Here is a 72089-nt window from a genome sequence, read left to right on the forward strand (position 1 = left end):
GGTGCATATTTTAATTGTACATTCATATAGTATTCCAAAGACCTGGATTGTGTACTTTGTTGCCTTATTTTTCTTGGACTGAGTCTGACTTTTTATTTGAGAATAGTTAATAAGGAAAATAACCACTCATTTTATTGTACTTACAATTATTTCAATGCATCCTACTCTTTTTTTTTTTTTTCCTTTTTTGTGGCCAAGTTTTCTGATTTGGGAGTTGTTCTTGGATTCTATTTTTCTGCTACTTTTATCATGTTTGGCTGCCCTCTTTTCTAATCTTTGAATGTGATGAACTATTTAATCCTTACTGGGTTTGTGTGAGAAAACATTTCATTCTGTGAAACCATTTCTGAAAATCTTGGCATCACAATATTTTTTTTTTAATTATTCATTTCTAATTTCATTATTCATAGATTTGAATCTTTGACCCTTCATTTACCTCAGCATTATCATTTCAGTTCTGTTTGCAGCATGCTCAAAACCTTTCTTGTTCCAGACAATTTGATGCATAGTTCGAAGCTAGCATTGTAACCATCTTTATGTAGAACATAACAACTGCAAAGTAATAGGTAACCTGAATTATGCTTTAATCATGGAGTTTGGAAGTGATGTTATGAGGCACATGATGATCTGTCAAGTTACTAGGTGTCCACAAGCATAGATATCTGATGTGTATACAGATGTCTATATGTTTTAGCATGCAACTAATTGGATATATTGCCTGATAATTTGCTAACTTTGGTATGCTAAACTTACATTAAATGACTTCTTCATAGAATTGCCAAAAGTTGATGTGTAATTGGACTATTGGAGTGTCAAGCAAGATAATGAGAAGTCCAATTATTCATGAAATTCAACCTGAAGTATCTGGATAGCACTTTTTAGAACTAGATATCATGGATTAAGTGCTGATTGGCATGGCACAACATGATACAGATCATGCTAGTACCTTATAAGCATGCAGTATCAGCATGGCATTGGCTGCATGTCATTACTTGTTATGCTGTTGTGTGATACATGCCAAGCAATGGCAAGGTAGGAATGACACTACTGTTATGCAAGCAACTTTCTGGCATGCGATTCTTCCATCGATGGGATGTGCAAGTGGAGGTCGGGGCATATTGCATCTTGGAGTGGGGTAGGGTGGTCATGCAGTTCAATGTTTTAGGAAGGGTGGAGGGTATATAGGAGAGGTTGAATCATCATCACAATGTAAGATTCTGTCAAAGTAGAGTACAAAGAAGAGGGAAACTTAGAGTGTTTCCATTGTACGCACTACGCACACTAGTCTTTCCCCCTCATGCCCTTTTTCTCTTGTAAATCAACTCAGATATTACAAAATAGTTATGGATTTGGTGCTTCACATTGTCAGGTGGATATTACATAAGGATCCGGATGGAAATTGACATGGATCAGACTAGTTGATACCCTTATTGTATGTATTTATGCATATTTGTTTGCCATCATCCCGAACTTCATTCTGTAGCTCACAAATTTCATTTGACAACAACTGGCATAATCCATTATCAATCTGAATCTTTTTTTATTAATTATGTATTGCACTCTACATTTACCACTCAGTTACTTTTTTTATGCATCTTTTACCTTTAGATTTGCCTACACAGACCAGCCACTTTGCAGATACCTTCTACCATACGGTCCCCAGTTGCCTCCATTCATCGATTTTTTCCTCTTATTCTTCTACATTTTGCTATTAAATGTCAATTAACAAGGGTTGAAAGAACATAACCACCTCCTAGCTCTTACTCTTTTCTCTCCTGCTAGCTGTTTTTACGAGACTATGATTGGTGATCAAAATTTACCCGGGGACAGCTTGAAATTTCTTATGTCATTTGTTATTCTTCTGGATGCAAGGTCTGCATGCAATGTTGCAAATTAGAGCTCAAGGTTTGTTCTGATGTTCTACAACTGCAATTCAGAATAGCTTTAAGAAAATGAGTTAAAGCTAACAGATAAAAATCCTTCAGGATATATACAATATGTGCTTTTGCATAGGGTAAGAGACACACACTCTCTTGATGATCTATGATTTCTCTTACATTTACCTGTTTATGGCACAGTTGCATAATTTAGGGATAATCAACGTATACAATTCAATAAGAATGAGTGTAAAATATACACCACAGAATTAAGATAATCATGTCAATAATTTTATGGTTCGTCCTTGCAGTGTCAAGTGTTTTCTGTTCCACCTCATTATGTTACATAAAAAGGTTGAAACACTGACCCGCAGTAGTCAGAATCATGCAACATCATGGATCAATTTTATACATTCAGGCATCTTTTCTACGGCATGGGAACATTCACTGATCTCTCTCTTTGATTATTTTTGTTGACTCATCTTTTATTGGTTCTTGTAGCAGTTTGTTCTCCACTATTTTCAAAAAACTCTCAAATAACATGCTTTAATTAACAGAATCATGTCTTCTCGATTGTGGTTGTGTATTGTTAGTCTCATCTGGTTATTTATTGACTGTACTATGCCACCAGATTTTGTCATGGTGTGTTTTATGCTCTTGTTCTTGTTCTTTCATCAATGTGATGGTTACCAAAAGAAAAAAAGAATGCAAGAGCAGGATTGATAAGTCCTTTGACTTAAAATAAAGATTTCCCTTGTTAAATCAAACTTATATGGAGTTGGATCAACTTGCCAATTCGGAAGAACTACCAAAAACTTGTAGAAATGTTATATCTTATATCTAGGCATTATGTCAATTGCTGCCTCTACATGAAAGTTTGATGACTCTTAGAGTTTGTCTGGCTACATAAACTATATTGTAGAAATAAATCTTTACAAAAAACATTGATGGTAAGGCAAGTGCTATTAACTTGCTTTGATGCCATAATCTTCTCCCCCCCCCCTTTTTTTTTTTTATCCATGTGGTCCTGTTTGTAGGTCTACTTGTTGCTTCTTCAAGGCCTTCTGAAAGTTTTCTTTCCAGAAAAATGTGGTGATGATTCGGATGCAGATAAAAACATGAGAGCAATAAAGAAGAAGAATGCTATAAAAGTTCTACTTGAACTTTATTTTGTTGGAGTTGTTGAGGATGCTAGCATTTCTTTAAATATTATTAAGAATCTTACTAGCTTGGAACATTTAAAGGATCAGGATGCAACTTAGTCAAATTTGTCCCTTTTTACCAGTTTTGCTTGACAAGGCAGATATTTCTTAGGGCACCATCAACTTGGACAAGAAGTTCATGATAAGGTACTACCATGCATTTGCTAAATTTATATGCTATTGCTTTTAAAAATTGAGTTAATACAAATAATGGTCAGATCTTGTTTTTCCTAGTTGATGAGCCTACTAATGGGAATTTTGACATTGGTTGCATATGTGTATATATTGTTCTATTTTCATTGTAAGACGATGGAAGCCAATTATTTATGTTATATCCTAGCATATATGCCTTCTAATAATCTGGATAGTAGTGTTGTTGTGGAAATTAAGAAAACCAATGAAAAGCTAATTTTTCTAGGTAAATAAAGTTTTGACATAATTTTTCTTGCAAGTTGCAGCCAAAAAAATCTTGAAAGGAAAAGAGATGCTGTAAACTTTTTGGAACTTGTGATATATATTTTCTTTAAATCAAGAACCTAACAAGCTTGATAGTATTAAAAGTACGGTACAAGGCATGCCATCTCAGTACTAAGCCTCGTACTAGTGCCATCTTGTCACCGCATCGATACAATCAATATGGAGTCCTATTTGGCATATCAAGTGTCGATACACCCCCTATACCATGTATCAGTACCGACTCAGTATGCTCCATCCCATCCAATTGGGTACGGTATGGCATGCCTTGGTAAGGTATGCACTTGGTTGATCTCTTTCTTTTCAATATATTCAGTGTTTTTAACTATTTAACTTCCCACTTGTGGAATTACTATGTAAAATACATTTGTTATTGTTTTCTGGTCCATACATTTTTATCTCTTTAAGGGAATGGTATACAAATTTTGGACAAGGGCTGAGTTTGTTCCCCTGAACAAAATTATTAAGATCTTTCCTAGTCTTTTTTTTTTGGCTCCCACAGGGGGTTCAGATGGATGTGCCTATTTGGTCTCAAAATATGGTGGATGATTCCTTGAAAGGGGAAGACAACCTCCGAAATTCTTTATGAAACTCAGCTATTGCTATTGGAAGGAAAATAAGATGCTGTAGTGGAGGATGAAGTGGCAGAGTCGACCGCTTCTACTTATAATTTCTATATACGGATACTGCCTATTTTGGAAGATAACTTTCGTGCTAGTCTTCAAGGCCACTGCACCAATAAGCTCCAATTTTGTATAGAGAGTTATTAGCAGAGTTTTCAAAACCATCCCGAACCACTCGGTTCGAGGCGTTCTGAACCGAACTGACGGCCAAATGGCCCGATTCGGCCATGAAAACTGGCACAAAAAAAAAAATTTAATGAACCACCCAGTTCGGATCCGAACCGGGCAATATGGGGACCAAATCGAGCGGTTCGGCCTTGTTTCAGACTGAACCAACCGGTTTGGCTATTTTAAGAGGGGAAAGGCTTGAGAGGAAGTCGAAAGGCTTTCTTTCTATTATTTTGATGTAGCAGAGGCATCTTTCATCCCTTTTTCATTTCAAGAATGACTGAAAAATGCATGATCAAGCTTGATTAGAGGTACGTATTCAATCCTAGCTCTCATTCTTCACCTTTCCTCCTTTTTTTTTAAATTCATGAAAAATGGATAAACAAGGAAAAACTATGTCAAAATTTTATTTTTTTGTTTGATTTTAATATATGTTGTAGATCTATGGAAGATCTACAAAATGATACTAAATCATTAATTTTCGTTAAGTATATAATTTTTAGAATTAAAAATATATTTTTGAAATAAAAAATTATTTAAAAAATAAAATTTGAAAAAAAATCGTAAAATCAGATTATAAATAAGGATCTTATAAGCTACCTTCGACATAAATTTGATGTCAATCGATTAACATTTTGATGTATCTTGTGCAAAGTATTCCAGGCCTAAATTTTGAAAAAAAAAAAACATTTTATCGCTCTCCACGAACTAAGAAATTTATATGTAGCATAAATGGTGGGATCCTACATGAGTCTAGGATCAATTTTTTTCATGATTTTTATTTTTTAATATAATTATTTTTTAAAAATAATAAAAAATAATTGAATAATTCAAAAAGTACCTCAGACTTTATAGTTCAAATATCGCTAGTTAAAAAGTGATCAAAGAATTACAAGATCATAGATATACTTAATGAAATTGAAAGAAAAAAAGGGCTACCAACTTATCAAGGCTATCAATCCAAACATCTGGCCTCTCCTTTGAATTATTTGTTACTTCGTAAAAAAGTGACATTTTTTTTGGATTCTCATTCTTCCCAAAAACATAACTTGGGATCAAAGAATTGTTTTATTAATCAAAATTTCTTAAAAAATAAAAAAATTATTAAATACTCCTTAAAAAAAATTGGCATGTGGTTTGACCGGCATGCTTGCCGTACCGTATGTTGGTACGGTATCGAATCGGATACCATACCATATTGATCGGCGATCGGAACAGTGTCTGGTACTGGTTCAGAAAACCTTGGTTGTTAGTCTAGTTGGTTAGACAGTTATGAAACAAAGCTTGTTAATCATCTTATAATGTGCCAAATCATTCTTCTAAGCATGAAATAGTTGATCACTGCTAGTAACCCTGATGTTCAAACTGCAGAAGCTTTTGAGGCTGTTTTCATTAATTTTGGCGATAATCTATTTGAGCTTTCAAGTCTTTTGGGGCTGTTCGTGAATATTGCATAGTTTAAATTGTTATCCAGATTATGCTAGCTTTAATTTGATCTGCTAACACTGTGTTTTTATATATAGATGTATGTTTTTGGCAAAGCAGAAAGGAACCTTCAGCTATGTTGGGAATATGAAGATCACGGTTAGTTTAGTTGCATGATTAATTCATAGAGGTTGGAAGTCTGCATACCATTGCTTAAGTTTGTGCAGTGAGGTTGTTGCATAGGTTTATTTAGAATAGAAAATTTTGGTGCATCAAAAACCTCCGATCTTGGATTGGTTGGGGTGGTGCACTTGGGATGCATTTTATCACAAAGTCAACCAAAAAAAAAAAAAAAAAACAAACATGGATGGGATTCAGAGGTTTGTAGGCATATTTAAATCTATTACTTAATGTGAATATGACCATACCTTTCACTTTTGAATTGCCCAGCTACTTACTGCACTTGCCCTTGCATTTTTATTTAGTTGAATATCCAGTTTTTTTTTTCCTTAACAAAAATGCTTGATATCTTCTTATCATTTAAAAAAAGTTTTAATATGTGATTTGATGCTAATGATATATTCTGAAATTGTTGAAAATTTATTTATTGCATTAAGTTTAAAATTTAAATATGCTTAAATTTTATTTTGGCAAAGAAAGCGCTATGAATGTGGGCATACATACATGTGTGTGTGGGCGTGGGTGTGTGTGCAAATTTGCCAATGATGCTGTGGCAGCTATTTGTGATGCCAAGCATAGAAATTCAAACATACAAGCAGCTGTGTAGGTATCAATTTGTGCAAGCTTTTAGTTCAAATTTGAACTAAGCTTGATTTAAGTTCCAACCAATTTCATTTTGGTATAGGAGTATCAACATGATCAGTTAGGACAGTGTTGGGCTGGAACTGAAATTAAGCTAGAATTAAACTTAAATTGATGATCAACAAACAAAGTTTGAAATTAATTTCTAATCAAGCTTGATCAAATCTAAGCTTGACCAAGCTGAGCTCAAATACAACCTTGTCTATTCTATCCCCACTTCCGTTTGTGCAATTGCGAAAGTCAAGTATCCCTTGTAGTTGACTAGCTCACATGCATGGCACATGTTAAGAGATTAAAATATGTAATCCCAAGATAAACTTTGCATATAATGGAAATGTGGTTTACACTTTGTGTATAATCTATCCTCTTAATCATGTGTACTAAGATTAGCCATTTGCGTGTCGACATAGTTAGAGCATATGCACATACATAGACCCACTCACAGAAACAAATATATGTGTGTGTGTGCACTCTTTTATTTTTTTATTCTCTCTTTTAATTGGAGAAGAGGGATGGAGAAGGTCATCCCACGTTAAATGGTTAAAATTCTGAGTTGTCATTAGTATGCTCAACTTCATATATAACTCTTCATGGTTAAGATAATTAGGGATTTAAGTTTGATCAAGGTTTTGTCCTCAAGCATGACTTAAAAGTTAAGTTGGAGCCTCAAGTATAATGTTTAGCATACCTTCTTTATTATTTGTTTGATTCTAATTAAACAAAAGTTAATTTTGCAGTCTGAAGTATAAAAATCAAGCCTAGATTCTTTACTATTTGTTGGAGTCCAACCAAGTTTTTGAACCAAGCTGCAAGTCCATCTAAAAAACAACCTTAAATCAAGCCAAAGTCAATCAAGTCTGTATTAAGTTTGGTTTAAGCCTAGTTCAAGCTTGAGTTAAAGTTTGGAGAGAGGATAAAAGGGAATTAAAGATGAGAACCAAAGTTAGAGAGATGGAGGGGTGATCAATGGATTTAGCTTTCTCATTCTATAAAATAATGGGTATATGTTCCAACACTTGTTTGCTTGGATACTTATTTGTTTTAACCATAGGTATGTAGAGGTAGATATAGACTGAGTACAGCTAGGCTATTTAGAGTTCATTAGAGCCAGATCGAAGTTAGAAAGATGTAGGTTGAAGTCATGGTAATAGATTTTTGGCTAGGGCTTTAGGTTATGAGAGGGAGAGACAGAATATTCATAAGCTATGTGCTTTTAAGCCTTAAAATTTTTAAGATAGCTAAAAAGGATAAAAAGAAAAATAAAGAATATTCTCGATGCGTGTTTTACTATAAAAAAGGTGGTATAAAGGCCGAAATCATACATTTTAATATTTTCGAGGGTATCCAAGCATCAAAAGATAATAAACCACATGGCTCTCACATAGAATACAGGCTATGTAGGGTTTGTATTTGATTTCGTATAAATCCATTAATCATTTTTATGGTTGATGATATGGCCTAGTTGGTTTAGTGGATCACTTTTGAGAGTTACAAAACTCGATGCAAATTTGGTTGTTAAAGATTTTATCAAGGATGCTATTTTAGGTAACTATCTAATTCGGGGTACGCCAAATCGTTCTGATGGCCTACCTGCACAATTCCAGCATAAAAAAGGTAAACCAATGAGGAGAGAGAAGAAAAGAGAGGAAAAGAGAGAGAGTGGGGAGGGAAGGAAAGGCAAGATCGGGGAGGCCACCAAAGACCTACCGAAGCCAGTGGAGGGCCGTCGAGGCCTCCGAAGCTTCACCTTCCTCCATAGAGAAAAATAGAGAGAGACAAAGATATAGAGGGGGAGTGGGCAAGGAGGCCGATGATGACCGCTAGAGGACCATAGAGGCCCCCGAAGGGTGGGATCTTCCTCCTCGCCCTCTGTTGGATTTAAACAGGGGAAACTGCCCCTATTTCAATCACGATCCATTTTATTTTTTTTACGATCCATAGTGAAGTTGGCAACTCTATTGCTAGCTTTACTCTCTCTATCTCTCTCCAGTTCTCCCTCTTCCCTACTTACTTTGCTACGTCAGTTTGGGTTTGATATGGAATAGTATGGAGGTGTACTGAACTATACCATCAGCCAACCGGCATAAGGTCCGATTCCAACACAATGAACTTTGGCAAGAAAAATTCGAATTGGTTGAAAACTTATGGCTTAGAGTAGGTCTTAGGAGAACATGTGGCTAAAATTTGGATCTATTTGTTCATTTAATACGATTCATATCTAATCAAAAAGCTAACCAATAAGATAGGATCAAGCTCAAAAGGTGATTTTCATGAACACTCAAAAATCAAGTTAAAATGGATAAAATTGATTTTCTAGAAGGGTTATTTATGTCTAATAGGTGTCTCTTGCACATTTTATGTGTGGGTTGACTAAAGGTGATCAAGAGTTGACTTGAAATTTTGAAGCACTTCTAAGTATTTTGGGATAATGGCTATAGGAGTATATGTTAAGTTCTTGATTTAAGATTTGAATCATCAAATGAGCTTCCAAAGAGGGTGCCTTTAGGTATCTATGAATATATTTACCATCACCGCTTTATGTTTGCATCAATTAATAATGCTCATGTGATATTTAAAACTAATCAAAAACATAAAATCTAAAAATCTAAAATTGTTTAGTAATAAAACTTTCAAAATTCAGATATAAGGATTTCTTAGTTTCAAATAAAAATATTAATTCTAAATCTAAAAAGTGCTAGAAATGAATCTCCCATTTATACCCAATCAAATTTAAATTTACACCACCTCACTGCAACAAGAAGAGTTATCAACGACATTTTGAAGTGTCACTTTAAGAAAAAATAAATACCTCAAATACCTTTTCCATCATTTTGTAACATTTTCGTAAATATCAAGTAGAAATTCGCAAAAATAAACCATATAACCAAAGATTCTAACTAGTAATACCTGGTTTGAATGGTAAGACCTTAATTACCAAGTATAACATGTATTATTGTCGTGGTCTTCGGAGAACATGTAGTTAAAATTTAGATCAATTTGGAATTCATTTGACAAGATTCACATCTAATAAAATTGCTAATAAATTAGATAGTATCAAGCTCAAATAAGTGAATTTTGCATGAACATACAAAAATCAAGCTAAAATGGATAAAATTGATTCTAGAGGGGTTATCATTGGTCTCTCTTACATATTTTATATGAGGGTTGAGTAAGTTTGACGGATAGTTGATTTAGAATTTTGAGATACTTTTGAGTAAGGTTTGCAAACTCCGTATCGAAACTCGTGCCGATCAGTCAACGGTATGGGTCCACATCAGACCAAACTGGCATGAATCGACACAAGCGAAGAAAACAAATCGGGAGGAGGAAAAGAGAGAAAGAGAGAGAGAGAGAGAGAGAAAGGGAATGAAAGAAAAGGAGGGAGGGGAAGATGTTGGAGAGGCCATCGGATGGCCGCTGGACGATATACTCCATGCTTGTGGCGCCGCGAATATGAAATAGTGGTGATGCTTCTGTTTCACGATTTTTTTATAAAAAACCTAGAAAATAATGAAACAGTAAATACATTGCCGGCTTCATTATTTTTAACTTTTAAAAAAAAAAATTCAAAAAGTGAAGTCAGCAAACCTATTGCCAGCTTCACTGTTCATCGACATTTTAAAAAAATACGGTGAAGGAATAGGGACGGTCGCTAGCCGATTCGGGCCGATACAAATTCACTACTTTTGAGCATTTTGGGTAGTGGCTATGGATGAATAAGTTAAATCATCATAGGAGCTTTTAGAAAAAGTGCCTCTAGGTGTCTATAAATATATTTACCATCATTGCTCTTGTATTTGCATGATTCAATGTTGCTCATATAATATTTTGAACTAATCAAAAAATAAAATTTAAAAATATATAATTATTTAATAACAAGACTTTCAAAATTCAGATATAAGTATTACTTAGTTTCATGTAGAAATACTAATTGTAAATCTAAAAAATGCTAGAAATAAATCTCCCATTTATATCTAGTCGAATTTAAATCTGCACAACCTCACTATAATAAAAGAAGTTATCAATGGCTATAAGAAAAAAATAAATACCTCAAATATGTTTTCAACATTTTTGTGTATTTTCTTAAATATCCAATAAAAAAATTCTCAACAATATATCATATAACCTAGGATTCAAGCTAGTGATACTTGGTTGAAATGGCAAGCCCTTAACCGTCAAGTTGCAATACATATTGTTATCATGCAAAAAGAGTTTATTTAACTTATCCATATATATTTAGGTCATTAAATAATTATTTAATGTACATTTGGTGACTTCATATTTTAATCATTATTTTTATAAATCCTTTTATCTTTCATAAAAAAAGGAAAATGAACTAACTTTATTTTTTCTTCATTTTATTTTCAAATTTTTATTATTAAAAAATTTAAAATTTTAACTTTTGTGTGGTCCTGTATTCTTATGTAAATTTTCTTACAAGCTCCAATACTATATAATTCATGATTATTTTTATTTATGCTATAATAAAAATGTAATAATTATATTTGATAAAAATATTAATATTTTTATATTATATTTTTGCTCTTAAATAATTTTTAACTATTAAAATTTTCATACAAGTTTAGTTGAACCAATGACCTATATAAAGTAATGTTAAGAAGGTATGCTAACTTGTTGTAAATATCTTGGTTGCAAGAGTTCTAATCACGAGAGATTCAATTACCACCCCAATATGTACGATAGCATATTTGATGGCTTTGGGGTAATCAAATCCAAGCTCTATATAAAAACTAGTGATTTAAGATTTAATGGCAATCTTCCAAAATCTCACAAATTATGATATTATTTATTGGCATATTAATTGAAACCATAATAATAATTCTAGTTTCCAACACTTTAAGTTATATACTACAGAAAATTTATAGCAATACTTATAATAAAGTAATACTAATAAATAAAATTTACTAAAATATAATAGCATTTTTACTATAATATAGCAAAAATAAATAAATTTTTAACCACATAAAATAAGAAATACCATAAGCAATTTGCCACCAAAAGCTATTTTTGTTGTTTTGAATGTTTAATGAGTTGAATGCAACTTAAATAAATAATCAGATAGCGTATAAGTTGATTAGTAAACACCCCAAAATAGTATGCTACATGGAGATATTTGAATGTCTGTAATGATATGTTGTTCAATATTTATAATTATAATTCCAGCTTTCAGCTATTAAATATTAATTTCAAAAAATCCTTCCTTTCCAAATCAAGGTATAATTTTTAACTTTCATGTTTCCATGCCAAGAGACATATTGTCTATATTGGAGGAGAGACCTTTTAGGGATTTTCTCTATCTTAGACTCCTCTTTGTATTAAGCCTTCCTTGGATCTCAAATAGAGCTTGCTCCTTGTATTTGGGAGATCTAAATTTAATAGAACTGTGAGTGAGGAGGTGGGGGAGTTAAAGAGAATCTAAGCTTAAGCTAAGAAATCAATGGCTAAAAAAGAGATCAAGAGAAAAAGAAGGGATCTAATTCTTCTCCAAGGGGTTATTTATAGCTGCAAAAGGGGGGAATCAATGGTGAAGTTTGAGTGTTTTCTGAATTGGAGAAAGGTGAAAAAAATGCCAGGTGGCTTCCAATTACAAGCTTAAGAAGAGAGCCATGGATCAAGGCTTGATTAATGGATAGGACATTCTCCTATGTCTAATGGCTTGGAATGCTTTTCCCTTTTTAACTTAGGAGAGAATATTAGAGCTCAAAATATCAGATCTATTTGATATTATCACCTTTTTTTCTCTTTTTTTTTTTTTGTTTGATAATTTCTAATTTGTTTTTATGGCATTTTTGGATGATTTTTTTCAATGAGGGTAGAGATATTTGAAAAATACCTAGGCTATGATGGGTATCCCAAATATGAGCTCAATCTAAGCTTGTTTGGCTAGGTTTGAAAAATCACCAATTTTAGGCCTAACTTATATATGTCTTATTTCTATTGAAACTGACTATTAAAAATATTTAAATAATATTTTTTTCTTTGGTATATTTTCCCCCTTATGAGTAGATCATTTAAAACATCAAGAATCTTAAAACGCAGACATATATTAGGGCAAAGAACATTTTGGAACCTGCACAAGCTGCTCAGTAGAAGTCAAAAGAGTTTTCCCACATAAAGAGCAAGACTCAGGCATTTCTTGGCATACCAATCTGACTGGAACTTGAAATATATATATATGATCCAAATTGAATGGACATCGATTTTGCTGAATTATCTAACACATATGCTTTATCATTTCTAGTCTGTCTCTTCATGATTTTGGAAGCAGATGTTTGAACAAGAGAGACAGCAGATAAAATAACATGTCATCAAATGCCATCATATTGATAAAAATAGGTGCATTAAGAATTTGGGTTCTATATGACAAGTGATTGTGGTACAGGAGTGGAAGCTGAAGTGTATCTATTTACATGGCTTCCTTCTAAACTTTAGGTTGGTTGCTGTCTTAAAAAATTGTCTTGCTTCTCTCACCATGCAATTGCGGTCATAAGATACTTTGTGGACAAGCTGTCATAGCCCAGTTCTCCAAATTAGTGCCACAAACTATTCCGCAGGTGTTGATCAACATTTTAGTAGCTTCTTGGATGTCTGTCAGGGAACTGGCTTTCACAGTTATGGGAGATTTTTAGGTTTCCATCTGAAAGCTATCCATAAGATATTAGGGAAAACCTATTCTGAAGTGCCATTGTAATGTGATGAAAATGATATCCCGAGGAGCAAGAAAGAAGCTGCAGATTTCTTAGCCAGATTAGGCACTTCCTACAAGCATGTTTGGACCTGTCACAAGTTGGGAGTTAGCTAGTCTGATGATGCTCGATCTATTGTTGCTAATTGGAAGGAAGTGCAACTTATTAGATAAATCAAAGCTACCAAGACTGAGAATCATTTCTGATTTTGTATTGACTTTTGAATTAGATTAAACCCCAGTCACACCTGTGTGGAAGTGCATAGCAGCCATGCATAAGCAATAACTGTTGGTGTTTGTTACAGAATTCAGTGGATTTTCTTGTAAATTTGATGGCTGAAGATGGTCCGTGTACAAAGTTGTGCAGAATAAATCAACAAGAATAGTTTCTGCGACTTGAGAGGGAGTCTTCTGTTTGAATGTTGCATGACAGCTCACTACAGTATCTGACACCTAATGAGATGGATAAGATTCTTGAATCGCTATCAGTTGACGATATAATTTATGATCTTTATTTCTGTCTTGAAATATATTTATGATCTTTATTAGTGTGATGCACACAGTTGATTAAATATGAACCCTGTACATGGAGTTTGTAATTGCTTTCTCTACAAGATACAAGCATCTTTGCACCGAGGGAAATGAAAAAATTATTACTTCACAACAAAGATCAAGCTTTGCATTGATATGGTTTCTTACAATGCTTTTAGATTGTTTATTTGTACGTTGATTCAGTAAATCACAGCTTCAGTTATTGTTAACGAACTCTTTAGACAGCTAGCAACATCCTAATGTTGCATGTGAATCTGATTTGAGCGTTGTTTAAAATCCATGCATCTGTTGATTGGGTTACAACAGATAGCCTATGAAACAAAAGGTGGAATACGTTACAAGGTGTATCCCATGCACTTAGACAGGCTGACACCGACCATCTCTATGAGACCAGAACAGCTTCTAGCTCTGCTACAAAATAATGAAGAGATTAATTTAGTGGGTGATCAGACTCCACTTGAGCATAACACAAACCACTAGTTCATGTTCCATTCAAGGGTAACACCAGAAACAACTGAAAGTACACAGAAGAAAATGAAAGAAAAAGTGGAGCTTTTGTATGTAGCTGCTGCAACCATGCACGCCAGATAGATGAGATGCCTGTTGACACAAGCAACTAATATAATTTCAAAACCAAAATAAAAGATCATCTCACTTTAATTTTTTTTTTTTTTTAAAAAAAAGCAAAAGTCAAGTGACATTTAAAGGAGGCAACGTTGTACGTGAAATCCATATGCTGACAAAGAGCACTTTTTGCAACCAGTCCAACCCATATGAATTTTCCTGAGTTCCTGGTTTAAGATAACAAAATGATTTTCAAATGCCCAGATACACCGAGGTCCCAAAGGTCACAAAAGTAGGTCAATGTTGCATTGCTTTGACATCATGCCACTAATTTTATACACTAATTGCGGGAATTGCAAAAATATTTAATAAGGAAAAGTCAACTTTTCACTTGAGCATCCATTAGCATAAGATGAGAACCTAACCTGCACACAAAAACACAGATCGTTAGAAGCAAGGCAAAAGAATAAAGCTGCAGATTGCAATGATAACAAAGTCTATACAGTTACATTGTTACCTGCAGATGGGGTTAGAGTAGGGTACAGAATGCCCCCCTGATCAATTCTATTTAAGGCATTCCATTCCACTAAACCCTGCATGAATCAAGCTCCCTGAGAATGCAAGCTAAGATCCCTCTATATTAGAAAAGATTGCATAAAACCAATAGAAAGATCTGGCCTTTACCAAAATAAAAAGTTCTGGCAATGTAACTAGAGCTTTAATATGAGGCCTATTGGACAATGGTCGCTGCCAATGACATCTGGAAGAACATAGGAGTCATATACTTTATCCGCTATGGATTCTGAGACAAGAAAATAATCAAGTCGCCACCCTGACACACAAACAATGAGATTAAAAATAAAAGAGATGAAATAAAAAATGCATATCTTAAGGAAAATCAGCTAAAAATCAATACTATGTTTCATATCACAACATACCAACTCTACGAAGCCAAAACAAGCAGTACTTTGGTATTTCCTTTAGGTATATGTACAATCAGGTAGAAACAAATAGTTCCAGATCATATTCACATTCTTGCCCAACATATAAATATACTATACATTAAAGTTGAAGCCATGGGAAGCCACGTGTTGAGCTGCGGCAGTTTTCTTTTTTTTTTATTCCCTTCAAATTCTTCCCGAGCTGCTGCAGCACCTTTTTTTTTTTCTTCGAATCCTTCCCGAGCCTTTGTGGATGCCCTACTCCTCCCCACCTCCTCACCACCTCCCCGCTGGTTGGTAATCCTCCCCTCAAAAAAAAAAAAAATGATCGAGTTTTTTTTCTGGGTTGTGTCTACTGCAGCAAAAGGACGCGCCTCCCATTCTTCCATAGCTTCCCCATCCCCCTCCCGATCAAAATCCCCTAAATCATACAAAATATCATGCTTCTACCAAGATTAAGCTCTCAAAACCTCAAGGGACCACTCACACCACCACAACTCACACAAAATTCCTTATGCCTGAGAAGAAAATCCAACTGGAACCTATGAAACCCCTCCGACTGCCCCAGGTGCTCTCCTTCCCCACAGATCTCAGAAAAAGAGAATGAAATGAAAAGAAAAAAAAAATGATTAGTCTATGTGGGAAAGGGTCTTACCTTCCAATGTTTTCCATCTTTACCATATGTTGTGATGTAGAAGAAAGGCATCATTAGTCCCACATTGGTTGGAGTCAAGGGGGAATCTAACTTATATAGGAAGAGACCATCCTTCTCACGTGAAGCGCCTTTTAAGGGACAAAACCGTGAGACCCAAAACGGCCAATACAGCCCCCGGACTATGGGCCGTAGGCCAAAGTGGACAATACTTCACGTGCCGAGCCACAAGCCCTTGACTGCAACACCATTTTCCATATTTTCCTTCGATTTTCCTTAGTTTTTTTTTCCATCCTCATGAGTCTCAAGCAGGTGGGAAACTTGGAGTGGCCGAAAAGGGAAACTTAGACGAGGGCTGGGGTTTTGTGTTGGGTATCTCTTTTCCTTTTTTCGTTCTCAGGAGTCTGAATCGGGTAGGAGGTTTGGATCCACCGATATTATCCAAAGATTTAGAGGTCGAATCCTCTCAACCTCTTAACAATGACGTTTTGATTCGTGAAAATATTTTTTAATTTTAAATTAATTTTAAATTTTATAAAATATTACTTAATAGATCTTAATAAAATTTGAAATAGATCGAATATTCAAAAAAGATCATCTGATTGCCCTCACAGAGTCCATTATACCATCAGATGCAAGATTGGCCCATTGCATTTTTAGGTCTATATGTTGTATTTTAACATAATTTTTTTAGATAAATTTTAAGAATTTATGTACAAATGTATAAAATATTTTGCTTTATTATATATGAACGAAAAAATATTAGAAAATTAAAAAAAATAAAATGGATTGTATTAATTAGATGACCCTAATTCATTAAAAAAGATTTTTTTTGATTTCTAAGATTAAATTTAGAATTCTATATTGAAACATATAGAAATACTTAAATTTATTATATATGGTCCGAAAAATATCAAAAAATTGACATAAACAAAGTTGGTCATTTTGGTTTTATGAAATTAAAATATGCATATATTTAGTTTAAAAAATTGATAATTAGAAAAATAAATTTAAAATTATGGATTATATTTTTTGATTAATTTTAAGATTTAATAATAAATAATCTGTTTATGGGCTTAATCTGTTCAAGATATATTGGGACGGATCAGTTTACTGTTATCCTACAGAATGGGCTCAACAAATTAGTAACCAAGTTTGGATTAAAATATGGAGTTTGTTTACTTTTTCGAATCCAATTTGGGTATATTGTTGGTTTAACTAGGAGCCGGTTCAAGGTTGGACTGACATGGCAAAAATTAAAGTAGAATGATTTTGCATTTCATGTTCATATGAAAAAAGGTTACTATAAATATTTTATTTTCTTTTTATCCTTATTGAATACTTTTTATGGCGCTGATACATTTATGTTGTTTGTATATTTGTATTCTGTAATAAAAACTTGCATATATTTTGTACTTGGACTTCTGTTCTACTTTGATTCGAAACAAATGTCGTTGGATTTTATTTGTGACATGGATTCAAAATGATAGAATAAGAATAAAAAGATCATGCTGAAGGCAATTTAGTTTCAAATATTATCACTTATTTCTTCAATATTTTTTATTAGGGAATCTTTTCAATTCAAAATATTTTATAATCCCTTTGATGTTCATATTTTCAGTTCAAATGAAGAGGTCATCAAAGATGAAAATTAGTATGGATATAGATTCATTAGTTAATAAAAAAATTATATATTATACTATACGAGAAATCTATATATGATAAAATATTTTATTTTTTTTATTTCACTTGATGCCCGCCGCAAAGTGCGGGTTACATACTAGTGTAAATTTATAGCAGGTAGCTAAACATTAAGAACAATAAACAAAACTGATAGAATAAAAGGAGGGGAAAAGGAAACCAAAGAAAACTATAACTAGGAAACCATGATTAAAAGTTTTCCATTTGTTATGTAGTAAACATTTTATAAAAGAGCCCCAAGAACAAACTAAAAGCATAAACTTCTATAGATGGCAGTATACCACACTTTTGCAATAGTACCTCTGTTCATCTTCTTTTGGATATACAATGGTGGCCTTAATAAATGAAACTAAGCAACCACACTTTCAATTTCTAAGAATTTATACTTTTCAAGCCAGAGCAGCCAAGTGTGCATCTCATGCCAACCCCTGACTGGTACAACGATAATATATCATATTTTAATCCTTGCTCAAATTTCTCTTTTAAGTCAGTATTAATCATATCTCTATAGAGGTCAACAATACAGGAAAACCAAAATCCGTTATGATTTCAGAAGAAAAATAGATAGCTAATTCATAATTGCTTGTAAAGGAAAAAAAAATAGAGTTCAGCACAGTCAAGAATCAACTATGATAATCAGCTTTCTCCAATGCACAAAAGGGATTGTTGATGAAGATAAGCCAGAATTGATTATTATAAGGAAAGATTAAGTAGTTTTTGTTTTAGATATTCTATCAACTACTTGTTCTTAATACACTGTCCATTAGCCAGACAAGTAATGACAGATGCATCTTATCAGTTGTCATGCTTTTGGTCATCTATTTGCCACTTATTTCTCCTTAACTATTTGTTTAACAAGATCCAGACCAAAACTTTAACTTGGTAGCAGAATAGCAATCAGGTTTTCACCAAATCATAGTTAATTGAAATAATCAAATCATAACAACCTAATATCCAAAAAAAAAACCTAAAGAAATTCAAAGATTTCTTAGTTTCTAGTTGACAATCTATGATGTTATTTCATTTATCTTGAGTTCAAAACATCTCTATTCTTCAGTCATTTAGGGCAAAATTAAAAAAAATATTTAAGCTTATATTGATTGAAATGCAACCAACAATTGCATTTTTAAACTTAAGAAAGATGTTTTGTCAATTACAAAAAATGCATTATTTCAAACAAATTTCCCTAGAAAGAAAATAATTCTGCAAATTTCCACAAGAAGGAATTTGTGGTATAATTGGAATAAAGTGTAAAGCACAATAAACTTGGATAGTGTCAGATTTTAAGTGCAAAAGTATCAAGCCACAAGTCTATCAGCAATATTTACAATAATGCATTCTTTGTTTAGTGCATCTAAGGCACAAATTGAAAAGTAGCCCATTATTATAGGAAATAAAATACCTTTGTTGGTTTTGCGCCCACCATGCCTATAACCCCAATAGGTATAAGCCACTACACCAGGATGTTGCTTTCTAAAGGTATCCACAAAGCCTCTCAACAAAAAGTTTGACTCAAATGATTGCCTCTCTTCATCTGTAAATCCAGCACTTCTTCGATTTCCCTTGAATAAAATGTTACACATAGATGGTATCAGCAGATATATCGAAAAGAGATCATATTTTCGACAATAAATGCTATATTGAGAAAATTAAAATTTTGAAAAGCAACCTATTCGACTTCTCTAAAGATGATAAAACCATAAACAAGTACAGCATCCACAGTCAGTAAAAAAAATCCATAGATACATCATGTACATTTGCCCTAAAGATAAAGTATTTTTTCTCACACTTCATCTCATGAATAAGTAATATGGATAATAATGATACTATAAATAAAACTATGATAACATGTCACTAGTTTAAAAATCTACTTGGAGGCTAGATTAAATCTTAAGTTGGTTGTAACTTGATTTGTACTCATTGTTTTGGATGACACCTAGGATCTAAGCCCATAGAACGAACATTTTATGAATTGACAATCCAGTGGTGGTTGATCTAAGCCCAATTCATTTATCAAAAATATTTGGCTTCATATGATCCAAATAACCTGACAAATTGATCACATTTTAGTCACATTACCATATTTGCAATAGAATAAGTCCTATTTCGAGTACGAATCTACATCGGGTTTAATGACCAAATTAGGGTTAGAATATCATGTGCTATGAATATGCATGTAATACATTGTAAGAAATAGCCTTTGTGATATTAATAAAATTCTTTTTGGAAGAATTGTTTTAACCAAGTAAAGAATTCTTCAATCCAGTTTTGTTCTATTTACGTGTTGATCTTCAAAGCATAACCTTGTCAATCAAATCATCCCTTCCTTTTCCTGCCCACCATCAACCCTATCAGGCTCCATTAAAATCAGATATTCAACTTGATGGATCCAACCCAGTCAAAACAGAAAGAAATTAGAAGAGGAGAAGGCTACTTGGTTTGGCTCCTCTGTCACCCACAGCAGCAAATATGGAAGCTCCCCCCATACATATACTGTCCCTAGCTGTCCCTCCACCAGGTTAACTTGGCTGACTACCATCTTCTCTTGATCCTCATCCATCACTCTACTGACTAGCCAAAGTTGCATTAAGACCGTCCCTCCAATCACCAAGATCACAATATACATTGATGATTTAGGCTCACAATAAATGCTCAATATAATATCTTTCAGGTTGGATCTCGATTAAAAAGCTTGATTGGTGGCTGCTAATATACAATAAGCATCATGTTCGTTCGAGGCCTTCAACACAGTTGCCAAGATAATTATCATCAGCTATTGGTCATTCTAGTCACTAGTTTGCCAAGAAAAAACTAAGCTTAAAGCATCGCAACTCTTTGCATAGAGCCTAATAAGGCTTCTATGTAGTTTCCTCTACACCTCTCTCAAGTACCTCTTCCGTATGTCATCTCCATTGAGTCATCTTAAACAAGACAACTGTATTCAATCAAGCAATTCTAGAACCTGATTTAATATAAAACTGGTACTATTCTATCATGTAATTTCATGGCTCTCCTCTAGGCTGAACCATTCTAAAGATAGCAAAATTATCACCAAGAATTCTTTCAGTTGGATAAATAAGCCATGGAGCATTTGCAGAGATGACATGCAATATTTCAACTATTTGCATTTCTTATGACAAACATATAAGTACCTTACTTATATGATGTTTCACACAAACCTGACTAATAACCAATTGCTCCTGCACTTGTTATGTTTCTTAAGACTTACTATTTCCATAGTTCATGTATACTGTTAGCTTGGTATCATTCTGAACAGAGTTCACCATGTTTCTAGATTCTATAGACTTTACCATCATCTAGCTGCCATCACCATTTGATATTACTGTCATATCTGTTTAATGTAGTAAAACTTGTATGTAATATCTGTTTAATGTAGATTCCTTTAATCTCTTCAATGCTGCAAATGCTTCAATTTAGATTAAGAAATTGAGTGCTTGTATGTTCTTTTCTTTTTTTATTTTCATTTATTTCTTCTCTAAGTTTCAGAAAAACGCTAATCTCTTTCATGTTTGTGGAAAGAAAAGAAACCTACCTCCATAATTGTTGGTACTAGTGTTTTCATCATTGAAGGAGATTCCTTGAAAAAGAATGACAGAAACAAAAACATTAAAAAAAAAAAAGAATGCTTTAAGTTTTCAATCAGAATAATCATTGATCCAATGTGGTTCAAGAATTTTATGAAGATGCACCAAGCCACCATATTCTGTAGCTTCTAAGGGGAAGGTGGTTCAAAAGAGGTAGTTTTGATGGTCATACATCCTAAAGATACTAGCATGCTTGACATTTTTGAAGGCAACAGAACAAAGGAATGAGAAATATAAAATGATAAGTCTCATAACATAAACTAAGCAATCTATAAATCATCAAGGAACATTTAATAGCATAGAAGATAGAACCACTATCAAAGTTAGAAATCAAGTTTGATGAACCAACGAATTTCTTACAGCAGGATTAAATATATCAATCTCTTGATGAGCACAGTTCAAGTCACCAGTCAAAATCACAGGCTTGCATTTTTCCAGGTCCTGCAAAGAAAATGAAGGAATTATCATCACAAACTTATATTCTGTTTCTTAATTAGAATCAAGTCAGCTGCTATTATGAAAGTCTTATACAATTTTGAATTTCAGATGCTTTGATATAGTAGCTTCCACAATCTACAGATTCCCCAAATAAATAGAGGCGTATGCAATCAAAAGCATGAAACGTGATCTAGGAAATCAAACTTATAATGTATATTGCGATGAATGATACATATGACACCATTGACTTGATACAATATAAAGTAAATGTCTTGAACGTCATATACCAAATAGATTAACTTAGTACTGACCTACAATATTGTATAATCTGATGCATTACAATACTAATCCATATGCATCTAGCATACAAGTGTAGCTCATATTCCAGACTCCGAACTTCAAAACTATTTGTTTTTGTGAAATTCTTCATCTATAGCATTGCAATTTGTAAAAGTTTATACATAAGATGCATGTATTCTCTCTGATTTGTTATCAAAATAAAATAAAATAAAATATGCATAAGAGGATTCATTGTCTAATATGCATATGCACTTTAAAGGTTGAGAATTACATACTAACCATTTATTCTAAAGAATATTATTACAAAAAGAGATATATTTTTCCAAGTGTACCTTCGTATATCTTCTGAATGTCCATTGACACATGTAAACCTTTCCTTGACAACAAATATTAAGTGTCAGCCCAATAAAGTATGGTGCATATTTCGTTACAATCGTTGACTCATATAGGTGAGCAAGCTCTTGAACAACTCAAGAATTGCACAAAAAAAGCAAACATGTCCTTTCTAGTTTCTACAAAGTCTGGCACAAAGCATCCAAAATTATGATCTAGCTACTAACGTGCCCCTTGTAACACTTGTCAGTCCCAGAGAAATTTAGTATTTTTCTGAGTTTTGCAGATGCTTTAAAACTCATTACTACCAAAAGCATTTTTACTAGTATTAAAGCCTGTGTCAGGTTTTAGTATTATTCTTCAAATTTTCAGATCATCATTGATTGCAAAAGTCATAAAACCAATATGAGGATGGCATTTTATCAGTTTAGGATTATTGTTCCTTACATTCACTATTACCTAATAGTGGGTCGTGTAGAATATTTTAAACATTTGACTTCAACATGAAATGAGTATTAAACAAATGACTTCACCAGAAATACTTGCACAACTCAAGAGCACACTTACTTTCATGTAATTGCTAAGAGATGGATCCCATTCTTTAACCCTGTAAGTCTAACACCAAGACATTGTGAAGAAGGATCAGGACATTATAGAAATATCATCAAACAGAGATGATTGGATAACAAAAAATAAAATAAATTGAAAAAAAAATGAAAAATAATTTGCTTACCAATCTTCTTAAGCCATCACCAGAATTAGGCACATAACCACTAATTAAGTAGAATGAATCAAACTCCACTGTAACAAGCCTCCCTTCACCATCATGATCTGGTATGCCAAGTCCATACTTCACTGAAATTGGCTTTATCTGTTGCATTGAAAGAAGAGTAATTTTGTGCCAAATTCATGTTATGATATGGCCAGGTTGGTGTGCACAAAATAACAAAAGAGGTCATGTATTCTACACAACAAGTAGAAAAAAAATGTAAGATCTTGAGATGCAAGAAGAACCTAAATTGGTACAAACTGTATTCTTCTTTGGTTGATTCAATTAGTTTGCCAATCCTTCACATTCCTATATTTGTGTAAGGATTCTTGCTCAGCAGTCATCTTTTCCGTTGTAAAAGAGTCAGTTTCATGCCATCCAAGATCCCCTTTCTGATCTGAAGATGATGGGAATCATCAAGCAGGGTTGGCAAGATCAGTTCAGAAAGACAGCCTACTTAGGCAAATTCTCCTTCTCACTAAAAACAGCCCTTTTCCTTTTAGCTAGCTAGAAAACTAGCCAACTCTATACATGAATATCTTGTGGTAGTTCAGGATTACAGCTGAGTTGCATTAAGCTCCAATGAGATGGGTCGCTTAGAGGGTCTAGTTTTGCCGGTGCAGATAGAGATGCCAATGTTATGGTAAGGTTTGATCTCCAACTGTGTGAAACATGACTTCGCAAGCTCACAATCCTTGGCTACTAGATACCATAACTTCACTGTCACCATAGAAAGAGATTCAAAATATCATCTATCAGTTCTTAGGGAAAATGGTCTGCTTGTGATTGCTAGATGCAACTATCTTTGAAGGCAAAAGTTCTGTTTATGAATGCCTTGATGCCCTGTTATTCGTCATCTTTGCACTTTAATTTTCCTCTACTTAAAGAAGGAAATTGATGAAGAAAAGCATAGATTAGTTCTAAACTTCCATTATAATTTTGGATCTTTATAAAATTTTAAGGTGATTTATAACATTGGTTGTTTTGTGTCCTGCTAAGAAGGATTTATGTGAAGAAGCTTTACAAAACTGCACTGGGGAAGTCTTCAAATTATCAAGATGTGGTTTCAGAAGAAGATGTGATTTCATGTGAGGTCACATTAGAATCTAAAATTTAACATTCAGCAAACATCTTAGGCATCCTTAGTGAGATGAATTTAGATCTCCTCATATAATCCTGATTCAGGTTCACAATCTCAGAACTGAACTGCAAATCGGACTATGAATTGGTAGGAGACCAGTACGATACAGTATCATATTGTATCAATAGTATCAAACCATATTGATACACAAAAAATGTTGTTTATTTTCACTATTTCTAGGGTTCCTTTATTTAGTTTTGAGTGGATAATATGGTTTTGTGAAGTTTGTTTTTGATGTTTAAATGAAATATGATTTAAAGACATTTTTTTCAATTTCTGCCCATTTAAGAAATACAATAAAAAAGGAAAAAGGAAGAGGGGAATACCGAGATCCAACCTTCTGCTCACCACATCACCCTCTCCCTTCCTCCTCTCCTCATCTCTTTTCTCCTCTCTTACATTAACTCAGAGAAAGAAAAGGGTGTTGGGCCTTTTCTCCCTCAATAATTAACGCCCTAAACCAATACAAGGCACTTACCAAGCCGAACTACTTGGAACCAAGCGACTGGTTTGGCCCGGAACCAATTCACAATGGTTCAGACACAAACTTGGACCAAGACCATGAACCTTTCAGATTGTGGTCGGCATGGTGCAATACCAACTAAACTGGGTGATTGGGCCCAGTATTATATACCTTGGTCTCGACTGAAATCAAATTGGTAAGTAAAAGAGAGATGAGGCAGTGCTGATCTATGACAAAAGGGTATGACCAGCTTGTCTTCAAGGATTATTTCTAGCTGCACCAAGGATTTCTCCGAGTACAAAAAACTCTAGAAGAAAATTGAATTGATTCACTTTTTTCTCTTTTATATTGTTCCTCTTTATTATCCACTTCTTTATCACTATTTCATTCTTCTGTTCTCTCTATATTTCTTCCCTTTTCCATCTATTTTCTTCTCACAACTTGTTCTCTCTATACTATACATATTAACATTCCTGTGTGATCTTGGTGCATGTGACTGCAATTAATGTGACATAAATCTTGTAACTGACCTTAGAGGCCCTATAGCTGAGACCCACCTTCTTTTCATCTTTTTACCAATAAAAAACACCATATCTAAATTGCGAATCTAATTTCTGTACCACAACACTCATTACTACTTGGAATTCATCCTCAGGACAATATCAGACCCCCGCTAAATGCCTTAAAGCATCTAGATTAATTTCCATAATACCCACATCCATTCTCTAAAACCTAGGCCAGGCCTCCAAGCTTCCATATGTCCTTCAATCCACAAAATTGCTCGCTTTTGTCCTGCTCTGAGAACAGAAAGCAGTCAACTTATTTATCTGTACAGTGTAAACCATCTCATATTGGTCACGTGTTAAAGCCTCTTCGGTTTTCTTTATTTGTCTAATAAATATGCTTAATTAACAAATAAACAAACAAAAAGAGTAACAACTTTCCATTTCTTTTCTTCATTAAATTCTCCTCAATTATAAATAACTCTTATTAAAGGTTTCAAATTCTAAACATAATCAATATGCCTCATCTAGTGTACCTTGATCAAGATCTAATGTTTGCACACATATTTTCCTTTACATATTGAAGGTTACCACTTGAGGTTTGCAATTAATATGTTGATATATGTAACAAAAAAGGAATAAGAGAGTTATGCAGTTATTGAACTGCTAAGATGGGTGCTTAACCTATTTTCCAATCACATATAGTTTATAGATCTCTTATGCTTGTAATATGATAACTCAAAGATCTAATAGCATCAAGGTAAAAGTTCCATTGAAATGACGCATTTGATGATATGGGCCCTTACATGCATTATCTATATATATTTTGAAGACTGATGCCCACATTCATGGTAGCACAAAAGCAAGAGAGCCAGGTCTTTAAAGACAGTTCAAAAACATAACCTAGCAATCCCTAACCTCAAAATATGGATACAAAAAGATAGCATGACATTCTTGCTTAAGTGATAACTGTTAGATGTATGCCCAGAAGTCAATTGTTGACTGACGCATATTGTAATTTCAAGACATAATGTTGTACTTGTAAATTTTATTCTAAATAAAATGGGCAATTTTTTTACTCCAATCATGTTTTATATGTGTCCATGATTCGTCCAAGGGATTAACAGATGATAATATATATTCTCAAAGTGTTGAGAATTTAGGACATATGTCATTGATGGTGAATTCCTAAAAGCTTCCGATCGAGGGATCATCACAAAGAACGTAGATCAATCCAATTAGATCAGTGCACGGATTGCTTCTCTTCCGGACAGATGAGTCTCGAGTCTGCAGTGTGGAGATACTAGAGCGAGAGTGCAGGTGGTTGTCAGTGAACAACTTGTACCGAGCATGACCAACACGAGAAGCCACTTGGATGTCTACTCATTCGTCAGTAGTTTACTCAATGCTGTAGTAGTATGAGTAGTCCTTTGACCTACGGTGCCTCGAGTATTCGCAGTGAGGCTACTGTAGTTTGACTACATATTTACTTGATCTCCTAGCCATTTGGATCTTTGTGGTGTATGTTGGCTATAGTGGGTTCAGATTCATTGTTAAGAGTAGGATGCACCTAGAAAAAATCTATCGATCTTGATATAAAAGAAGAAATCCTATGCGATTCGCAAGACTGAGTTCAAAAGTTTTCGATCGAAACAAATGTGAATACTAGAAAAAAGTTTCCACGAGAATTCACAAATGAACTCGAGTCGAACCAGTCTTGCATATGATTGACGTTGGAGTTTGATGAGTTTTTCATAATCTCCATCTAGTAGGAACTCACGATAGAATGACTGAATCACACGATAACTAATCCTAGAGGTTCAATAATTCCATTCTGCTGGATTGCCACTACATACTGCTAGATGTCACTAGTGAATTGTGAAACTCATCGAGCGTCGTCTTGATGATCGATGATCGTTGATGGACAGAGTTAGAATCATTCCAATCCATTGAAAGAAGTTTCAATGATATTGTAATAGGGATCACAATATATCTCACTATCAGACAGAATTAAACCTATAAGTCACACACAATAGAGATCTTTGACTGATCAAATGGTTGAATTTCCATTATAAATCGAAGTAGGATCTAATATCATGTGATTGATGATTAATCTAATGCAAAATTTGCAATAAAAAAATTTGCTAAAAGTTAGTAAGGACCTGATGGCAATCATTGCCATGATTATTTGGTTTGATCAAATTGGAGTCGAATTAAATCAAATTTAATTTGATTGGATTTGGTTTATTGGGTTTCCTAGTCCAAATAGAATTTAGACTTAATTTTTAATTGAATTTAATTTGAATTGAATTCGAATCGGATTCGAATTGTGTTAAGATTCCAAAATCCCATTGGACTGGGACTCTCTTGCCTTTGATCAAGAAGTTTCTAATCAGATCAAGACTCGTGTGGATACTTATAGAGGTCGGACGCTTGTGCGGCTCGAAGAACCCAAACATCCACAATCATCAACTGTGATGAACATCGACCCGCGATAAGGTGTGGAGATCGAATCTCCTCTTTTCTTATGTTTTCATAATCAGATTTCAGATGCATGATCTATGTTCATATGATAGATCCTTAATAGGTGGTTTAGTAGATCTGATCTTATGCATGACTTAGATTAAATTATTTTAATCTATATTTTATTTTCGCTGCAAATCAAAAAAATTTTAAATCACATGCATGAAACCACTCAATTCTAACAGTAATATCAGAACCAGATTCTGATATGAATATGAATTCATTTTGATCTGAAATCTGATTTACAGAAATCAGATTTAAACTTAATTAATTGATTAGACATCGTTCTGAGATAAGATTGCCCTAACATAATTTAGTTATACTGCATGATTGTCCTAGAACGATATTGAACATTAAAATTTGTAAGATCTGAAATTTCTGCACTATATGTGATATTGTAATGATTTGAAATTTGTTTCAGATCTGAAATAAATTTTATTTCTTTCATATCTAAAATTAGTTTTAGATCTGAAGATTTTTTGTAATGTTTCTTTCGAATCTGAAATTCGTTTTAAATCTGAATTCAAATCTGAAATTTTATTTCAAGATCTGAAATTTCTGCACAATAGGTTCATGGGTAGACCAATTTAGATCTTCAATTTAATTACAATCTAAGAGTTCTTGATTGGCACATGATGCGCTCAATCGAGATGGACAGTTGATCTAATCGAATCAAGGAGTTGATTGTGATTAGATCGAGTCTACAAACAATAGTTGTAAGATCAAATCAATTAAGTTACATGTGTCTTAAATCTTTGACCCATAATTTGGGTGCCTGATGATTTGAGTTGTGCCCATGCCTTAATCAATTGAAAGATTTGCATAAGATGTAAATAGTTAAGAGACCTAAATAAATCTCCTCAAATATATTAAGTCTAGCGGTCTTCCACCGTTGTAGAGATGCGGACATGTTTCTGACGTTAATTGTTCTCGACTGGTCATAGTGATTCATTTGCATCGGAAAGGCGCAACCACTCTATTGGCATTAGATGCTCCGGGCTAGAGATGGGGTTGGGCTTAATAATTGTTAGATGAAGGATCCAATGACGGCTTTGCACCCGCTGATGAATAGTGAGTCAAACATAACTAAGAAATGTAGCCCATAACTATTAGGTAAGGCCACAAGACTTAGAGATTAGTATCGCTGCAACTTATTTAGAGAAGCAATGGACAAAGAGTTATCCACTCATTGATTTGCGCGTCATCAATAAATGTTAAGGTGCGCATAGATCAGTAGGATCACAGCACTCACTTGAAACCCCTATTGCGTAAGGATTTCCGTTTCTCCATCCGAAGAGTGTGAGAGACTCATAAAATAGTGAGAATTGTGTTTGTTTTTTAAAGTCCCTAAAACAAATTAAAAAAAATATAAACATCTAATTAGAATTCTTTACTCTTTGTAGTTAATCATGTCGACTTCCAACCCACTAGCTCGTATCTAGAGACCAACAGGTTGAGCGGAATAAACTATAAGGATTGGCTCAGGAACCTGAAAATAGATCTCAGTTCTGAGAAATTGATCCATGTTTTTTATCAGAAAATCCCTATGTTGCCAGCTCATCCGTCCACTGATCAACAGCTATACTTGAGAAGTGGATGGATGATGATAATCGAGTAAGGTGCTACATCTTGACGTCTATGTCCAATGAACTACAGCACCAGCATGCGGACATGAAGACTGCCAAAGACATGCTGACTCACCTGCAAGAGTTGTATGGTGAGCAGAGTCGCACAGGTCGCTTTGAGATCTCCAAAAGACTTCAAAACGAAGATGCATGATGGACAGTCGGTCAATGATCATTGTTTGATAATGATCAAGGACATCGAGGAGCTTCAAAAGCTTGAAATGACCATGCATAGGGAGTTGCAGGTGCATCTGATCTGCAGTCCCTTCTTGATTCATATACGCAGTTTATTATAAACTACCATATGAACAAGATTGATAGCACCCTATCCGAATCTAATATATATATATATATTAAAATGGAGCTTCCACATTGGTTTGTCTCCATTTGACACGTGGATAAGAGATTTTGTGCCACATGGAGTGAAAGCCGCATGAGGGGTCCACGAAAGGAGGTCGACGATGGGGTCGCACAGAAGCATTCGAAACCTCGCGCTCATCTCCATCACATAACTCACAGACGCATGAAAGCTTCCAAACGACGGGGATGCATGGAAGTGTTTGGAACCTTGCGCTCATCTCTGTCGCATAACTTGCAGACGCACAGAAGCTTCCGGACGACGGGGATGCACGGAAGTGTCGTTCGCGGCCGCCATCGGAGGACGAGGCATCGGGGTGGGGCAGCGGCCGACTCGCTGGAGTAGGCGTCGGATCCGTCCTCGCAGCCGCCGTCGGAGGGGGTGCTAGGATGGGGGCAGTGGCCATCGTTCACCACCACCGTAGGAGGGGGGCGTCGGGGTGCGGCAGCGACCGTCATTCACGGCCAACTCACAGGAGTAGGCGTCGGATTTGTCATCTCGGTCACCGTCGGAGGAGGAGGCGCTGAGGTAGGGCCGCGACCGTCGTTCACGGCCGCCGTCGGAGGAGGGGGTGCCGGGGTGGAGCAACGGCCACCGTCGAAGGAGGGGGCGTCGGGGTGGGGTAGCGGCCGACTCGGGGGTATTTCGTTTCTTCTTTCCATTCTCGAGAGTCTCGATCGTGTGAACAGGGAAGCTCGATAGAGGGATCGGGCCGTTGCCGTATCGTGACAGTAATGGAGGACCTGGACGTGATCCAAAAATAAAAAATAAAAATACGTTGCCTGTCGAAGGAGCTTCGGGATGCTGATGGAAGGCTTGGAGCGACGGAATAGAGAAGCTTGGCCAGCGGCAAAGGGATCGGGCCATCGCCACATCAATGACGATGGCGGACCTGGATGTAATCCTAAAAAAAAGAAAACATACATTGCCTTTCGGAGGAGCTCCGGAATGCGCTGATGAGAGGCTTGGAGCAGCAGAACAGAGAAGCTTGGATGGCGGCGGAGAGATCGAGCCTTCGCCACATCAGTGACGGCGGCAGAGGACCTGGACATGATCCCCATGCAGAGCCCTGACTAGACGAATCAGCAGGATGAGCTTGTCACCGTGGCTGGTGGGAGAGAGCAGGAGGACGGCAGTGGGAGCAGTAGTCACAACTAAGTCGGAGGATTCACCTTCCAGAACAAAGGGGTTGGTAGCGTGACCAGTGGTGGTGGTAGTGGGACTTTCTCCTCTCCTCCGTCATCTTCGTCTCTGGAAGAAGGCGAGGATATGGATCGGTTCATGGATCGAGCAATCAATGCCGCGATCATGCTCGCGATGGGACCTTTGCCATCACCAAGCCGCTCACCATCGATAGCGACTACTAGCATGTCAGTGAACAGTGATCTCTTCCCCCTCCTTTACCCCCTTGGTATTCTCATCAATTACCTCACTGCCCTTCTACTAAAAGAATTGCGATTTTTCAACACCAATGTTTAAATTCCTAGAAACTAAAAAACTATAACTGATTGTTATGGGAAAAAGATATCATAACAAATTCGGATGGGTATTGGATCCTCCCATACATGGCCTTTTTGAACAGCAGCATTACCGATGGCTGGGCTCCCAACATTAGAATGATCCAAGCAGCTCCCACTAGGACTGGTCAAATGATTTGTCTCTGAGAGACCAGCAAGGGTACCACTAAAAGACCATGGAAGGCCATTTAGACCTTAATCTATCTAATATTTAAATCTAAAATATATTTATAAAATCAAAATTCAAACATAAATCTAATTGAAAGTGTATGAAATATTAGACTTTGAAAAGATTAGATATCATATCTCTATAAAAATTAGATATCTAATCATATATATATATATATATGTATATTAAAATGAAGGTATCTGTATTGATTGAGCTTCTACCCACCATGTGTTCTCGAAAAAATCCTTATTTCAAAAAAAAAAATATGGACTAATGTTCATAAATTACTTGACAAATGATAAGCTAGAGGTGTGAGAGGAGAGGATCGAAGGAGAAGGGGAAGGAAAGATAGAAGAATTTAAAAATGATTAAAATAAAAATAATAAGAAATGAGGGGTTTAGGAAGAAGCTTCATGAAACTAGGATCGTCGAATCTTCACAAAATTTATCCGATAGCTTATAATGCATACTATGCATAAAATATAATTTTTTAATTATTTTATTTATTTTTAAAATATATAAAATAGATATAATAAAAAATCCATTGCGAATGATGTGCTTTTATACTTTTATATATGGATGATTATATTTATGTATTTTGTTCTAATACTTAATAACTAAATCCTTTTTTGTAGATTGAAGTAGATGAAGATAAAATTCCTATTATTAATAAGACTATGAAGAGAAGAGATATATATGAAAAGTAAATAAGTGATTATGCTCTGCTTAATGATGAGAATTTCGAAACAACTGATGCTGAAAATATTGATTTAAGAAATAATTTCTCTATCAGTAAAAGATAAAAATTATTATGTTACTTCTTACCATCGTGCTATTTACACAATCCGACTTTATGTTTCCATTTAAAACACTTGATATCATCTATAATGTCTTTTATGTTATGTTAAAATTTTAATTTATAAAAATATTATTTCAAGAAATAATTTTTTTCTATCAGCAAAAGACAAAAAAGATTATATTACTTTTTACTATCATCTATGATGTCTCTTATGTTATATTGAATTTTTTATTTAAAAATTTTTAATATTAGATATATAAAATATATAATTTTTTTATTTCAAAAAAAATCATATGCGTGCATAGCATGGGGTTCTAAGCTAGTTACTTAATATGTTGGTGACAGCTGAAAGGACCTTGAAGAGTTCAAGAGGTTCTATTCTTGCTGTGGAGCAGGCTTCATCTTCAAGAGAATCTACTTGAAAGTAAAAGAAGTATGTGAAGAAATGGAAGACAGAGAGCAGGCCAAAGAAGGAAACTTCGAAGAAGGCTGATGATAAGTATTTCTCTTGCAATGTCGAAGGCCACTGGAGAAGAAACTATCCTACATACCTAACGAGCTTGAAGAATAAAAAGAAGGACACCTTCTGAAGGTATGTCTGACTTGCTCGTTATAGAAACTAATCTTATAATTTCCTCTTCTTCCAGTTAGGTTTTAGATTCTGATTCTAGTGCTCATTTATGTACTTCAATGCAGGATCTAAAGGAAAGTAGAGGACTAAGGGAAGCTGAAGTCATTCTTCGAGTCAGCAATGGGCAAAAATTGCTGCTGTGACCATAGACACCAACCCTCTGTGATTACTGTCAGGATTTAGTTTAGTTCTAAGAGACTTTTTATTTATCTATAGCTAGCAAAAATTTGATTTATGTAACTGTACTAGCACAGAATGATTACATATTTAATTTCAATAAAAGTTAGTGTTCAATTTATTTTGAAAATAAAATTATTGCCCGTGCCTTTTTGATTGACGGTCTCTACCATTTGCATGTTGATGCATCTGTCAACATTAATGAGCAAGTAGTGAATGCCATAGGGTCTAAAAGGCCAAGAGATGAGCTAAACCAAAGATATCTGTGGCACCTTAAGCTAGACCATATAGAAAAGGACAGAATTAACAAATTGGAGAAAAATGGCCTTCTTGGGCCATTGACTTTCGAGTCATATCCAGTTTGTAAGTCTTGTCTTCAAAGAAAGATAGCCAAGCTATCCTTTATGGGACATGAGGAAAGGACCATTAAGATATTAGCCTGGGACGTACTGATGTGTGTAGTCCATGTGATGTACAGGGCAAGGATGGCTATCTCTACTTCATAATCTTTACCGATGACTATTCACGGTATGGGTATGTGTACTTAATGCGACACAAATCTGAGGCCTTTGAAAGGTTCAAGAAGTTCAGATACAAAATAGAGAAGCAAACAGAAAAATCCATAAAGATTCTTCGATCAGATCGAGAAGTGAATATCTTAGTGGAGAATTCCGAAACTATCTCAAGGATAATGGCATAGTCTCACAATGGATACCTCCTAGAACGTCTCAGCTCAATAGGATATCCAAAAGGAGGAATAGGATCCTATTGGATATGATCTGATCTATGATAAGCTTCATCGATCTTCCATTATTTTTTTGAGGATATGCGTTGCTTTCTGCTATCTATCTATTAAATAAGAACTTCTCTAAATCCGTTCCTACCATGCCATATGAAATATGGCATGGTAAAAAATCGAGTCTTGATTACCTCAAGATTTGGAGATGTCCGATCCATATCAAGCAACAGCAGGCAGACAAGTTAGAGACTAGATCCATTAGGGCTTGTTTCATAGGGTATCCTAAAGAATTTATGGGATACTATTTTTATTTTCCAGAGGATCACAATATAATTGTGAGCCATCTTGCTGTCTTCTTAAAAAAACAGTTTATTCAAGATGGAGGCAGTGAGAGAAAATTGAGCTCGAAGAAAGTCTCTGAAGAGCATCGAATACTAAAGCCTGAATCTGTTTATAGTGAGTCAGTAGATGTGGTATCTCCTCCACCTCATAGATCTAGTAGAGTCTCCCATCCTTCTGAAAGATACCTACGTATACTTATAGAAGATGTAGAAGAAGTGTTCATAATAGGAGATAAGGACCATAGAGATGATCCCAAAATCTATAACGAGACAATGTTAAATATTGGCTCCGAAAAATTAACTCCATACATTCCAACCAAGTCTGGACTTTAGTAGATCCACCCAAAGATACAGTATCCATTGGATGTAAATGGATCTACAAAAAAAAAATAGATTCGGATGATAAGGTAGAGATTATAAGGCAAAGCTGGTAGCGAAAGGTTATAATCAATACGAAGGCTTTGACTATCAAAAATTTTTTTCGTCAGTAGCCATGCTGAAATTCATCCGGACATTGCTCGCTGTTGCAGCATATTATGATTATGAAATTTGGCAGATGGATGTGAAAACTGCTTTCCTAAATGAATATCTTGAAGAACATATCTATATGAAATAGTCTATGGGTTTCACCTTCAGTAATAGTAATCACAAAGTCTGCAAGCTGCAAAGATCCATGTATGGACTTAAGCAAGCATCTCGGAGTTGGAACACTCGTTTTAATAATGTGATCAAATCATTTGATTTCATCAAGAATGAGAAGCCATGTGTGTACAAAAAGATCAGTAGGAGTGTTATCACATTTCTCATACAGTACGTCGATAACATCCTCCTAATTAGAAATGACATTCCCATGCTGACCTCCGTTAAGATGTGGTTGTCAAAAAAATTCTCCATGAAAGATCTAGGAGAAGCATCCTACATTCTTGAAATAAAAATCTATAAGGATAGATCTAAAGGATGCTAGACCTTGCACAGAAAATGTACATAGAGGTATTAAAAAGGTTCGGCATGAAAAACTCCAAGATGAGACTTTTACCCCTCAGGCATGGAATTTATCTCTTCAAGAAGATGTGCCCTGACACACTTGAGGAGATCCAACGTATGAGTAAGATCTTTTATGCTTTGGCTATAGAGAGCCTCGTATATGCCATACTATGTACTTGACCTAATATAGCGCTTGTCGTGAGTGTCATGAGCAAATACCAGTCGAATCCAGACGAAGAGCACTAGATAGCTATAAAGAACATCCTTAAGTACTTAAGAATAAAGATTTGTTCTTGATCTTTGGAGGAGAATCTAAGCTAAAAATGGAGGAATACATCGATTCAGACTTCATGTATATGTCGATGATAGAAGATCTACATCAGAGTGTATATTTTTATGTAATGAAAGTTTGATTAGTTGAAAAAGTTCCAAACAACCGATCATCATGGGTTCATCATGAAAGCCGAATACATCGCCACCTCTGAAGCTGCTAAGAAACGTTCTGGTTCAAAAAGTTCGTTGCGAAGTTGGTGTCATGCCATCAGATGCCGTTATACTCCACTGCGATAACAATGATGCCATAGCCCTCGTTAAGGAACCAATATCTCACCAGAAGTTCGAGCACATAGAGCGGCGATTCCACATCACATGCGAATACCTCAAAAAATTCTTCGAGGTACAGAGAGTAGACTTACAGAGAATGTGGCGGACCCACTGACAAAGTCTCTTGACCAGCAGAAGACCGAAATTCATCTTGAAAAGATGGACTTAGGTTTATGGCCAATTGACTTTAATGCAAGTGAAAGATTGTTAGATGTATGTCCAGAAGCCAATTATTGGCTAACACATTATAATTCCAGGACATAATGTTATACTTGTAAATTTTATTCTAAATAAAATGGACAGTTTTTTACTCCATTCATATTTTATGTGTCCATGATTCGTCCAAAGGATTAACAGATGATGATATATATTTTCAAAGTGTTGAAAATTTGGGACATATATCATTGATGGTGAATTTCTAAAAGCTTCCGATCAAGAATCATCCGGAAGACGATGATCGATCCAATTATATCGGTGCACAGATCACTTCTTTTCTGAACAGATAAGTCTCGAGTCTGTAGTGTGGAAACACTAGAGCGAGAATGCAAATGGTTGTTAGCGAACAACTTGCATTGAGCATGACCAACACGAGAAGCCACTTAGATGTCTACTCACTCATCAATGGCTTACTCGATACTGCAGTGATATGAGTGATCTTTTGATCTCTGGTACCTCGGCTATTCGCAGTGAGGCTACTGTAATTTGACTACATGTTTACTTGATCTCCTAGCCATTTGGATCCTTGCGGTGTATGTTGGCTACAGTGGATTCAAGTTCACTGTTAGGAGTAGGATATACCTAGAAGAGATCTATCGATCTTGATAGAAAAGAAGAAGTCCTATGTGATTCGCAAGACTGAGTTCAGAAAGTCTTCAATTGAAGTGTGAATACTGAAAAATAATTTCCATGAAAATTCACAAATGAACTCGAGTTGAACCAATCTTGCATATGACCGACGTTAGGCTTTGACAAGTTTTTCATGACCTCCTCTAGTCGGGACTCACGATAGGACTGAATCACATGATAACTGCACCTAGAGGTTCAATAATTCTATTCTGCTGGTTACCATTATATACTGCTAAGTGTCACTAGTGGATTATCAGACGCATCGAGCATCGTCTTGATGATCGATGATCCTTGATGGCAAGCTAGAATCGTTCCAATCCTTTGAAAGAAGTTTCAATGATATTATGATAGGGATCACAGTATATCTCACTACTAGACAAAATTAAGCCTATCGGGTTACACACAATAGAATCTTTGATGATCAAATGGTTGAATTGCGATTATAAATCGAAGTAGGATCTAATTATTGTGATTGATGATTAATCTAATACAAAGTTTGCAATAAAAAATATTTGCTAAAAATTAGTAAGGACCTGATGGCAATCGTTGCCATGATTATTTGATTTGATCAAATTGGAATCGAAATAAATCAGATTTAATTTGATTAGATTTGGTTTATTGGGTTTTCTAGTTCAAATAGGATTTGAACTTAATTCCTAACTGAATTTGATTCGAATTGGATTCGAATCGGATTCGAATTGGGTTAGAATTCTAGAGTCCCATGGAATTGGGACTTTCTTGCCTTATCCATGCTAAAAAGGAAAGGGGTGCAAGAGAGGGCACCTCCTCTTGATTTTGTGTGAAATATTGGTGCAAGAAAGGGTTTTTGCGTGGAATAGGAAGGCACAAAGAGGGATGAGTGGCACTTTAAGATAGACCTTATCTTATCCCTAAAACTAATTTGAATTTGATTCAAATTGAGATAAGGATAAGAAGGAAAGAAATCAAGGGATAAGAGAAAAATTAGGGGGCGACTTCTATGGATGATTTGGCATTGAGAAAAGAGTTGGCGTGAGGAAAAATCAACACTGATTTCTTCCTCACGCCCCTCATAATTTTGGCGCAAGATGGGATTAGTTTCTAAGTGTTTGGACGCCCCTCATAACCCCATCTTCACGCCACCTCTTCTCCTATTTAAGTTCAAGATTTGGACACCCTAAAGAGTGGATGAATTTCTCTCACATGCCCAAACGTTGGATGCGAAAACCCTAGCCTCTTCTCTCTTCTTCCTCCTCATCCTTTAGATCCTTGAAGTTCTCTTAAGAAGAGAAATAGAAACGGAGAAAAATCTTCAACAATCAAAAAGCAATTTCTGCAAGAAAGCTAGCATACCGATGAGATCAAGAAGCCTCTAATCAGACCAAGGCCTCGTGTAGATACCTATAGAGGCCGGATGTTGTGCGGCTTGAAGAACCCAGACATCCACGATCATCAGCTGCGTGAACATCGACCTACGATAAGACATGGAGATCGGATCTCCTCCTTTTCTTATGTTTTCATAAACAAATTTCAGATGCATGATCCATGTTCATATGATAGATCCTTAATAGGTGGTTTAGTGGATCTAATCTTATGCATGACTTAGATTAAATTATTTTAATCTATATTTTATTTCTGCTGCAAATCAAAAAATTTTAAATCATATGCATGAAACCACCCAATTCTAACAGTAACATGCTCTCAAATCTTTGTCATCAACAAAGCCAGTCATGCCCAAATACTTCAACATGTAAACATAAACAAATCTTGACACTAACCTCAAGTAAACCAGTGACATATAGACAGCGGCACAAGTGTCCGAGTGTCCTAAAGAACCAATACAACAACATCTCTTAAACAAGTTGCACTAGAATAACCCACTTGAGACAAAAGGTTTACGATATACCAAATGGTTGCCATATGTGTTATTCAATGAACCATAGGCAAACCGCAAACTTGCACTTTGGTTTTAAAAACACCCCCTATACAAGTCAGGAAATAGAAGGGTTCTCATATTTTCTAGTTGCAAACCAAAACCCTCACCGCCAATCCCCTTCTTTCATCACCACTTCAGTTGCAAACAAAAGAGGGTAGAAACATAGAGTATGAGAGAGGAGAAGCAAAGCTTCTAGATGCAGAGAAGGAAGAAGTTATGCAAAGTCATAACCTCTATCTCCTCCCACTTTTTGACTCTCTCTCTCTCTCTACTTATTTCCTGTGGGCCTTTTCTTTTTTCTTCCTTTTCCCTTTATTAGCTAAAATGGCGTTTGGGTACCTACAGCAATTTCAAGAGCTAGAGATATGCAAAACCATTTTTTTCTTTTATTTTCATCATCCACTTAGGCAAGGCATACTTTATTTACCTTCTCCATTAGTTAGTGCTAGGACCATCTTTTCTAAAGAGTAAGACATGAAGTGGCTTGAGTGAGAAACACAACTAGACACATGATCAACAAACTAAGCCATGTAAATGGTGTACCCCACTTTTGTTTCTGTCCCCATCAAAAAATAGCAAGAAACCTAAATTTTGCCATATCCAAGTAAGACTGAATCAAACCTAACAAACCAAAAGCCTTTTCTAACATGAAATAGTGCAGTGAAACCAACATACTTCTACCTTTCTGCAAGAATCTGAGAGCTGTTTGCACAAGGCATGCCAATCACTTGTTTGTGTCATGTCATGCTGAAACAAAAAAATAACTTAAAAGCACTTACAATTAAAAACAAAGAACAACCTAACAGTTACCTTACATGCCAGCCACCAAGGATCAGCACAGGCCAGCAACAGAAATCATGATTTTTCTTTTGTATATTAAGCAAATTAGGTTTGCATTCTTAATTGGTGATGTTGTAATTCGATAAACAACATTGACGAATTGTTTTGACATGTTAATCACAAGTCATCTCATCTTGAGCACATTATTACCATATTCTCTAAATTTTTAAAAAATTATTGTATTGTTCTCAATTTTTTCCTTCATAAAAAAGATTCTTTAAATTACTCTTGGTAGACTAATGAACCAAGAACTAGAAGTATTAATTATTGACAACTTATTCACACATCATACAATTTATTCCTGTACTATGTCATAACTTATCCAAGAGACCTTTGTAAATTACAAATTGATGACACTATATACTGTCACTGGATGTTTGTTTCTCTAGTTGTTATGTTCTTAAGCTGATGCTTGCTTTTACAATTCAAATAATTCTATGTTCTTTACTTTTCTTTTTACTAGCTTTTGATTATCCAAAGCCTTTCAGAAGGGGGGGATGCCAAAAGGAATCTTTACCTTTAACCAAGTTGCTCTTGAGCTTGTGACAGCACTAAAACAACCAAATTTTGAAGCTGGTAGCATTTCACAAGTAGAAATCATCTAACCATATATCTTCTCAGCACAAGGTTAAACTTACTTCAGCTAGCTATTTTGTGGCGATCAAAGTGCATCTAGAATAACAAGTTATTTGGGTTGTGAAAGCAATTCCCAAGGTAAAGGGCTTGTTTAGTAGGATGGTAACCCTATCCAATGGGATATTCCTATGTGGGCAAGGGTTTCTAAACAGTGGATGAAAAAGAAGGATTTAAATGAATTGACAGAGGCTACTGCTCCCGCAGGCCCAAGTTCTAGGGGATGTTTCTGCTGACTATATTGTTCATTGTAGATATTATGAAGCATCACAAACTCAGTTATCATTTTCGACCACTTCAATCCCCTCAAATACTATGACATGAGATCAAAGAAAATCGACAATAATGTCACACAATCAATAATCCTACGATCCTCTGATCCTCCAAAGCATGCCTAGCCAGAAAGAAGCTAAGGCTAATCTATCTCATAGACTTTGGATGTATGTGTTTAGATTGGAACTTTGGGAGGGCCCAATATCACAAAATTTTTGGGATGAAGGGAAGGTCAACCAAATAGTTAACCCATCTAGAATGCATAGTTTAACACATTCAAGTTTTTGATTATTTACTTGACTCTGAAGGATAATTTCAGGTATCCAACAATCTTGCTGGGTGGCTTGGGTCCTATTTGGAAGAAGCAGCAATGCTCACAGCTCCAAGAGAAGCAAAGAAGCATAATTAACAACTCATACTCCTGACCACTAACAATTTTAAAATGGTAAAAGTGAAGCTTTTAAATGATTTAGTTGATCAAATAGCAAAGTCTTATAAATGTTAAGGAGCATTCCTGTATCTCTGCTTTTGTACATACCATAATGTACAAATGAACTAGCACTTCCCAAACAAGCCAGTGAATGCAGTCAACCAAGTAAAGGACATAAAGCCTTTACTGCCATGGAAAATAGAACAAAAACTAAATCATCCTCTTGATATAAATGTCAGTTCTATTGAATTCAAAAAGTGTACAATTTGGCTAAACAAATAGCAAATCTCTCTCCTTTACCTTTCTTATCCTGTCACTTACATCCACAACTACAAAGTAGCAAATTTATGAAGCTACTGTGCAGCATGAAGCAGACAATATTGGTAAAGGATGCTATTATATCAATCAGAACACAATGTACAAGGAGCATATAAAAAGAATCAGCATACCCGTGATATAATGGCAGTACCAGAGTAGCCAAGCTTGGAAACACTGCATGTCCAGAAGCTGTTATCATAGCCCTCAATCAGACTCTGCTTGATCTCTTCCACATCCTTCTCCTGTTCACAACTTTACCGGTATGAATAATCAATCAAGTTAGTCTGAGATGGGGCAAGCTTATCAAGTAAAATTGAAACAATTTTATATACAAAGATAGATAAGTATACATACATGCACGGGCATATGAACCAATATATAGATACAGATAAGCATGCTTATATATTTATGTACATATATGTTTTATATGTATATGCATAAATAAACTTATCTACATATGTATATACAATATAGAATCATCGATACATGTAAATGTATATACCTATGGAAAGAGAATTTTTAGATGGACACAACACCTAATATATTTGATTAGAGCCTTTCTGATCATAAGGCTATTCAGAAAAAACAAAGCTGCAATGGAGTAAGAAAGGATTTTATCTTTAAAATTTAAAAAAAAAAAATGCCTGTATTTTTGTCTCTTGCAAGCATAGCACATCAAAATCTTCCTTTTGTGCCAATTGAAGTGCAGAGAAACTCTCCAACTTCAGTAAAGCTCTCAAGCCATTAACATTCCAAGACGTAAGTTTCACAAAATTTGTATCCGGGGTAAGAGGAGGAGGCCTCATTGTCTTCGGATTATATGGAATCCACCCAGCCTGTGGCTTCTTATGGGCAAGTATAGTCCAAGGTTCAGCATGGTTAAGAGAGAGACCAACTTGATCCATTACTCCTTTATCACTTTGAATAATTGAGGAATCTTCATTACTTGACCGGGATCTTTTTGTATCTATAATCACAAATGCACAGCATAGATTGTTTGGATAATGCGTCACAAAGTAAGAAGAAGAAGAAGACAATGACGAAGAAAGCATACCTTGAACCTTTTTTGCCTTGGCAGACATCTTTTTCTTTGTTATAACAGTACTGGAATAATCTTCATTAGTACTCTCAACAGGATGCTGTTTTCTTCTACTTCTTTTTCCTTTGTTTTCAGTAATTTCTGAAACAGTGGTCATATTTTCAGCATCCTCTTCAATGGGCAAAAACTTAGGCTTTCTTTTAGAGGGCAAACTTTCAGGCTGTATCGGCTTAGCAGCTGGCATAGTATTGCTGCCTTCTGAAAGGGAATTTGACCCTGCACTAGCTGCAAACTTTAATTTTAAGAGAAATGCCATGTCTCCTGAAGATGCTAGTGAACAACTCGTATGCTTGTATCAAGACATAAAATTACCATTTTCAAGTGTTATTGAGTAATCCTTCAGGGCTGATATTAGATCCTTCTTAGTGCCTTTTCCAGGGATTCCTACATTCCTTCACAGGCGGTAAGACAAACAGTAACAGCAACGTTAACAATTAGAACAAGATTAAACTGCTGCAAAATAACACAAAATAATGGAAAAGTAATACCTTGTTAGTGTCCTGAGTTCCTTGACAGTCATAGAATCAAGCCTACTAGGATCACTTCTAATAGTCTCGATTCCTATACAGCTGTCTGTAGAATCATCCTGTAATCCGGACAACTGTTATCAAGCTTGTACATCACAAAGAAAATTCAAAAGAAACACTCTCCAATTCATGAATTAGAGTTGCTTTATCAATCCAACAACCTCCACAATACTCTTCCCAGATTCCCTGGTGCGATCCACACCCTTAAGTTTTTTATCTTTCTGGCGCTCGGAATTTGTAGAAAGTGACGCTGATAAATTCGGATGACGCATTTCAGATCCAATCTCTTTCAATTTCAAGAATAGTAATTCTCCAATCCTCAATTTCCTTGATGGCAGTGCACAACTAAAAACACCAAATTGAATAATAAGAGACCCATGCTATCTATAACAAATATTCTAGCTATACTATATCAATTAAGCTATTGCTACTTTTGTATTTGCTTCCAAATATTAAAACTTTATAACCCATTCGCATAACAAAGAATGACATGAAAACCAAAAAAGAAACCAAATAGCGAAAAAAAAAAAAAATCAAGCATAGTGGAGTGAACCAACCGAGACCACAATAATTAAAAGAAAAATAACTTTTTTCTTTTTTATTTGGTAATTATCAACTCTAACGAAATGCATCGAGACCAAAAGAAAGAGATTAATGAACTAAAGGCCAAAGCTGCAAATATGAACAAAATACAACACATCGAGGTGCACCAAGCAACATTAAACGGGCAACTACAATCTAATATCAACAACAAATCACGAAACGAGCTTTCTATAAAGCTACATCTTACGGTTGATCACCAATGGTCCAGAGGCAGGCTCACAGCGACAGGGCACAGGAGTTTTTAGAGTGATAGGGAATCGAGAGCGAGCAAAGAAGAGAAATGGTGCGTTCGAGATGTTCTCTTTGCAAGAAAACTCCAATCATCTAACCCTAAGCCTAACCCTAAGGGGAGAAGTAGCGTTGGAGAATGATTTGGGAGGGGGGACGTCGTACGTTAAGAAAATGGAGGGGGCGCGGATCACCGGCATCGCCCGGCGGCAGCCCCGGGAAAGAGATGGCCAACAGGAGCACGGTTGGCCGAGGAGCCACGAGGGAACAGAATTGGGGGAAGCGCCGTCTGGATTTGCACTTCACACGCGCCAGGATTCACCAGAGGTGTGGGGGACATCCTTCTAATCTAACCCCAGGGGTCCGTTCTACCGCAGGTAAAAATTTTATCCAAAATTTTATATTTTTTAAATAAATATTTATTTAATAATATTAAAATAAAAAATAATTTATTTATATTTTTATATATTAAAAAATAAGTTGGGAGTCTGTTATCATATTATTTGGCATTATTGATTTTCTGGATAAGTTACTAAAATCTATCCATATTTTTCATAATATTTTTTATTATATAAATAATATAATATATTATATTATATTATATTATTATTATAATATAATAATATAATATTATAATATTATATAATTATATATTATTATAATATATTATTATATTATCTTATATTAATATAATATAAAATATAATATATGATATTATATATATGATAATATAGTATAATATATTATATTATATTATATTAGTATATATTATATATAAAAGATATTATATTATCATATTATTATAGTATTATATAAATATTATTATACTTAATAATATTATTATATATTATTATATTATATTGTATTAATATCATATATTAATACAATATAATATATATTATATAATATTATTATATATAATAATATAGTATAATATATTATATTGTAGTAGTATATATTATTACATATAAAAGATATTATATTATTATGATACTATATAAATATTATTATATATAATAATATAATATATTATATTATTATATTATAATATATTAACATCTAATAATATATTATATTTTTATGAAATTATATTATTAAAATATATAATAATAATATAGTATATTATATTATATTATAATAATTTATTATAATATTATAATATAATATATTAAAATATAATATAGTATATTATATTATACTAATATATTATATATTATATTATATTATATTATTATATTTTATTATTATTATTATAAGATTAAAGATATATTAAGAATGAATTAAAAATGTTACTTTCTTGGTTGATAGGAAAATGATTTAACCACTTCCTAGTAGGGGTGTAATTCGGTACGGTTCGGTTTGAACCGCATCGAATTATATCAAACCGAAAAAAATCGAATAAGAAAAAAAATGATCCCGAACCGAATCCGAAATAAACAAAAACTGAATCGCACCAAACCAACTTGTTCGGTTCGGTGTGGTTTATTCGGTTTTCATCATTCTCTCTTTTTGGGCCGCTCCCTCTTCTCCGTGCTTTCCGATTTAAATCAGACCATTCTCTCCTAACCATCTCTCTTCGAGATCGCCGGTGCCGGAGCATATTTAGAGCTCGGGTGCCACTCTTCGATCCTGATCGAACCCTTAGAAAGGGGGGCGGCCGAAATGAATATTAAAAAATAGAGATAAGATTAGATAATTCGGTGCGGTTCAGTTTTTATGATTTTTTATTGATTTCAAATCAAATCGAATCAAAAATTGAAATTTCTTAAAATCCAAAACTACAACACACCAAATATCAAAAAAATCGCATCGATTTATCTTGTTCGGTTTGGTTCAGTTCGATAACCAAAAAAATCGAACCAAACTTACACCCTTACTTCCTAGGTGGGTAAGATTTTTTCTCATTACATGGGAAAATGCTGTCCTGAAAAAAATAACTTATCTATTTTGAAAAGTATGGGAACATGGATAAGTTGATCAATAAAAAAGTTGACCAACATTCTCACGATATTTATCCATAAAAAAAAATAAATCCTAAGGGAGATAATGGGTCCATCGAACCACTCCGTATTTGAAAAAATCAAACTATACCGAACTGAGATCGAGATAATTTTAATATTTGAAATGAGAAATTGGCAAGAAAAAAAAGAGGAAGAAAAAAAAGAGAGGGAGGGGAGATAAAATATCCAAAGGAGAAAGAAAGGAGAGAAGGAGAGGGGGAGAGAGAGAGATAGCCGCTAAAGGCTTCCAAAGAGTTGATAATACTATAGAACGATATGCTATACGTAGTAGATCAATCGTGTCGGTTCAAGATCCAAAACAAATATCAAATTAAAAAAAATATTTATGAATAATCATAAAAAAATAATTATGAAAGAATAAAAAAATTGAGAGAGAAAATAATTTATTCAAAGAAGAATAAATATCAAAATCTTACAAAAGTATCTCACAAAGAAGTCTTCATGCACAAATAATCTCTCCTTTCTTTTTTTTCCTACACTGGTTCTCTATGGTTCCACACACGATTCCACACAATTACGCATACAAAGGAGAAACCAAAATTTTCTTTAAATAGACAATCACATGGGTGGGAGTTTGACTCCTATCTTAACTCACAAATCAAAAACCTACTAGGATATAAATACCGGCAACCTTTAGAAGGAAATAATTAAATAAAGTAATACTAAAAATAAAGTCCTATTTCTAATAAAATATATATAAATAAATAAATAAAGTCCTAAGAATACACAATGATTCTACCAACAATGCTACCGCATCTCCGCCATGTCGGTGAAGGTCAGGAGAGAGGCTCTACACTCTTATCAATTGAAATAGGGGCTTTCGCCTCTATTTTATTTTTATGGTTTATTGCGTGAAGTCAGCAACTATATTGCCGACTTCATTGATTTTTTTTATTTTTGAGAATTTTCAATAAAAGTAACCTAATAAATTCAGAAAAAATATAAAATACGGGGATGAAACTTTTGTTCGATCGGAAGGAAAGCAAAACCCCTCCTCCAGCCTTCATTAGTATGGCAAAGATGCGATGGCATCACCAGCTCTCCACAGGTCTTTAGCAGCCTCCACTTCCTCTCCTTTTTCCCCTCCTCTAGGTTCCTTTAAGCTCGACAGTGGTGTAGCAAGCTTGACTGCTCTCGATGGTCTCTAGAAACCTTCTCTCTCTCTCGCTCTCTCCCTCTTTCCTCTCTCCTTCTCTCTTCTGCTTCCATTCTCCCTCCAACTCTCTCTCTCTCTCAATTCGTGCTCAATATGAAATAGTAAAGGAGCACACCAAAATATACTGCCGGCCTATGAAAGCACCATAACTACCTCCTAAAGAATAGATCTTCAAGTATATAGTAGCTTACGTGCCTAGTCTTTTGTATGCATGCCTATTATTTGACTTCTTATTGTAACTAACAGCTTACAATGTAGGCCATGTAAATTGTATGATGTATTATATAAACAATATGCGTCACCATTATTTGGTGTAGAAAACTTGACCTTTACATAGTTTCAGAGTGGGACGACCATGGTTGCATCAAGTACCTCTTCCTCTGCTGCCACCACCATTGCCAACACACCACTAGAATCTCTTCCTTCTCCCACCCTACCCAACATTAGCCAAATCCATCACTATCTTTCCTTTAAACTTACATCTACTAATTACCTACTATGGAAACCCAATTTTACCTATGTTACGAAGCTTTGATCTCATGGGCTTCATCGATAGCACCGATCTTTGCCCTCCCAAAACACTTCCTACTACACCTCCTACAACCCCTCTTAGCTCGGCTTCATCCTCAACAACCAATCCGGCTTATGTCGCATGGCATCGCAAAGACTAACTCCTCAGCTGACTTATTATGTCTCTTTTTGAAGACGTACTATCTCAAGTTGTTGGCCTCAACACTTCTTATGAAGTCTGGCATGCTCTTCATCAAACCTTTGGCGCTCTGTCACACATGCCTTCTTCGAATCACTCTACAGTTACAAAATCTCAAAAAGGATGATATGCAAGTTTCTGTCTATCTTCGGCAAGCATAATACTTAGCTGACAAATTAGCAGCCACTGGCCAACCTATCAGTACAACTACCTTCAAAGCTATTATATTTAATAATCTTGAACCCAAGTATAGTGAGATGGTCTTTATGCTTTTGGCTCGTGCGGACTCTGTCTCCTATCCCAAACTTCACAGTCTACTTGTAAGCCGTGAGATTTGACTCTCTACTCACCAGGCTTCACTCTTTCCTCTTGCCAATGTTGCTAGCAAGTCATCTTCAATATTTTTTGACTCTCGCTCTCTGGCATCCAATTCTAATTCGATGAAAGGTCACCATCGCAGTCACCATGATCCTTGTCTAGTTTGTGGCATTCATGGACACAGCCCATATAAGTGTCGTTATCGCCATCAAGGAGCAACCACTCCTCAGGCCTATGCTGATATTCCAACTCAGTTCATTTATATTACCTCTTCGTCTATACCTCCTCTGCCATCCACTTCCCTCCAGTGGTGCATAATCCGTACGATGATTGGTTCCTCGACACTGGTGCAACTCATCATATCACCCTAGACACCCAGCAGCTTCAACAATCAACAACTTATAATGGCCATGACAAACTCTATGTCGGCAACGGTGTAGGTTTGCAAATCTCCATATTGGCTCCTCCACAATACCTTCTAATTCTCATTTTCTTAGGCTTTTAAATATCTTGCATGTTCCCTCCATTTCAAAAGCCTTACTTTCTGTGTCACATTTTACCGAAGATAATAATTGTTACTTGAGTTTCACCCCTCATTTTTTGTTGTTGAGGACAAAACCTCTGGCCTTCCTCTTCTTCGCAGTCGAACTAAAGAGGAGCTTTTGTTTCAGACCTCCCAAGGCATACCTCACTTAACGTGTTTCCCACGATCACTGGCACCAATGTCTTGGCCACCCATGTTCCTGCACTGTTCGTCATGTCCTCACCAAACACCAACTACCTGCACTTCCTTTTTTTGATTCAAATAAATGTGAACCTTATCTTTTGGGCAAGTCTTTTTATCTTCATCTACCTCCAACTGAGAGTCGCAGTAGCTCTCCTCTTGAATTATTATTTGTTGATGTTTGGGGTCCATCCTTTATCACCTCATCTGAAGGTCACAAATATTTCCTATTAATTGTTGATGATTTCTCAAAATTTATCTAGTTGTATCCACTTTTTAATAAATCCGATGTACTTATGATTTTTGTCCAATTTCAAAAATCAATTGAGCATCTACTCCGATGCTCCATAAAGGCAATTCAGTCTGACTGGGACGATGAGTTTTATGCTCTCACTATCCACTTTCAAAAATATGATATTTTTCATCGTATTACCTATCCTCACACTCACGAACAAAATAGCATTATTGAGCACAAAATTCATTATGTCGTTGACATTGGCCTAATCTTATTCGCTCAAGCTTCTATTCCTAAATAGTTTTGATATTTTATTTTTGATACTTATGTGTATCACATTAATCACAATCCCACACCCATACTTCACGGCGTCTCTCTTTACGAAACCTTATTCAAAACTATTCCAAATTACAATTTTCTTCGAGTTTTCAATTGTGCCATATATCCATTAATCCGAGCCTACAACAAAAATAAGTTTGATTTTCGCTCCATCCCATGCGTCTTTCTTGGCTATGCTATCAATCATTTTGTCTATCACTATTTTGATAGCACTATTAGTCGCCTTTATCGGCTGGCCATGCAAGCTTTATCGAAACTAACTTTTCATATAAAGATACTTCCATTTTGGGGCCCCCACCACTTCCACCAGACACTCCACCACAAGCATCTTGGTTAACCATTCTATTATCACTTAATAACACTCCAACCTTACCTCTCACGTGCATGGACCACAAAATCTTAATGCCACCTCCACTACATTGCCACCATCCCTTCACCATCCCATATCAAGTTTTCCACACCAAACAATAGTGAGTTATCGCTGCACACACATGTGAGCAGGGATGACCAAAGACCTACCAATATCTGCATGAATAAGTACGACTATTTAGATTAATTTCATATAGACAAACCGCGACTACCTCAAACCACTCGCCATCCAAATATTGCATTGTAAGACCCCTCCCATCTTGAATATTTATATTTATCACCTCCTCAATCCTAGGAACTAAATGCATCAACTCTATCATCTTATACTGAAACATGTCTACCACAGAAGTTATTGGAAGTTGCTGTGCTTCTTTTGCCTAATTGTTAAATGACTTCATCACATGAGAATACATCTCTCCATATCTCTCTCTCTTAAATAGAGCATTTGGCCAGTGATTAATATCTGAGCCACGTTCAATCTATTCGCATGCCTTCAACGAAAACTCTCTTATGTCACTAATATAGTCAATGAACTATGATATCTGTAGTGCGTATGCTACACTATCAAGTAGGTTCAACACCTTATCTCTTTGTACTAGCGACAACTCATCGAGCTTTTTTTTGAATTATCCTTTAGATGCCATAAACAATAGCTATGGGCGACATTAGAAAATGATGTCCTCACATCCTTTATCCAGTCTTTTGCTTTATCTGAAATAAAACATAATTGATGATAGTAAGGATCTTTATTGTTATAAATTACATCAAGGAGTTTGTCATAAAATCAAATCCAGTTGTCATCATTCTTCGTACTCACAATAGCGAAAGCTAATGAAAACATCCCAGCGTCAAGTGCCACTATTAAGAGCGTTATACCACCATACCTATTAAGGATATAGATTCCATCCATGAATAATAAAGGATGGCATCCACTCTTGAATCCAACTAAGCATGCATAAAAATATATAAACATCCTCTCAAAACGTCCATCTGGATACTCAAGTACAAAATAAGTTTTTGGATTAATCTCGACCACTACTTCACCATATCATCGCAAAAGATCAAATGATACATAATCTTTATCATGTAATTGAACTCTAGCAACCTCTTTACCGAGCTGAGCTTGCTTGTAATGAAGATGAATGTCAAATCTCTTTGAATATCCTTCTTGATATCAATTGATCTATACAATGGTCTATCTCTGATTTTCTGAAGTACTATATCAGCAACCCACATTTTTTATGCCTTTGGATGTCCGCCCATCCCAATGCCACCGCCGCAAGTATGCATGTTATTGAAGATCTTAATTTTAAAGATCTCATGCCGTCCAGCCCTTGATGCATGCAGTTGCCATGGACAACTTTCATTGATGCATTTGACAGTAACTCTCAATTTGTCATTCTTGATGAATTGATAATCTTTATTATGGGTGATTGAATAATTTCTTAATGCTTCCTTAAAATGAGTTACATCTTTAAATACTTAACCAATGCCTATTATTACATTCTCCCATGATCTAGCTAAACGAAGGCTAAATGCAGATATAGAACCTCGGGATGAAGCTACGACTATGAGAGCTATACTCCCAATATCTTGTAGACCAATTATGCTATCAAAATAATGAAATAATTACAGTAGACAATGAACTTCAGATAAATCAATTAATAACTAAATAATTTAAAGAAAATATTTTATCCCAAATCAATTAGACAAGTAGATTCTAATCCATCATTAAGGCTGGTCTCGACATTGATCTCTATTGACGGAGACTTCAGTGCAATATGAAAATCAAGCATGCGTTGAACTCCCTCATCATTGTTAAGTTTAAATATAGACTTTTCTTGGATGGAAAGTTGATATTTCAGTATTAGAATATTTTTATCTATGCCCCACCTACTGCATATCCCATCTGTGATTTCATCCAATGTGCACTCTCGGTTCACCCTCCGTATGTTTTCTTCTTGTCCATATTTTGTCATCACTATATAATAATCCATCTACAATTACTTGCTTTCTGAGTAATGTGTAGTATAACATATGGATAAATAGAACATGAAATAGATATCAACAGTCTATCTACATATCAAGCTATTAAATAACACAATAAATAAATACTTAGTAGTTGTGCAACCACTAACAAAATATGTATAACCAGATTATCTATAATTACTTTAGGACACCTGTAACATGTTTCTATTTATATAACCCTTTATTTTAAATATGAAAACGTCGCATCAATCCTCAGACGATAAATAGAATTTTAATTTTTTCTTCAGCCATTTTAATACCGTAAGTATACTCAAATTAAGTGAATTAATATAATCAATCCAGACATGCATACACGTGCTAAAGAATTTCTACAACCACAAATGACTTACAAAACAAAACAAAACAAACATCCAGCTACAACCATGAGGGATCTACAATATAACCTCCTTTTTATCCTCAAAATATTATAAGAACCCTCGTTGAAGCACGAGAACAATGGCAAATACTAAAATTACCATGGGAGAGGCGTGGGCTGTGAGAAAAGTGAGGAGGAATATGGTGGGAAGTCGCTCACTTTCCCTCCAAAACCATGTACAAGGGCATTTTAGTTATTTCTCCACCACAAGGGCATTTTTGCCATTTACAGGGACCCAAACGGCAACACATGTACTCTCTTAACAGCAGGGACTTGAGCATGACTCACTGTGCAGTCCAGGAAGATTTTATCCCACCTGTGAGGTCCATGGAGTAGAAAATAAGTCTAGGTCAATTGAGAGACTTACAGGTAATTTTCTCAATTTGAAACCAAGAATAGATCAAAAACAAATGATGCATGGTATTTATGCATCATTGAAGGGGGAAGTGGGCATGGGGCATGAGGAAAGGGTTTGGAAATTGGCAGGGACAAAATTAAGTTTTTTAATCTATAGTACTAAACTCTCATTCTGCTTAGGAAATGCCAAGAGAAATTGCAGATGAAAGATACAATTTCCAAGTTACTTTTTGACAATTGCATGGAAACTTGAAACAACAAATAGAGAACCCTAAGAATCTCTCTCTTCGAGACAAGTAAACGGCTTTTCATCCAAATCGGCTGTTATTTTAAGAAATGAGTAGAAGACTTGCCCCCACAACTCTAAATTACGAGATCACTGATTCTAGAAGCCAGTTCATCAATGACTAAACTTGGTCGAAATCCAACAAGGCAAGGGTAACTTGGACCAGGGACTGATTTGGATACCTTCTAAGAAATGTGAAGATTATGCAGCAAGCATTTGAAAAGTTGAGATATGCTTGCAGTTTAGAAAAGGTGGAGATGATGATGCAAGACACCGCAAAGTTTATTTCTTAGAATCTTTGGCACTTTTTATGTCAAGAATGCTGATAGTAACTGACCTATCTGTCACTTTCCAGTTCAAAATTGCACAAATCCTACACAAAATGCACCTGTGAGTTAGAATGTTGGACTTTAATTCAACAAGGATTGGTAAAAGTATGTAATCAGATAGCTAGTTTCTGATCACTTCCCACAGTCAGTCCCAAGTCATTCAACAAATATGGCATAAGTTTACCTGATGCATCTCCTTGTATCATACATTGTAGCATTGGTGGTGCCAAATTTAGCATAAGATTCCCAGGAAAATATTCTGTCTATAAGATTTGATTTATTAAATTTTAGCCTGTTTCAAAGAGTATGAATTCGATACGATATAGATTAAACAATCCGCTGCAAATTATCCATGGTATAGCTTCTACTCATAAGGAAACCTTGATGATGAAATCCCAGAAAATTTTCCATCTTCCTACTTGTAATTGTAATTCCATAGGTGAATTCTTGTATATGGTGGGCCTAGTGCTGTCAACCATCTTGAACCATTGGCTCTCAGGATCGCACGATTGATCTTTGCTCAGGCACTTGCATGGATTTGTAACAATACTCTTACCATCAGAGTCGACATCCAAGCACAAACTGCTAGCATTGGATGAAATGTTTGTAGACACATGCATCTTGCTGTCTGATATTAACTCCCATTTAGATTGAGTGTCACTGCAAATGATTCCAAGCTTCGCTGGTTTGCCCGCGCCATCAGCTTTCAGACAAAGCAGTGTATCCTTCAGTGCTATGGTTTGTTCCGCTGAGAATGTCCAGGCTTCTGATTCATTGCAAGGGCCTAGCTCAAGTGGCTCAAATAAGGACTTCTTTAGAACACATAAACCAGTTGATGGATGAAAGATTATTGTATAAGGTTGAATATCTGAAAGCCCTGGACCTGCATCACAAATTTGATCACCAATGGAAACAGTAACAGGTGAGTAAACTTTTCTGAAATCATACATCTGAATTCATGCATATCTAAAAATATAGCCCGAACATTTAATTGGCATTTTTATTTCATTGAATGTCTTTCCAAGTGCTTTGAGTATAGACTTCTTCTTTTTTTTTTTTGGAAAATGAAATTAGGATTTCTTAGGTTGAAGGGTAGGGAACCAATAAAATGAGTGAGAATGGAGGTTAGTTGAAATTTAGGAAAGGTGTTGCAAGAGCGTGGAGGTATGAGGTGCTTTCCGAGGAGATGATTCTCCATTATTTTTGTCTCTTTTTTTTGTTCTCTCTTTTGGAGAAAACAATAGGACCATCTCATCAAGATGATGAAATGACAAGGGGAAGAAAAAAAAAAAATCAAAACTTGAGCTCTTCTGTATCTTATGGATAAGGCTGATTTGGTGTCCAGATTTTGAATAGTTTTGGATGAAATTAATTTATCAAATTATTATTTTCGGATGATCTTAGAATTTGAAACTCAAACAGCAAATCAAAACTTATACTAGCTAAATCTAAGTTTAGTGAATAAGAATCATCTATCCTCAAATAGGTCCCATGTCTCCAATAGCATCTAAATACCATGAGATTTTAGCTAAATGTTGGGCATGAGTTAGGTAGCCTGCTTGCGAATTAAAACATTGAATAGTGATTAACTATTTGCAGACTAAACCATTAGAGCCTTCTTGCCAAAACTAATATGCAATTCAAGCGAATGGTACCATCTATTCTATTTGTTTGTAAATCTCAACCATTATTTTTTGTTCTTACTAGTACTGATGGTTGGAATGCCAAATATCAGAATATGTGAGGATTGTTTGAGCTTCAACCATCTGGCCTAAGTCCCACTTGGCTACCTTTAGATGTTGGAGTCCTTGAAAAGATACGAAGATAGAATTATTTTCATGGGGAAGACAGATACCTTGGAACGGAGCTTGTATAGCTTGAATCCTTTGCAACATGCTAGAGTTCCTAGTCTTGCACCAATCCCAGGCCAGAACACCATACACCTCATCCAAGCCTCGAATCCCTTCTCTAATATAGTAGCTTCCTTGCAAGGCCCAGAGAGCCCAGTCTAAATCCAATTCAGCTGCAACTCCTAGCATGCAGCCCAAGTAACGGTTGTCGTTCACATTGGTACCCCTTTGATCCACTCCAAACTCACTCAAGAACAAGGGCCACCCCTGATCTAGCAGGAATCCTGCCCTCCTCATCACATTTGCAGCAATCCTTCCACACACTTGGTTTGGGTTTCCATTTGCCCAGGCCGAGCCGTCGGAGAAAGAATACCAATGTAGCTCGAAAACAAGCTTTCCGGTGAATGTTACCTCGACTTGTTTCTTCGAAAGGAAGCTCAGATCAGTGTCGAAACTCAGCCCAGACAGTATAACAAGAACATTTGGATTTGCTGAATGCACTGCTTCTGCACCCCTTTGCATGTACCTGCATTGTTTGGTTACAAGGATTACTAATTTGTTTGGAGTCATAGATTACATTAGCAATCCAACCTCTGATATGATTTTATATGCATCGAACCTAGATTAGACACTTAGACCTATGGGTTGGCCATCCCAAAGCAAGGTACGTAGATCCTAATTTCCAATCAGGTCATACTATTTTTTTTGTTTTTTCCTTTTCCTGTTGGACAAACAGTCAGGTCCTGATTTAGTGATCTAAAGCCAATCGAAGTCCGATTTCGATGCACATTGCATTCATCCTTAGATATAGATCATCATAATTATCCAATAACTGAAGCGTTTGCAAATTTCTGATCATATGGCTATACCTGTACCAATCTGTAGCATTTTGCCTGGCTCCTCTGAGCTCGTTTCTTAGGCTCATCCCAACTACATTGGTCGTGCCATTGAACATTGTAGCCATTCTTGTCAGCCCCTTGACCCAGACATCTGGATCAAAGTACTTGTCTCCAAAGAACCCATTGCCATCAAAGTTGCTGCAGCACCACCCAGGCTTGCTTATATGATTGTCTAGTATCACCATAATGTTGTTTTCTCCAAGGTTGGTCACCACCGCCTGCCAGGTTCTTTCCAAGTGTAAGCAAAACTAAGATATATAAGACCACAGTCTAGTCTAGACTAGCCAGTGCCGCTAGTTTTAGGACTACGAAGTCACAAACACTACCAGTTTAGAAAGATCTCACCTGGAATGCTTGGATCAGCGGAAGATCCACAAGAGCTGGGTTGTTAACTTGGATGGCAGCAAAGGACTCGGCGAGACCGAGTGATTGGAAGGACTGTCGGACGGTGAGGTTGGCCAGGGAATCGTTGGTGGCCAAGAAGAGAGGCCAGGTGAGCCTGACACAGTTGAAGCCCATGGAGGCTATCTTCTTAGAAATGGTGTCCAGTGGCTGCTTGCCCATGCCTTCAGCCAGCACTGTGTCCAGGTGCGACGGCCAGTTCACGCATGCCAACTTCACACGCTGGCCGGACTCGTCTACGATCCACCGGGAGCTCGTGAAGAGTGGTAACGCAGTTGTGGGCTTTTGGAGGCCGAGGAGACTTAGAGAGAGGAGAAGAAGCAGAGGGAGAGAGGAAGGGAAGGGCACCATGCTTGTGTTTTGGAATGTGAACAAGAGGGAACTGACACGGTCTGAGGTCTGGTGGTGGTTTATATGGGCGCAACTTTTGCTTACCTTTGGGAAATTGAGGCTTCAAAGGCTTCTGAAAATGTCATTTTGAGGATGCGTGGGAAATTAAGCAATGGGTAGTCTTGTGGCACCTTGGTCTCTGTTGTTTGAGCTTTCATACAACTGTTGTGCGCTTCAAGGTTTGGCATTCAAGTGAGATCTTTGCCTTGCTCCTACCTCACAATAGTTGAATAAGCTACTTGGTTGGTGGAGAGTTGATAGATGACTGCCTCGTTCTTTATTTTATTGGATACCTTTTAAATGATGTGGTGCTATTATTTTATGAGCCCATACAAGGGGTGCCTCCAATTCATTTAGGTACACTGAAAAAAAAAAAAAAGGATTTGGCAGCAGTCAGAACCGCTAGAAAAATGAAAAAAGTTATTGGCAAAATATTTTCATCGGTTTTTCTGACCGCTACTATGCCTTTGACAAAAATGTCGTTGTTATTTCAATTCCAACGCTTTTCAAAATGCCGGAGAAAATAAAGTTTTGGCAGCTACTTGTCTGAACATTTCGCTAGTACTTTTATCATTGAAAATAATCTTTTCACGACAGATTTGAATACTAGCTAGAAATAATCTTTTAGCATAGAGGTGGAAGTGGATTTCATATTATCCATCTGAATCCATTCTTATATTAACCAAATCTATCTCTATATTAATAGAAATTTAAATATCCGATTAATATCTATATACATCAAAGAAAAATGAATATGAACATGGATACACAACCATTTAATCTATATCCAAATATCTAACCATATAAAAAAAACATACAATCGAATTAATATACTATTAACTTGATTTACTCAATAATATTTTTGATTCTGTAGTCCTAAAATTTAATTATTTAATCTATATTCATACTAATATCCATACTTTCAATATCCGATTTGTATTCATATTGTTGGGGGTGATTTTGTACTAGCCGAATATATGGACAAGTGGAAGATCTAAACAAGATCAGACCTTGCTAATCCCACCTTCCCATCAAAACCACCTTGAGTGGTACTATCAGCCTCTTGACTCGGTCGTTGATCTCGACTTCGACCGTCAATTCTAGTTACCAGCATCAGAAAAACAACCCTACCAGCCATGCCATCAGCCGATCTAATGTCCCCTTGCCGGATCATACCTGATATAAAAATTTCGTGCCTCTTTTCAAATTCAAACGATCACGACGTGACAACTGACGACATAGTAGATAAGAAAAAAAATAACAAGCATATTTCATTTGACAATCAAAGCTAATTATTTGAGCCGGTATTCCCAATGAGGCCAAAGATAATAAATATATCTCTGACTTGAGATCGGAGGATCTCCACTGAAGCCAACTCCGATCAAAGACTTTTCTTACAGATCCTACCATCGTCGTCCAACCATCATCGACCTGCAGTCGCCGCTAAGCTCCAGCTAACTCAACCTCAAAATGGATTTCTGCTGCAACACATATATATCCATTTAAAATAAATATGGATATAAATTTTTATATTCGATTAATATCCACATTCATATTTATATTGGTCAAATGAAGCAAAGATGGATATGGATATACTGATATGTGATCCGCATCTAATCCAGTTTCAATCCCATTTTAGCAGTAGGTTTGACGGTAATCCAATAACATTATTATAAGCATATATAGTAATGCCATTTTCAATTGCATTTTAGAGCCATATGATATATTGAAAATAAATTGAAATGACTAAGTAATTGAGTATGACCAAATATGTACGTATATATGTAGGTATGTACGTATGCATATATATAACTATATAGTCAAGATTCTAAGTTAACTTCCACAGATGATTGGAACCTATAACACCTTCACAAGTAAAAAAAAAAAAAACAGAAAAAGAGCATTTCATATCAGTAAAATAATAATGATGAAGATTAATTTTTCAAATAAAATTATAAATATATCTTTTGAGATTTTGACCCAAAAAAAAGAGCACCGCCCCCCACCGACACCCAAAAAAAAAGGAAGTACATATTTAGTAAGTATCCCACACTTATTTTTTATCGACAAGTTCAATCAGCCAAAAAAAAAAAAGAAATCATAATAACTCATAAATAAGTGATACATAAAAATAATATAAATTAATAAATAAAAATATAATATAATATATAGAAAAGTAGAGGGCCATACAACTATGAACTCAATAGCATCACCAATTATCTTTGATTGTCCATCAATCTTGATCAAAAGCTCAGTTTGCACCCTAACAATACTAACATAAATTCTTAAAATTTAGTTCTCAGATTAATAACCTTCTTTCATTGTTCTTCATTTTATGGGATATTCTTTAATAAAATGCAGTGCAAAAAAAAGAAGATTTGATGGCAGTCAAAATCACTAAAAAAAGTACAAAAACTATCAAAAAAATATTTTCCATCAGTTTTTTTGATTGGTGCTATTACTCTGACAAAAGTGCTTTTGCTATTTTAACTCGATGCTTTTCACAATGTTGGAGAAAGTAAAATTTCAATAGATAAGTTTTTTGAACTTTTTATCAACGGTTTTAACCATTAGTTATAATATCAACAAGTTTGACTAATGAAAATAATCTTTTAGCAATAGGTTTGACAATTACCCAAAAATTTTGTTGTGAGCACATACGGTAATCACATTTGCAATTATATCTTAAAGCCACCTGATATACTGCAAAAAAAACTGACATAAATAATAAAATGTGACCAAATATGTATGTAAATATATAGGCAAGATTCTCAAGTTAACTTTAGAATCTATAACACCTTTATAAGTCAAAAAAAATTCACAAAAGAATGGCAAGTGAAATAACAATGATGAAGATTTAACTTCCTTAAACAAAATTATAAACATATCGTGTAAGGTTTTGACAAAAAATGTCTCTCTTATCCCTCCCCTCCTCTTTTAAAAAAAAAAAGTACATATTGTAGCAAGAGTCCCACACTAATTTTTTACCTATAAATTCAATCTGCCAAAAAAAAATCATAATTAACTTATAGATAAGTGATATATAAAAATAATATAAGTTATCATAAATTACAGATACACCCTCTCAATTTTAGTTTCATTTCACTTACACCCCTCAACTTTAAAAGTATCAAATTAGCACTTCAAATTTTCAAGATATCACGTAACTATTATATGATATTATAATTTTATAAAATTATCAAAATACCGTTATCTCTATCTCCTCCCTCCTCTCATTTGATTGTTTCCTCCGTCACCGATGTCGCTCTTTTCTCCCTTCTTCCCCCTCCTTTTTTTTCTCCTCACCCACTTCTCTTCATTCATGGTGGCTTTATCCACCTCTACACATTCCTTACCAATAACCTCTTGATGCGGGACAATCCTAAAAAGAAAATCAATCCTAATAATCAAGCTCTCTTCTGTTCATCAACAACAAATCACGTCCGGCCAGGAGCTCATTATTCCCAGGACAGACAGTATAGTTGCTTATACTCTGCTCAGGAGGCGTGATTGATTGATACGAGACTAAAGCGAGATCAATCTAAATGATACAGACGAATACCATTCGAGAGATTATTAAACAATTAGTAATAGAAAATTTCATAAACAGATAGCAGAAATTAAACATGCTCACGAGTAGATGCAAAAAAAGAAATAAGAATGGAACAAGAGAAAATAAAACATTAAACCCGTGAGAAAATCCAAGAAGATGATAAGAATTCGGATCGTGATAGTTAAGAAACTACTCTGATTAGGGTTCTTAATCTTTTAACCAAACAGATCCATCGATAAAGAACTAGGTCTTTACCAACATCGGATTAAAAAAATAATCAAAGATCAACTGTTAAGGAACGAAGGTCCTTGACAGCATATGATCTGTAGAATAAGAAATCACTCCTTCTCTCAGCACGACAGATAAAATTCTGGAGGAGACAGATCTTCTCTTGACGGAATAGGCTTGCGTGGGTAGATGGTGGAGTCGATCAGAGTCGCAGGAACACTGAATCTTAAGTAGAAGGAATAGGATAGAAAGTGGGCCTCACACCCTCCCCTTGTGGGCGATTTTAGGTCTCACACCCTCTCCCTCTCGGAGCGATTGACACAAATATTTGTGGAGTTTGTAAAATCATTCATTGTTTCTTTCATGAAAGATACAAGGATTTATATAGGACTCTAAGGGTCTTATTTGTTTAGGAATCTCTTATTTTTACAAGGAAAAAATCAACCCTCCATAAAAAAGTAAAGCATTATAATCTACCATAGGAAAGAAATCAACCTTCAACAAAATAAGTAAGTAGCCAAGAACTCTTAAGAAATTCTAAGGAAGAAATGGAATTCCATGTGGGTGCTTGATGCTTGACACAACTTGGCATGAGCACGGCACATGCTGGCATGCATATTTCTTCTCTTGGCATGTGGAAAGTGGTGGCTCCAAAGGTGATGTGGACAAATCCAAGTATGGCCCTATGGATCCAAAGCCAAATGCATTAAAATTTATTGACTGAAAATAAATAACTGAAGTAGAATCAATTTAATGAGGCTTCTTCGATCCAAATCGAACTTAAATTATGTTGCCGATTTTTGATGGCTCTGGTGTCCGCACCAATTCTCTCGAGGTGGAAAAAACTCGACCCTGTCGAGTGTGGATCGATTCCACTCTGGTGACGCTCAAGTAGATCGGGATCAATGCGTTGTAGCTCTTCTCGAGTGATCCAGGTATCTTCAGACTCCGGTCGACCTCGCCATCTGACCAGATACCGCTGATAGCCTCGACTTCGGGTGGAAAGGATCTGCTCATCCAAAATTCTCTCAATCTAATCGTGTCTTGCTGACATTTTGGCTGGTGGACACTCAGGGATAGGTTCACTCTCAAAGGTTGGTTCAGGCTCAAATAGCTCACTAGGTATCCGAATTGATTTTTTATAGGCGACAAGATCTGTAATGTTAAAAGTAGAGCTAATTTCAAAATCAGAAGGTAGGTCCACAACATACGCATTTGATCCAATTTTCTTTATGATCTTAAACGGACCTACTCCTCGGGCATGTAACTTCTTCACGGTTCCAGGAGAAAACCGTTCAGGCCTCAATCGAACCATCACATAGTCTCCCTCTGCAAACTCTTAAACACGTCGATGAGAATCTACATTCTGTTTATAAACTTTATTACTCATACTAATTTTTTTACTGATCTCTTTATGCAGACTCTTGACATGCTGTGCAAATGACTCTGCAGATTCGGAAATTCTAGCATGCATGGGTAGTGGGATGAGGTCTATTGATTTTCTAGGTTGATATCCATGAACTACTTCAAAAGGACTCATGCCAATGGACCTATTAACAAAGCTATTATATGCAAATTCGGCTCGGGACAGCAAAAGATCCCAGTTACCCATATGTTCCCCAATCAAGCAATGCAAAAGATTTCCAAGACTCCTATTAACCACTTCGGTCTGACCGTCTGTTTGCGGATGATAGGCAGAAGAAAACTTTAGTTTTGTGCCTAAAAGATGCCATAGGATTTTCAAAAGTAGCTCATAAATCTAACATCCCTATCAGAAACAATGGTTTTAGGCAATCCATGTAGTCTAACAATCTCATCAAAGTATATCCTTGCAACTTTCGACGCATCAGACGTTTGGCAACAGGGCAAGAAATGGGCCATTTTTGAAAATCTATCTACAACCACTAGAATAGAATCATGCTTCCTGGCTGTCCTAGGTAATCCCAAAACAAAATCCATACTAACATCTTGCCAAAGACAGTCTGGTATAGGTAAGGGTGTATATAAGCCGGTGTTTTATTTTCTCTGCTTGGCCACGGCACATGTTCTACATTGGGCAATAATTCGGACGACATCTCTTTTCAAGCTTGGCCAAAAGAACTGGGCTTCTACCAACTCTATAGTTTTATTCCTACCAAAATGTCCAGCTAATCCTCCAGCATGTAATTTTCAAACTAAAAATCTCTCAAAGATGTACGGGGGATACACAGCCTAGTTTCTCTAAATAGGTAACCATCCTGAAGGGTATATTCACTACATTCTCTAGATGGCCCCTTACGTAAAGCGGTAAGTATGTCATCAAAATCTGGACACTCCTCATAATTTTCTTTAACCTTATCAAAACCAACAACTTCTATACTAACGGTGGACAGCAAAGTATGACGACGACTCAGGGCATCAGCAGCACGATTCTCTATACCTGCACGATGTTTCAAAATAAAAGTATAGGCTTGCAAAAACTCGACCCACCTACCGTGTCTATGATTCAATTTCTTTTGAGAATTCAGGAATCTAAGGGCCTCATGGTCAGAGTACAAAATAAATTCTTGCGGTAGTAGGTAATGCCTCCAATATCTTAAAGTTTGAATTACCGCATAAAACTCCTTATCATAGATAGAATACTTGAGTTTAGAATCGTTAAGTTTTTCGCTAAAGTATGCTACCGGATGACCTTCTTGACTAAGGACACCACCAATCCCAACTCCTGACGCATCGCACGCTACTTCAAAAATCTTAGAAAAATCAGAGAGACGTAAGATTGGGGCATGAGTCATCTTGTCCTTAATGTCTAGAAAGGCTCTATTGGCTGCCCTAGTCCATTCAAAATTTTCTTTTCTAATGCAGTCAGTGATGGGAGCGACTATGGTGCTAAATCCTTTTATGAACCTACGATAAAAGGTTGCTAATCCATGAAAACTCCGCACGTCATGCACACTCTTGGGCACCGGCCACTCAACTATTGCTCTAATCTTTTCAGGATCAGCAGATACATCATTGGGGGTAACAACAAAACCTAAAAAGATGATATGGTCTGTCATAAAAGCGCACTTCTTAGGATTAGCATACAAGCTTTCTGTTTTAAGTTCTTGACACACTCTTTGGAGGTGATCTAAATGGTCTTCCCTAGTTCGACTATAGATCAAAATGTCATCAAAATATACGACTACAAATACTCCTATAAATGATCGTAGTACTTGGGTCATCAACCTCATGAAGGTACTAGGGGCATTAGATAATCCAAATGGCATCACCATCCACTCATATAAACCATTTTTTATCTTGAAAGCAGTTTTCACTCATCTCCCGGTCTAATCCTTACTTGATGGTAACCACTCTTAAGATCGATCTTAGAAAAGATAGTGGATCCGGCCATCATATCTAACATGTCATCTAACCTAGGGATGGGAAAGCGGTACTTAATGGTGATCTTATTAATGGCACGGCTATCTATGCACATCCTCCATGTACCATCCTTCTTTGGAGTCAGTAGTGCAGGAACCACGCAAGGACTCAAACTCTCCCTCACAATTTTTTTTTTATCAGCTCTCCAACTTGTCTTTGTAGCTCAGCATGCTCATTAGGGTTCAACCTATAGTGGGGCAAGTTGGGTAGGGTAGATCCAGGAACTAAATCAATGGCATGTTGAATGTTTCTCATAGGCGGTAAGTAATCTGGAAGATCCTCAGGAAAGACATCATGAAACTCAGCAAGAAGGCTAGCTACTTTCTTAGGATAATCCACCTTAGAATCCTCACAAACTTCTCTAGCAACAAGCATCCAAACTGGTGATCCTTCACTCATGATCGTCTCTAATTCTTTAGCCCTATCAGATTGAGGCTTTTCTTCTTAAGATTTTCTTTTGGTCCATCGCCTATCTTTCTATTAGTAGCCTTAGGTGGGGAAGGATTAATCGTGATCTTCTTACCCTGATGAGTAAAGCTACAGGAGTTGGTACGGCCATAAATCGTAACATCATTGTCGAATAGCCAAGGCCGACCTAATATGATACTTCCGACTTCCATGGGTAAGACATCGCACCACACATGATCCTGATAGGAATGAAGCTGGATGGGCACACGGCATCTAAATTTGATGGAAATAGAGGAGGAATCAATCCAAGACACACGGTATGGACTAGGATGATCTACAGGAGTTAATCTTAATTGCTTAATCGTGTCGGTGGAGATGGCGTTGATACAGCTACCGCTATCAATGATCACCTTACAAATTTTATCGCCAAATTTTATGAAGGTATAGAAAATAGAGGTCCTACGCCAGTCTTTACTTTCCTTAGTTTGGACTAGGACATACCTAACGACTCCAAGCCTAAGGTCTGACTCAGGTGTGGCATAACCTAGGATGTCCTCAGTACTCTCAAATTGCTTGGCTAAATCTGGATCAGCTTCATAAACTTCCTCCTCAATATTTTCTAGAGTTTCTCCTTCTAATTCTTCTACGAATAATGATCGGTTGGGGCATTGTGCAGCAAAGTGACCGTAACCATGGCACTTGAAGCAATGAGATCGAGAACTACTTCCTTTTGATAACTCTCCTATAGCTCCTTTTCCTTTATCTTCTTTTCTTCCAATAGGATTTGTAAGTGGAGGTCTGTTACTAGGAGTTTGATTAATATTAGGTCTCGATCTAGAAGGGGTTACTCGGTTGGGTTCAGGACGATGGGGAGTCGAATATCTAGAAAATCTTTCAAAATCTAAGGCAAGTTGATAAGCTTGTTCCAACGTGGTTACCTCTCGCAGAAAGAGCTCACGCTGAATATCCTCTCGTAATCCAGCTCTAAATCTAGATAAGGTAACAACTCTATCTTCGACTACTCCACATCTCATGAGGTATTCATCAAATCTCGTGATATACTCAGTGACTGATCTATTCCCTTGAGTAAGCCTCTGCCATTGATCTAAAAGTCTTTGTTGGTAAGAGGTGGGGAGGTACTTCTCTCTGAGTTTTTCTTTCATCTCATCCCAGGTTTCTATCGGATCTTGTCTTCTCTGATTGAGAAGACGCTCAACACTTTTCCAATAAAATCGGGCTTGCCTCACCAATTTTATCCTAGCAAACCTAACTCTCCTTGCTTCAGACATTTCGTACCATCCAAAGTAGTGGTCCATACCTGATTCCCAATCTAGGTACTCTCTCGGATCTAGACAACCATCAAAACTTGGGGCTTCGACTTTCACATTCCTAAGAATATGCTCATCTTGATCGAACTGGTTATGGTGCGGATGTGCCCCTATAGGTCGATCAAGTTCTAGATTCCTACCTCTTTATCCTATAGGTAGTCGGAGAGACTTAGGTTCAGATTATTTTTGCCTAGCTTCTTCTAATACCACTATTCTCTCATCCATGGCTTTCATAAAATTTTTATGTCATCAAACTTTTCAGTCAGAGCATTAATGATGGCTGCTATATTGGGATCCATATTAGTGTTGGATGGGAAGTAGGATGTTGGTACCAAGTACCTGATCTAGTGGTCATGCAACTCTAAGATGCAGAAATAAGGTGCAATAAAAATTAAAATGCTTGAAAGTAAAGTACGAAATTTAGAGTACGAAAATTTAACTTGCAAAAATTTAAATTGCTGAATTTAAACTAAAGCCCTAATCAACCTGCTCTGATACCAAATTGATGCGGGACAATCCTAAAAAGAAAATCAATCCTAATAATCAAGCTCTCTTCTGTTCATCAACAACAAATCACGTCCGGCCAGGAGCTCATTATTCCCAGGACAGACAGTATAGTTGCTTATACTCTGCTCAGAGGCGTGATTGATTGATACGAGACTAAAGCGAGATCAATCTAAATGATACAGACGAATACCATTCGAGAGATCATTAAACAATTAGTAATAGAAAATTTCATAAACAGATAGCAGAAATTAAACATGCTCAGAGTAGATGCAAAAAAAGAAATAAGAATAGAACAAGAAAAATAAAACATTAAACCCGTGAGAAAATCCAAGAAGATGATAAGAATCCGGATCGTGATAGTTAAGAAACTACTCTGATTAGGGTTCTTAATCTTTTAACCAAACAGATCCATCGATAAAGAACTAGGTCTTTACCAACATCGGATTAAAAAAAAAAATCAAAGATCAACTGTTAAGGAACGAAGGTCCTTGACAGCATATGATCTGTAGAATAAGAAATCACTCCTTCTCTCAGCACGACAGATGAAAATTCTGGAGGAGACAGATCTTCTCTTGACGGAATAGGCTTGCGTGGGTAGATGGTGGAGTCGATCAGAGTCGCAGGAACACTGAATCTTAAGTAGAAGGAATAGGATAGAAAGTGGGCCTCACACCCTCCCCTTGTGGGGCGATTTTGGGTCTCACACCCTCTCCCTCTCGGAGCGATTGACACAAATATTTGTGGAGTTTGTAAAATCATTCATTGTTTTCTTTCATGAAAGATACAATGATTTATATAGGACTCTAAGGGTCTTATTTGTTTAGGAATCTCTTATTTTTACAAGGAAGAAATCAACCCTCCACAAAAAAGTAAAGCATTATAATCTATCATAGGAAAGAAATCAGCCTTCAACAAAATAAGTAAGTAGCCAAGAACTCTTAAGGAATTCTAAGGAAGAAATGGAATTCCATGTGGGTGCTTGATGCTTGACACAACTTGGCATGAGCACGGCACATGCTGGCATGCATATTTCTTCTCTTGGCATGTGGAGAGTGGTGGCTCCAAAGGTGACGTGGACAAATCCAAGTATGGCCCTATGGACCCAAAGCCAAATGCATTAAAATTTATTGACTAAAAATAAATAACTGAAGTAGAATCAATTTAATGAGGCTTCTTCGATCCAAATCGAACTTAAATTATGTTGTCGATTTTTGATGGCTCTGATGTCCGCACCACCTCTCTTCTCCTTCCCTTCCTCCTCATCTCCTCTTCCAAGCTTATCCATAAGCCTTTCCTCTCTACCAGCGACCCCTCCTTCCCTTCTTGCCACCCATTGCTCCTCATCCTCCTCCTCCAAGTCGCCCAAGAGCTCTCTCCCTCCACGGTAGCCCCCTCCACCAGGATCCTTTCTCATCGGTAATACATCCCTACTCCTCCCCTTTTTTCTCACCACTTTCTCCTCTTTATTGTCTACTTCCTCCAAGGCTGTCCATGAGCCCTCTCCCTCCATGATGATTTTCTCCACCTCGATCCATCCATTTCTCATCGGTGGCCCCGCTCCCCTCCTCCCCTTCCTTCTCATTCTCTTTTCTTCCTCACTCTCCTCTTTCAAGTCCACTCATAAGCCCTTTCCCTCCGTGGCGGCTCTCGCCACCTCTGTCCCTTCTCATTAGTCATCCATCTTTCTCTCTCTCCTCTCCTCTCCTCACCCTTCTCCTCATTATCCCCCTCCTCCAAGTCCATCCATAAAGTATCTCTCCATGGTGGCTCCTTTCACCTCCACCCCTTCCTTGCTAGTGATCCCTCCTTCTCCTCTTTCCTTTTCTCCTCATCCTCTTTTCCTCCTCCAATCTCACCCATGAGATCTTTGATGCCATCCTCTCTCTCTATGCCGACCTTCGTGATCCTATCATCTTCCTTCACGATGGCTCCCTCCATATCCACCTCTTTCTTATTGGCAACTGTTGATCCTAGGATTGATTTTGATGATTTTAAAATATTGAGTATAGATGATATTAATCATGTGTTTCAAAAATGATTGTAAAATTTTTCAGATGCTTACATTGAAGAATTCATCTATAAAAAAAATCTTCTCAAGTTGCCAAGCCAAAGCACTTTAAAAAATCTTGGACATGCTTGGAACGCAAACTTAGTCGACTAAGTCAGAAAGTTAGTCTACTCAGTCTTAGACTACAGTAAAAGACAGAATATTGAATTTTTGAAGGTTAAAAGCTTAATCAACTAAGAGGATTTTGAATCAACCCAGTGAGGAACTTAGTCGACTAAGAGAAAAGTTAGTCCACTTAGTGGACTGTAACAAGTAGTTTTTGGAAACTTCAGCTTTTTGTCCCAAATACTTTCCAATGGCTATTTTCTTCCTTCTAACAGCTAGAACCTCTTTTCTAGCTATTCTCAAGTATATTTAAAGGTGGAGAATCAATTGAAAGAGAAGAAAATGAATTTATAAAGAAATATCTTTAAATTTGTGAGAGCTACATTGAATATCCAAGAGAAAAATAAAAAAGAAAATAACACACTGTTTAGAAAGCTGTTTAAGAGTGATCTTCTTCAATATTTCAAGCATCTTCTCAAGCATCAAGAGAAGAAAAAATCAAGCATCAAAGAGCAATCCTTCGACCTCTTCATCATGCTAAATAGAGTTTCATTTATTGTTTTCTTTGTATGCTGAATTATATTTTATTTTCTTTCAAGTTTCTTAGGGTGAGAAACTTGGGTTGGTCCAAACCTTGAGTTGGATATTGTAGTGGATTTATTGTTAGTCTGAAAAAATAATCATTGTAAAATTTTAGTTAGTGAGCCTAAAAAATCAACTGAGTTAATAGTGAGCCCGAAAAATTATCAGTGTAGGATTATGGTTGGTGAGCTCGAAAAAATCAACTGAATTTATTTGTGAGTCCGAAAAAATAAACACACTGTAGTCAAAAGATTATAGTAAAATTTTTAAGAAGAGTTTGGGGAGTAGATGTAGGAGTGGATTGGTCCGAACCACTATAAATTTATATGTTTATATTGTGCTCTATTATGTTTAATTTACATACTTTCAATACTTGTTTAGCTTAGTTTTTATTCCACTGCTATATATTGTTCACACCACACAATCATTTAAGTTAGAAGCACATAATTTTTTAGAGCTTTAATTTGACTTAAAATTTTTTAAAATATCCAATTCACCCTCCATCTTGAGTAACCATACCTAGATAACAATTGGTATCAGAGCAAATACACTAATATTAGTTGTTGACCTAACGGTCAAGAGCTAAAGATTTTATGACAATCCAAATAAAATATTTATTTAATGAAGATTATTCTATAGATCATCCCCCACTATTAAATGGATCAAATTATAGTTATTGAAAAGCACACATACGCATCTTCATACAAGCATATGAATATAACTTATAAAAGATTATAATTGATGACTCACACACCTCAAATGCATTGATCGACCATGATAAGAAAATGATCCAACTTAATGCTAAAGTCATGAATATACCCTGTTATTCTTTAGATATTATTGAGTTTAATGCAATTTCTTCTTGTATTTCAGCCAAACAAATATGGGATCAATTGGAAACAATCTATAAGGGAGAAAATCAAAGAAAAATATCAAGCTCCCAAGAAGAAAAAGAAGCTCATCCCAATCTATACCTCATGGCTCATGAGGATGGAAGGAAAAAAAAAAGAAGAAGAAGGAAAATAAAAAAAAAGTATTGCTTAAGGCAGAGCAAGATAAAGAAGGAAGAAATAAGAAAGAGGAAGAAAGAATTATAATTTCTTGCCTCATGGCCAATGATGATGACGTAAATCTTAAAAATTCTTTCGATTTTATTTTTGATGAGTTGTTTCAAGTCTTTAATGATTTAATGTATGAATTCAAAAAGTTAAGACTGAAAAACAAAGAGTTTAAAAGGTTTAATCTTTCTTTAGTTGAAGAAAAGAATAAAATGTTGATCGAAAAAGATGATCTTTTGAAAGAAATGAAAATGTTGATTGAAGAAAATGAAATTCTTTCAAAATATGAAAAATCTATAATTGAAGAAAATCTCAAGTTGAAAAAAGAATTAAATAGATCAAAATTTTCTATTAGAGCAAAAAAAAATCTAAAAAATCTCTCATAGAAGATAATAACAAACTAAGAAAAGAGATTGATAACTTAAAGTCTATACTTGAAAAGTTTACTTTTAGTTCATAAAAGCTTCAATTGATTTTAAATAATCAAAAGACTATTTTTGACAAAACTAAAATTGATTTTAATACCTTACGAAAATAAAAATCATCAAAAATATGTTTACTAGAGGTTATCATAAAAATCATTCTATAGTTTGCTTTAAATGCAATAAAGTAGGTCATAAAATTTTTGAATGTAATGTTAAAAGAAATGGTCATACTTTGATTAAATAAATTTAGATTTCAAAAAAAATCATATGCACTAACTCCAATGAACCCAAGATGGTTTGGGTACTAAAGCTTAGAAAATGATTTTATAGGTATATCAGGCATCCAATGGCTCGAAGGGATCAAACTCTTAAAGAATGGATGCTTTGGACTTAAAAAGGATGGATGATGTGTTTAGTAAAAGCTAATCTCTCTCTACATCATACCATCACTATTTATTGAAAGTTTTTAGAGTATGTTTCATTAATTTTGATGATTTATCACAGCTCTTAATTATCATGCTTTATGATTTGAAAGTTTTGATGTATTGATCAATATATTCTTTTCATGTATCATTTCTGTTTAAATTGCTATAAATATAAGTTTTACTTTAAATTCAGCATGCTTATTTAATTCCTCATATCATGTTATTATTTAAAAAAAAATTAAAATGAAATAAGCATGATTGTATAAGGATCTTTTTGATTGCAAAGTTTATAAATTAAATAATATTTTAACATTCCCTACATAAGATGCTTGAAATAGCTTTGTTTGTAAAACTAAGGGAGAGAAAATATTAAAGATAAAATATTTAGTTAATTAAAAATATTTTTGAATTTAAAATTTATAGATTCTGAATTTAGTGGTTAAATTCATATTAAATATGCTTGTTTTTAAAGAGACAGGGGGAGAAATAATTTCTATACTTTATCTAGTTTGATTTGATTGAAAATTCTATTGATGATAAGATAAATAAATTTTGATCTTAAATTCTCAAATAATTATATTATACTTTATTTAATTTGAACCTTCATATATTTTTAATCATTCAATTTAATTTACATGATTTGATTGATTGATCATTTTTGACAAATGATTGGAGTTAAAATGAACTTGAAGCATACTCTTACTCCAAGAAATGAATTTGATACATACTTTCAATTTTGAAACTCATTTGAAAATTTGAATATAATAAAAAAAAAATTGATACATTTTGAAAAATTCTTGTAAGATCATTTGTATTAAAGAAATTTTTACTCAAGACGTGAATTTAAAACTGTAACTCTTATTTATTTTGATACTATCATTGATTTACTTGATATATTTTTGATACATCTCTTATTTTGATATACGTCTTGATGAATTGATTGAATTGATTTTGATAATGATCTTTGAACTTCCACTTGATCTTTTTGATGATGTTAAAAAGGAGGAGAGAGATGGTGAGTATATACTTAATGGATTAATGCTTAAGATACTCATTTACTTGATAATTAAAATCTTAATACTCATTGATTCCAATTGACATATTTTTTAATATGAGTATATATATAAAATGTGCAATGAATTAAAGATTACTTAAGAACATGCATAAAGTATGAATTCATATATATTCACTCTATCATTCATGATTCAATTTGGCTAAATATATTATTTATTTTTATTGCGCATATACTCAAAGTTTTGTCATTATTAAAAAGGAGAAGATTGTTGACCCTAGGATTGATTTTAATGATTCTAAAATATTGAATATAGATGATACTAATCATGCATTTCAAAGATGATTGTAAAAATTTTCAGATGCTTAAATTAAAAAATTCATCTATAAAAAAATCTCCTCAAATTGTCAAGTTAAAGCACTTCAAAGGACCCTCGACATCCTTGGCATGCAAACTTAGTCAACTAAGTCAGAAAGTTAGTCGACTCAGTCTCAGAGAATAGCAAAAGATAGAAGATTAAATTTTTTAAGATTAAAAATTTAATCGATTAAAAAATTTTGAGTCGATCCAGTGAGAAACTTAATCGACTAAGAGAAAAGTTAGTCGACCAAGTAGACTATAATGGTTAATTTTTAGAAACTTCAATTTTTTGCCCCAAACATCCTTCAACGACTATTTTCTTCCTTCCAATGGCTAGAACCTCTTTTCTAGCCATTCTTAAGTGTATTTAAAGATGAAAAATCAATTAGAAGAGGAGGAAAGTAAATTTATAAAAAAATATTCTCAAATTTGTGAGAGCTACATTGAATATCCAAGAGAAAGA

The 72089-nt window shown here is 35.4% G+C and overlaps 3 protein-coding genes across 7 annotated transcripts; all 3 read right to left on the reverse strand.

Moving 5' to 3' along the window:
- Positions 1-14565: 14565 nt before the first annotated feature.
- Positions 14566-43760, reverse strand: LOC105031940 (DNA-(apurinic or apyrimidinic site) endonuclease, chloroplastic). 5 transcript variants are annotated; one of them, XM_073242977.1, is made up of 14 exons: positions 43603-43760; positions 42768-42951; positions 42568-42665; positions 42392-42471; positions 42035-42304; positions 41625-41947; positions 41112-41222; positions 39168-39233; positions 23117-23254; positions 22951-22998; positions 21673-21753; positions 19110-19269; positions 14931-15245; positions 14566-14838 (listed from the first exon to the last, which is right to left on the reverse strand). In XM_073242977.1, the coding sequence occupies exons 1-13, from the start codon at positions 43635-43637 to the stop codon at positions 15124-15126; spliced, it is 1716 nt and encodes a 571-aa protein (XP_073099078.1). In that variant the 5' UTR covers positions 43638-43760; the 3' UTR covers positions 14566-14838; positions 14931-15123. The 5 variants fall into 5 exon arrangements, with proteins under 5 accessions (XP_073099078.1, XP_073099077.1, XP_073099080.1 ...); XM_073242976.1 differs by having other exon boundaries at positions 39162-39233; XM_073242979.1 differs by having other exon boundaries at positions 39162-39233; positions 43397-43745.
- An 8920-nt stretch (positions 43761-52680) lies between these two features.
- LOC105031942 (glycosyl hydrolase 5 family protein) lies at positions 52681-56204 on the reverse strand. The gene is made up of 4 exons (XM_010906241.2): positions 55779-56204; positions 55404-55651; positions 54540-55060; positions 52681-53567 (listed from the first exon to the last, which is right to left on the reverse strand). Exons 1-4 carry the CDS (start codon positions 56184-56186, stop codon positions 53053-53055), a joined length of 1692 nt encoding a protein of 563 aa, XP_010904543.1. The 5' UTR covers positions 56187-56204; the 3' UTR covers positions 52681-53052.
- Positions 56205-62419: 6215 nt separating this feature from the next.
- On the reverse strand, positions 62420-67197 carry LOC140851480 (uncharacterized). The gene is made up of 3 exons (XM_073243016.1): positions 66888-67197; positions 64665-65254; positions 62420-62425 (listed from the first exon to the last, which is right to left on the reverse strand). Exons 1-3 carry the CDS (start codon positions 67195-67197, stop codon positions 62420-62422), a joined length of 906 nt encoding a protein of 301 aa, XP_073099117.1.
- Between the last annotated feature and the right edge of the window lie 4892 nt (positions 67198-72089).

Source organism: Elaeis guineensis, chromosome 9, assembly GCF_000442705.2.
Source record: "Elaeis guineensis isolate ETL-2024a chromosome 9, EG11, whole genome shotgun sequence".
NCBI classification, from domain to species: Eukaryota; Viridiplantae; Streptophyta; class Magnoliopsida; order Arecales; family Arecaceae; genus Elaeis; species Elaeis guineensis.

Excerpts from the sequence above, each read along its gene's own strand:
- LOC105031940 (XM_073242976.1), bottom strand. The coding sequence starts at position 43,637 with ATGCCGGTGATCCGCGCCCCCTCCATTTTCTTAAC. Across the intron at positions 42,472-42,567 it reads GAACTCAGGACACTAACAAG|GAATGTAGGAATCCCTGGAA; the intron begins GTATTACTTTTC and ends CCGCCTGTGAAG. Across the intron at positions 15,246-19,109 it reads TGGGCGCAAAACCAACAAAG|GGTGGCGACTTGATTATTTT; the intron begins GTATTTTATTTC and ends TTTGTGTGTCAG.
- LOC105031942 (XM_010906241.2), bottom strand. The coding sequence starts at position 56,186 with ATGGTGCCCTTCCCTTCCTCTCTCCCTCTGCTTCTTCTCCTCTCTCTA. Across the intron at positions 55,652-55,778 it reads CGCTGATCCAAGCATTCCAG|GCGGTGGTGACCAACCTTGG; the intron begins GTGAGATCTTTC and ends AGAACCTGGCAG. Across the intron at positions 53,568-54,539 it reads TATACAAGCTCCGTTCCAAG|GTCCAGGGCTTTCAGATATT; the intron begins GTATCTGTCTTC and ends TTTGTGATGCAG.
- LOC140851480 (XM_073243016.1), bottom strand. The coding sequence starts at position 67,197 with ATGAGAAATGGATGGATCGAGGTGGAGAAAATCATCATGGAGGGAGAG. Across the intron at positions 65,255-66,887 it reads GGAAGGGAAGGAGAAGAGAG|GGGCACATCCGCACCATAAC; the intron begins GTGGTGCGGACA and ends ATCGACCTATAG.